At 39.9% G+C, this 60145-nt stretch overlaps 2 protein-coding genes across 2 annotated transcripts; both read right to left on the bottom strand.

Annotated features, from left to right (window-relative positions):
• Window positions 1–24778: 24778 nt before the first annotated feature.
• LOC136322168 (glycosyltransferase 6 domain-containing protein 1-like) lies at window positions 24779–45045 on the bottom strand. The gene is made up of 4 exons (XM_066254324.1): window positions 45026–45045; window positions 32028–32075; window positions 26888–27025; window positions 24779–25457 (listed from the first exon to the last, which is right to left on the bottom strand). The coding sequence occupies exons 1-4, from the start codon at window positions 45043–45045 to the stop codon at window positions 24779–24781; spliced, it is 885 nt and encodes a 294-aa protein (XP_066110421.1).
• A 4152-nt stretch (window positions 45046–49197) lies between these two features.
• Window positions 49198–59552, bottom strand: LOC136322167 (N-acetyllactosaminide alpha-1,3-galactosyltransferase-like). The gene is made up of 3 exons (XM_066254323.1): window positions 59506–59552; window positions 53443–53574; window positions 49198–49897 (listed from the first exon to the last, which is right to left on the bottom strand). Exons 1-3 carry the CDS (start codon window positions 59550–59552, stop codon window positions 49198–49200), a joined length of 879 nt encoding a protein of 292 aa, XP_066110420.1.
• Between the last annotated feature and the right edge of the window lie 593 nt (window positions 59553–60145).

Below are 60145 nucleotides of genomic sequence, written 5' to 3'. Positions count from 1 at the left end.
TCGTTCTTCTCCACGAGCCGTCCTAAGGCAGAATGTTCAAAGGAGGCTAATGTACATCATAAGGTGCACTTTATTTAAAAAAAACAACAATCTGTTTTGAAATAATACAGATTCGCAGGAAGTTGCAAAGACAGTGGTAAGAGAGGTTGTGCGTATCCTCTGCGTGGTTTCCCCGGAAGGCAAGAAATTGACAGTGGCACGAAATGTGTGTCTAGTTCTACCCCATTCCCTCTCCCTCACGTGCTTAGTAGATTCGTACAACCACCACAGCAATCAAGATCCAGAGCTATTCAATCACCACGAAGATCCCCCTTGTGAGGAGCACTTTTTTCTTTTCTTTTTTTCCTGCGCTCAATATTTGGCTGTATAATCCCTAACCCTTTGCGGTGTTTGGGTAATATGAACTGGTAGACTTTCTCTCTGGTTTTAGCTCTGAGGGCTCCAGATTGGAGCCTGGTGGCTGTCAGGACGGAAACAGAGGTACCCACAGTGGTGACAGGTGTTAAGAGAACCGCTGCTCATCTTTGCTGTGGGGTGCAGGTTCTGCTTTGTGATAAACACCTGATGCTGGCCTGACCTGTGGTGGCGCAGTGGATAAAGCGTCAACCTGGAAACACTGAGGTTGCTGGTTCAAAACCCTGGCTTGCCTGGTCAAGGCACATATGGGAGTTGATGCTTCTTGCTCCTCGCCCTTCTCTTTCTCTCTCTCTCTCTCTCTCTCTCTCTCTCTCTCTCTCCCCCCCCCCTTCTCTCTAAAATGAATAAATAAAAAAATAAAAAATAAAACCTGATGCTGATCTCTCACGGCAACTTCCAGTCACTTACGGTCAAAGAACTTTATATTTGTGGGGGTGGAGTACAGCTTGTACAGTCACTTGGTTTATAAGCCTCTTGGATAAGATAAAGAGGGAATTATAGTAATTTAATGGTCTTCCTTTTCTAAATCATTCTTGAGAACGTCTACAGCTTCATTTTTTGCATTCTGCGATGCGAAAGCCCCAGAGGCATGGGCTTCCGGTTTGTGCTGTGGATCCCAGGAAAGAGGAGCAAATGCAGTAGGGGAGAGCTTGAGTGTAAATTGCATATTGTGAACAAGCACTTAGTTTTCGTTTTTGCTGGACAGGAAAATATTTCGAAATGAATTTCATGTGTGTGTTCCTAAGTGCTACCTTTGCTCAAGTCTCTAGGCAATCCCAACAGCATGACTTAAAAAGAAGTAGAAAAGAGGCTTTTCTCCCTTTGGGACAAAGTGGTGAACACTGGTTGGCTCTGGTTTCAGATTGCATCAGTTTGGGAACTGATTCCAGGCCTAAAACTGAGATCAAGACTTGACTTCATTTCTAAGTTTCTTTCAGAATGGATAAGAGTTTCCAGATTTTGACTGCAAAATGCTGAATTTCACTTGCCCATGAAACTGGTGGATTTTGGCTTTCTTGTGTATATTCTATATAAATGTATTGATTAAATATACTTTAAAAATAAATATTAACATATCATCCTCTCCCTTGGGGAGAATTTCTAATCTTAAATATTTTTCTAGTATTGATTAAAGGTTAGAATTGGTGGTGAAAACTTTATGCTTTAGAAATGGAGACATATAAAATTACAAGTAATTTGAAGAGAGAATTAATTATAAGCTTATCACCTCTAACAGACCTATTATAATTTTGGTGGGTTTTTTTTTCTTTAGTTGTTATTTAAAGATATTTGCATGCAAGTTAAAATCAGAGTACTTTATATATTCCATATTTCTTTTTTGTTTTATTTTGCTGTTATTACCCTAGCATATTCAGGGTACCAAATTAACTATTGATTGATGGTGATAGCGATGACATTAAGACATGGAAATTGGTTTGAAAGCAGACATACAACATAAATCCATTACTGAATAAATCAGAAGGAAATTTAATTAGTCTTTTTCCTGTGTCCACAGGAAATGCTTTAATAAGAACAACAGGAAAGGTTCTTATTTATTTTTTTCTGTTAAATTGTAAGTCCAGGCCCTTCTCAATGCCTTTAGTGAAATCAGCTCACCAGATACTATTGAGGGAACAGCAATACCAGCAAGTTATATCTGTGTGTGACATTTCCCCCGGGACGGGACTAATGAGTTTGATCTGTTTTTCTATGTGGACTAATTCATATTTGTTGTATTACAGCACCTCTTTTTTTTTTCTTCTTAGCTCTTCTGATAAGATAGTACTCCAGGAATTGAATCATACCAAGAGTTTCATCAGAGGATTTTATAGATCTGGGTTGTGGCAGCAGAAGACCTATACCATATAGCACTTGGTAAGAACACTTGGGAGTCCAGGTTCTTAGGTGTAATGAAAATAAAGATGCATTATTCAAACATTGGTGGTATTTAATAGAGTCATCTATGGAAAGAATTTTATTAATCTGCTTTATTTGTTAAGGGACTCCACATTATTTATTGAATACTTATTATATGTTAGGCATTATTCTAGGTGGTTGAGGCACATCAATGAACAAAAAAGACAGAAATTCCTGCCCTCATGGAGTTTATATTCTAGTATTCCTTTTCACATGTATTAGTTTGCTGAGGCTTACATATCAAAGTACCACAGACTGGATGGCTTAAACAACAGAAGTTTATTTTTCTTACAGTTCTAGAGGTGAGAAGCCCAAGGTTCAGCAGAATTGGTTCTTCTAAGGGGACTGAAGAAGGATCTGTTTCCAGCCTTTCTTCTTGACTTGTAAGTGGCCATCTTCTTCCTATATTTTCACATTGTCTTCTCTCTATGTGTCTGTGTCCAAATTTCCTTCTCTTATAAGGACACCAGTCATATCCGAGGTACTGGGGCTTAGAACTTTAATGTATGAATTTGGGGGGACATACAATTCAGCCCATAATATCACGTGACTATGGTGTATCTAAATCTTTGCCATGCTTGTTTTCTCATCTCTACATCTCTGAGATATTCAAAGCCATTCATGCTTCCCGAAAAATGTATCCAGGTAACCTGAAATTATGTGTGATTATTTTTCTATACATGATTTAGTTTTAATAAATACTAAAAGAAAGTTCTTGGTTAAGAAAGATTACTCTTCTTGGAATGTTGCTCCATCTAGTGTCCACCATATTCTATTTTTCTAATGTATTATTCCAAAAATTATTCCAAATTTAGAAGCAGGGAGGTAGTCAGACAGACTCCTGCATGTGCCTGACAGGGATCCACCTGGCATGCCTACTAGGGGGCGATGCTCTGCCCATTTGGGGCATTGTTCCATTGCTGCAGGAGCCATTCTAGCACCTGAAGTGGAGGCCATGGAGCCATCCTCAGCGCCTGGGCCAACTTTTTGCTCCAATGGAGCCTTGGCTGCGGAAGGGGAAGAAAGAGATAGAGAAAAAAGAGAACGGTAAGGGTAGAGAAGCAGATGGGCGCTTCTCCTGTGTGCCCTGACCAGGAATTGAACCCAGGGCTTCCACACGCCAGGGCGATGCTTTACCGCTAAGCCAATTGGCCAGGGCCACCATATTTTATTTTTGTCAAAGTTATACATATGAATAAAGAGGAACTATGTTGGAAAAGGGGTTCTCTAGTCAACAGCTTTTTATTCACAGGGCACTAAGGATTCATGGTAAAAAATATATTTTCCAACATTGTATGTGGAAGAGAGGCCTATATAATGACATTATTTTAAATAATTCAAATAATATCATTACCATCATTTACTATCACCTCCTATTACTATTTATCTTTGTCCCATGAGAAAAATGAAACCAGGTATAATCACTTGCCTAAGACGTCACAGATTTTAAGTGGTGTTTGCCCCAAGTCTATATGACTGTAGGGTTTAAGTTCTTAATAATTCAGAATAAGGAAAAAATAAATAAAAAGACTCAAACATTACATAATACATTCCTTAGAAGTGACGCGTCTATGCACACACCTGAGTGAGTATTCAGGTTTGCCTTCAATCTGGAAATATACTTAACCTTTATCTTGAAATGACACTTTCTTATTCAGTGTTTGTATCATTGTTGATATGCTGTGTCAGAATGAGTCTATTTGAGCTGTTTCATTTATAAAGGACTATAATTCGTAACAAGGTCAGCATTTTATAATAATTTATTTCATAGTACATATTGAATTACATTAAAAATTTGAAATTACATTTAAAAGTTTGGATTTTTTTTCTTTGTAACTAAAAGATATTTTTATATTTTTGTACAAGTTGAATGGAGCAGCTAAACTGCCTAGAGACACCGGGAAAGGCTTCTGCAGAGAGCTGAGTTCAGCAGGATAAATACAGGTTAGAAAGGGATGTTGTAGGAATGCAGAAAAGCCTTTTAAATGCATAGGAGTATGACAAAGTTTGAGCATGTAGCTGCAGTGAGAAAAGTGGTAGAAGTTATAGGGGCTGTATCATTGAGAGCCGAAAGTATCAATAGCATTAGGGACAAGGCTTTGGAAGCGTCTGTGGACAGGACCTATGGCACAGACTGGCAGGTTCCATCAGCACTGGTACCTGTTGGTGGGTCCCAATAGCTGTGTATCATCAGTGGACACGGCAGCACGGTTGCTGTTTTGTTCATTAGCAACACCAGGGAATATCCCAGCAGAGGAACAGAGTGGTGCCAACCAAGTGGGTAACCAAGAGGATATTCTGTAGAGCACCTATGAGGCAGCTGTTGGAGAGCACCCAGAGCTGTTCAGCAGGGAAGCCTGCACTCTTCAAGTGCAGTAGAGGCAGAATCTGAGCTGGAGGTGTAGGATTTGGAAGATTCATTGTAATCCAACCTTACCCTCGGGCTGGTGTGATTTGGGAAAAAATGCTGCATCTTACCAAGAACAGAAAAGGTGAAAACAGGGCTGTACTTAAGCAAAAGAAACTCAAGGGATAAAATTAGTTTAAAAGGCAGAGAGATGGTGGCAGGTTGCTCAGATTAAAAGAGAAATTCCAAGGATACGTTGACTAGTTGAGGGAACCAAGAGATCCCTAGGTATTTCATGACAGGCTAAGGAACTAGACCTCTTGCAGAAGTTTGCATACATGAATGCAGTTTTCTGATCCATAAATACAATACATCTCTTCATGTATTTAAGTCATTTCTAATTTTAACTTTTTAATTTATTGTGTTGACATGGTTTTGTGTCCCACTAAATATAGCACCCTCTACACACCACATTGTTCCTCTCATGCCCCCATTTCCCCTCTCTGTCCCCCTCCCCCTACTTTTACTCCCCCCTTTCCATCTGGCTATTGCTACCTTGTTGTCTGGATATATATGCTATATATATATATATACACACACACACACACACACACACACACACACACACACATACACACACACACACACACACACACACGTTTTTGGCTAATCCCTTCACCTTTGATCCAGTCCTCTCTTCCCCCTTCCATTTGAAAGCTGTCCATATGCTCCCTGTGACCCTGCCTCTGTTTCTATTTTGTTCTTCAGTTTATTGTGTTTATTAGATTCCATATGTGAGATCAAGTCTTTTATGTCTCTCAGTGCCATGTAACTTTTTTGTAATTTATTTATTTTTATTCTAATTTATTGTGTTTACATGGATTCAAGCATCCCACTCAATATAACACCCTTGCCCCCCCAACCACATGTTCCCTATTATACCCCCTTTACCCCCCATAACTGCCCCCCATTCCCTCTGGGATTTGCTGTCCTGTTATCTGTATCTATGTGTTATGTATATATAATTTCACTAATCCCTTTACTTTCTCTGATCCTGTCTCCTCATCCCCCTTTCCTCTGACAGCTGTCCCTCTGCTCCCCTTGACCCTGCCTCTGCCTCTATTCTATTCCTCAGTTCTCCGTGTTCATTAGATTCCACATATAAGTGAGATCATATGACATTTGTCTTTCTCTGCTTGGCTTATCTCACTTAGTATAATTCTCCAGGTCATCCATGCCATCGCACAAGGTAGGCTTTCCTACTTTTTCACAGCCGTGTAATATTCCATTGTGTATATGTACCACAGCTTTGTGTAGTGTGTGGGGGGGGGCAGAGACAGAGAGAGTCAGAGAGAGGGACAGATAGACAGGAAGGGAGAGAGATGAGAAACAATTATTCGTTTTGGTTCCTTAGTTGTTCATTGATTGATTTCTCATATGTGCCTTGACCAGGGGGCTACAGCAGACTGAGTGACCTCTTGCTCTAGCCAGTGACCTTGGGCTCAAGCTGGTAAGCCTTGCTCAAACTCAATGAGCTCGCACTCAAGCTGGCGACCTCAGGGTCTCAAACCTGGGTCCTTTGCATCCCAGTCCGAAGCTCTGCGCCACCGCCCAGTCGGCTGTACCACAGCTTTTTAATCCACTCATCCACTGATAGACACTTGGGCTGTTTCCAGAAGATATGCAACCCCCTGTGTTTATTGCAACATTGTTTACAATAGCCATGTGATTTTTTTTTAAATGGTAAACACTGAAATTAAACTAAGCATTTATTCCTGATAGAATCCACAACCCCTGAAAAGTTAAAATGGTTTAAATATAAGGTTTTAAAAATTTACTGATCATAGAGGTTGTAGTTACTAAAAGTCAAACCATATGTAGTAGTTAAGGAAATGATTGCTTTTTCTTTTTACTTTTAGGTTTGTTTGTTTGTTTTGCTGGTGAAATACAAAAGTGAAGTGATATTTTTCACCACACATTTCCTCTAAACATTAGTTTCTTGATGAAGAAACAGAAACTCCTTCTACTAGAAGAAAAGATGCTAAAAACTATTTCTGTATTTGGTTCTTTTTTGGTTCTTTTAAAATTATTTATTAATCAAATCTACACTGACTGAGAGGAAAATAAAGATACAAACTATACACCAAATCATGGCCAACAGTTTGTTATAATTTACATTTTATAAAGTTAAGCAGTGATTTTATACAAATTTTCTCAAAGTAATAAAGTTAAATTATGCTTAGCTTTGAACAAAGTGATTATAATTCTGTATAGTGGAACTATTATTTTTTTAAACATAAAAGCTACCATTTAGCCCTGGCCAGTTGGCTCAACGGTAGAGCATCGACCTGGCGTGTGGAAGTCCCAGGTTCAGTTCCCGGTCAGGGCACACAGGAGAAGGGCCCATCTGCTTCTCCATCCTTTCCCCGCTCTTTTCTCTCTATCTCTTTCTTCCTCTCCCGCAGTCAAGGATCCATTGGAGCAAAGTTGGCCCAGACGCTGAGGGTGGCTCCTTGGCCACCGCCTCAAGTGCTACAATGGCTCTGGTTGCAACAGAGCAATGGCCCAGAGGGCAGAGCATTTCCTCCTAGTGGGCATGGTGGGTGGATCCTGGTCAGGTGCATGTGGGAGTCTGTCTCTCTGCTTCCCGGCTTCTCATTTCAGAAAAAAAATAAATAAATAAAAATCTACCGTGTTTATATAGGCTGGCAATACAGTATTTCATAAAAGTGTTTGGTTGTGTTCATGATTTTTTTTTCCTTGAGTGAAGCTAATCAGTTTATACTTTATATATGCTCATTGAATCATTCTTAGGTCTATGTTAGGTAATTTACTCAGGTGATGAAATAATCACAAGACTTTTCCTGAGAATTCTAGATCTTCCAAAGTGACAGAAAGCTAATTTTTGCCTCAACAATACCAAGAAGAGTATTGGGTATGCACATTTTTCTGAATGTAAGGAAACTAATGGTATTTAGTGGATTTTACATTCAAAAGAAGCCTTCAGGCCCTGGCCAGTGGCTCAGTGGATAGTGTCAGCCTGGCATATGGATGTCCCAGGTTTGATTACTGGTCAGGGTACACAAGAGAAACAACCATCTGCTTTCCCCCCATCCTTCTGTTTTCCTCTTCCCCTCCCACAGCCAGTGGCTCGATTTGTTTGAGTGTGGCCCTGGGTGCTGAGGATAGCTCTGTTAGTGTGCATCAGCCTCAGGCACTAAAAATAACTTGGTTGATTTGATCATCGAGCATCTTTCCCAGATGGGGTCACTGGGTGGATCCCGGTCAGGGCATATGCCTCACTATTTACCATCCTCTCACCTTAAAAAAAATAAAAAGGAAGGCTTCTCTTGGAATCCTTCATGTAATTCTTAATTTGGAAGCAGGTGAACCACAGTACTAACCAGAGAGCAAGGGGTGAAATGCAGAAACACAAGTAAAAGATGTTGTTTTCTAAGTCCTGAGGTGATCCTATCAGTTTGTAAGTTGATGCACTTAGTTCTTGGCATCCTTTTATGACTTCTATCTGCCTCTCTTCTACTTGATAGTGCTTGGTGCTAATTTCCCTAATCACCATGTTGTCCGAATCCATTCAAAACTGTTTTCTGAAAGTTCTCTTTGCATCAAAATTACCTCACTTCCTCTCCTGTAAAGTCTTTGATATTTAAGAAAAATGACTTCCATTGAATTTATCTGCCCTAGTTAGTACACAGATTATTAATAGCCAACCTCTTAATATTTCCAGATATAATTGTTATTTTTAAGAAGAATGCCAGTTTACACCTAATTAATTTAAATTTGAAAGTACTTTTTTCTTTCATTTTAAGGATGTAAAAAGAAGTTCAGGCAGATTGAAAAGAGGGCATTCATTTTGTAGTGGTGAAAGCAGTTTGGTTCTCTCTTGGAAGATCAGTTCTCTCTGTACTGAGCAACCTAAGCAGTTTCAGCTTTCCATACCTTTAGACTCCTATGCAGATGAGCCTTTGAGCTTTAAAACTCAGTTATTTCAAAATGTCTCCCTTGACTCTGATAATGGGGATGTTGGTTTTACTTTTATTTATTTTTTATCTGCATTAGATTCTTTTCCAAAACATCTCAAAGACCCAATATCCTTTTACAATACAAAATATCAAGTCATGGCTAAATTGAACCATTTAGCTTTTAAAAAATTATGGCTATATTTTAAAAAAGATACAATGAGTATATCAGTTACAGAAATGTTTTCTGTTTTTCTAGAAATTAAATTAATTTGCATAACAGAAAACTCTCTTTCTATGGTTTGAAAATACTTTTAAAGTGGGGTCCTGCTTAGTACATGGAGTTCCAAGGGTACTTAAAACCAAATACTGGGAAATGTAGCTAATGGATTAACTAAATTGACCTTGCTTTTCTGGATAATACTTTATATAAATATAGAGATGTTACTGCTTTTCTCTTTTTATGTTTAATTTAATTTTTAAAAAATTATTTATTGACTTTAGAGAGAGGGGAGTGGAGAGAGAGAGAGAGAGAGAGAGAGAGAGAAATATCAATCTGTTGTTCCACTTACTTATGAATTCATTGGTTGATTCTTGCCCTAAACAGGGATAGAACCCACAATCTTGGCACATCAGGATGATGCTCTGACCAGCTGAGCTATCTGGCCAGGGCTGCTTTTCTCTTTTTAAATCCACAATTGCAACTGAGGCATTAAGATACTTGCATATTTTGACAAGGAATTGTCAATGTTCAGCTCTATTTATTGGTGGAAGCTTATTTCTTAACTTGCCTTATTTTTATTTTTAAAATTTTTTATTGAATTTATTGGGTGGCATTGTTTAATAAAATTATATCGGTTTTAAGTGTACAATTCTATAATACATCATATGTATGCTGTATTGTGTGCTCACCACCCCAAGTTAAGTCTCCTTCTGTCACCACTTATCCCCCTTTACCCTCTTCGACCTCCCCTACTACCCCTTTCTCTCTGGTAGTCACCATACTGTTGTCTGTGCCTGTGAGTTGGCTTTTTACTTTGTCTCCCAGTCCCCTAAACTACCAACCCCTCTTCCCTCTGACAGCTGTCAGTCTGTTTTCTGTATTTGTGAGTCTGTTTCTATTTTGTTTGTTAGTTTGTTTTTGTTCATTAGATTCCAAATGTAAGTTTAGTTATATGGTACTTGTCTTTCTCTGGCTGACCTATTTTATTTAACCTAATGCTCTCCAGGCTCATTTGTGCTGTCACAAAAGGTAAAATTTCCTTTTTTTTTCCTTTACAGCCAAGTAATAAATGCGCCACACCTTTTTAATCCCCTCATCTATTGATGGACACTTGGGCTGCTTCCAAATCTTGGCCAGTGTAAATAACACAATAATGCACATAGGGATACATATATTATTTCCAATTAGTGCTTTGGGTTTCTTCAGATGTAATGCCAGAAGTGAAATCTCTGGGTCATAAGGCAGTTTGATTTTTAATTTTTTGAGGAATCTCCATACTGTTTTCTACAGTGGCTGCACCAGTCTGCATTCCCACCAGCAGTGCAGGAGGGTTCCCTTTTCTCCACATCCTCGCCAGCACTTATTCTGTGTTGTTTTGTTGATGAGCGCCATTCTGACTGGTGTGAGGTGGTATCTCATTGTGGATTTAGTTTGCATTTCTCTGGTGATTAGTGATGTTGAGCATCTTTTCATATGTCAATTGGCCATCTGTGTGTCCTCTTTGGAGAAGTTCTATCAGGTCCTTTGCCCATTTTTTAATTGGATTGTTTGTTTTTTTGATGTTGAGTTTTATAAGTTTTTAAAAAATAAATTTTGGGTATTAACTTCTTATGAAAATTCATCCATATTGTAGATGAATTTCCTTAAGGCTGCCCAGTAGGCAACAGGACTGCACTTGAACCCAGACAGTTTCAGTTGGTTCCAGAGCTTCACCCTTAACAATAACCTACAAGGTCACCTCACAACCTGTTAGGAGCACATCTGTAGGGTAATTACAAGTTAATTACTTTAATAATAGCAGAAATGAAGGCTGGGATGTTCTTTAAATATTAATCAAGTAACAGAAATAAGATTTTCTGTCTGAAAGATCTATCCATTGATGGCAATGCGGTGTTAAAATCCCCTTTGATGACTGTATTCTGTCAATCTCTCCCTTTAGGTCCATCAAGATTTGCTTTACATATTTAGGTTCTCCTATATGGAGTGCAGAAGTGCTTACAAGGGTTATATCCTCTTGTTGGATTGCTTCCTTTATCATTATGTAGTGTCCTTCTTTATCTCTTATTATATAGCCTATGTTTTAAAGTCTATTTTGTTAAAATAGTCTAATAGTATTGCTACCCCAGCTTTTTATTTCTTTTCTATTTGCATCCCTTTACTTTTAGTTTGTGTGTATCTTTCGTTCTGAGGTGAGTCTCTTGTAGACAGCATATACATGGGTCTTATCCATTCAGCTATCCTATGTCTTTTGATTGGAGTATTATAGATGTTTATATTTAAAGTTATTATTGTCAGGTACATATTTATTGCCATTTTATTTTTTATAACTATTTTCTCTGGGGTTTTTTTTCCTCTTCTCCTTAAAGAAGGCCCTTTAACATTTCTTGTAATACTGGTTTGGTGGTAATGAACTCCTTTAGGTTTTTCTTGTCTGGCAAACTCTTTATTTCTCCTTCAATTTTAAATGATAGCCTTGCTGGGTGGAGTAATCTTGACTGTACAGTAGATCCTTACTTTTCATCACTTTTTTTTTTTTAATTCAGTGAAGCAGGGGAGGCAGAGAAACAGACTCCAGCATGTCCCTGACCGGGCTCCACTCGACAAGCCCACTAAGGGGCAATTCTCTGCCCATCTGTGGTCTTGCTCCAGCAACTGAGCTCTTAGCACCTGAGGTGGAGGCCATGAGCCATCCTAAGTGCTGGGGGCCAACTTACTCCAACTGAGGCTTAGCTGCGGGAGGGGGAGAGGAAGAGAGAGAGAGAGAGAGAGAGAGAGAGAGAGAGAGATGCCCTGACTGGGAATCAAACCCAGGACTTCCACACAACATCGGGCCAACGCTCTACCACTGAGCCAACTGGCCAGGGCCGCTTTTTATCACATTTGAATATTTTATGCCAATCCCTTCTGGCTTGAAATGTTTCTGTTGTGAAATCAGATGACCGTCCTATGAGAGCTCCCTTGTAGGTAACTGTTTTACTCTCTCTCTCTCTCTTTTTTTTGACAGAGACAGAGAGAGGGACAGACAGATAGGAAGGGAGAGATGAGAAGCATCAATTCTTCGTTTTGGCTCTTTAGGCTCCTTAGTTGTTCATTGATTGCTTTCTAATATATGCTTCGATGAGGGAGGGGGCTACAGCAGAGCGAGTGACCCCTTGCTGAAGCTAGCAACCCTGGGCTTCAAGCCAGTGACCTTTGAGCTCAAGTCAGCAACTATGGGTTCATATCTATGATCCCACACTCAGGTCAGTGATGCCACGCTCAAGCTGGTGAGCGGTGCTCAAGCCAAATGAGCCCGCATTCAAGCCAGCAACCTCAGGTTTCGAACTTGAGTTCTCTGCATCCCAGGCCAATGCTCTATCCACTGTGCCACCTCCTGATCAGGCTTGTCTTTCTCTTGTATTGTATATCTGGTAAATTGCTGTCTCCATTTTATTTATTTATTTGTTTGTTTGTTTTTAGTGAGAGGAGGGGAGGCAGAGAGACAGACTATCACAGGCAGGCCAACTGGGATCCACCCAGAAAGCCTACTAGGGGCGATGTTCTGCCTATCTGCAGCCATTGCTCCATTGCAACTGGAGCCATTTTTTATTGCCTGAGGCGGAGGCCATGGAGCCATCCTCAGTGCCCATGGCCAACTCGTTTGAGTCAATCAAGCCATGGTTGTGGGAGGGGAAGAGAGTAACAGAGAGAGAAGGGGGTGGGGTGGAGAAGCAGATGGTCACTTCTCCTGTGTGCCCTGACTAGGAATCAAACCCAGGACTTCCACACACCGGGCTGGCATTCTACCACTGAGCCAACCAGCCAAGGCACTTGCCTCTCTTTTATTTAGCTCTTTTTCTGGAGATTTCTCAAATTCTTTCATTTGAGACATTTCTTTGCCTCCCCATTTTGGCTGCCTGTTTGTGTTTGTTTCAATGTATTAGGTAGATTTATTATGTATCCAAGTCTTGGCAGGATGGCTTTATGTAGTAGGTGTCCTGTGGGACCCAGAGGCATAGTCTCCTTGATCACCTGAGCCAGGTACTCCAGGAATGTCCCTTGTGTAGGTTATGTGAGCCCTCCTGTTGTGACTGAGTCTTGATTGCTATTGGCCCATTTGTGCTTGGTGTCAACACTTAGACTGGCTGACTGTGAAGATTGACCCCAACCACAGCATATGAACTGCTGTGTAGGTGCTGACCATATGAAGTGGAATTCACCTCAGCAGTCTGGTGCCTGCTGAGATCTCCCTCTGGATACGCTACTAGTGAAGTTAAATGGATCTTGGTCTGATGTTGTCTGAAGCTGACTACTTGGGGTGTCTGTTCTGGGTTCTCTTGGGAGGGACTCTGGTGCAGATCAATGTAGATGCTGCCTGTGACAGGCCCTGGGCAACCTGTTTGGAGCTCCAAAGTGATCCACAGTCTGTGGCTGCCTCTGCTGGGACTTGGTGTGCATGGGATGCACCATGCTGCACACCAAGGCCAGCTTCCACCAGCTCTGAGCCTGGGGGGGGGCAGGTCAACAAAAGGCCCAAGGCTCTTTAAGATCTTCCTATTAGTCTCAGTCACTGCAAGATCCTCTGGTAGTACTTAAGTTACATGAAGTAGGTTCTGAATGAGTCACCAAATAGGAGTATATGGTATTCAACAGATTGATACAGGTTCAAACTCAGTTCCAGTGCTGGGTCTGAGGCCACTCAGCAAAAGTCTTAGTGTATACCACGTGTAGCTGCCCCCACCAGATTCCCACAGACCTTTGTGATGGTGCAAGACTGCAAGGAGTCATCAGGGTGAGGCCAGCAGAGTTTATTAGGCCCAAACAGACCAAGATTTGGCCATGTGAAGGGAAGGCTCTGCACTGGTCAGTCTTTAGAGGGAAAAATGGCCCTATCCTAAAGCCACATAACTCAATCTTTCCCAGATTCTCCCGGAGCCCAAGCTTAGCAGGATGGGGCTGCCAGGAGTTGGGAGGGTGAGGTTAGTGGATCTCTCGGGAGGGGGAGTTACCATTCAAGCTTGGGTGAAGGTCAGAGTAGTGGCCCTTGCTTCACAGTCACACAACTTTGTCTTGGGTTCTGCCCAGACCTTCAGGGGAACCCATGCTCAGCAGAGCAGGGCGACCAGGAATCAGGAGGTTGAGGCTAGTAGATCTCCCCTCAAGAGGAGGCATCTGTCAGGTTCACAGGAAAGTGGGGGGAATGGTTTCTACCGCAAAGCCACAGAACTCAGTCACTGACCCACCCCCTGAGTCTACCCAGACCTCTACACCCTGGCCAAGGTAGCTGACTCCTCAGCAGGGCATGAGCTCCACAGGGTTGGGTGACAGAGTCCAGAGGATGGGGCTGTTGCGTTCCCCCAGGCCGATGCCATATGGAGGGGAGTGCTTTACCCAAGAAGATTTGGTATCTGTGAGAGAGGGATCCTGGAGGCTGTCCCTTCAGCTGTCTCCCCACAAACCCCAGTCTCTTCTCACATGAGAGGGACCCTTTTTCTTCAGAGCCCAGAATGAGTGACCACAAGGAAGATTTTGTGCATTAGCCCCTTCAGCGGAGGCCAGTGTATCTAACAGACTTCCATCTCTCCCTGGTGGACTGAATCTCTGCCGACATCCAGGTGTTCTGTGGGTGTCTCTTCCCAGCTCTGCTGTTCTGGGATGAGTCAGTGTGGGGTTGAGGCCCCACACTCCTCAGGGTGAATCTTTGCAGCTTGAGACATCTCTCTGGAATCTCAGCCCCCTCTGTGGGAGCAGGGCCAGTCCTTTTCAGGTCTCTGTCCTTCCTACCAGTCTCAATGTGGCTGCTTCTGTAAATCCTTGGTTATAAGACTTCTGTCCATCCTTGGACAGTTGGCTCAGTGGTAGAGTGTCAGCCCAGTGTGTGTATATCCTGGGTTCAATTCCCAGTCAGGGCATACAGGAGAAATGACCATCTGCTTCTCCACCCGCCCTTCTCTCTCTCTTTCTTCTCCTCCCACAGCTAGTGGCTCGATTGGTTTGAACCTGTCGGCCCCAGGTGCTGAGGATGGCTCACTAAAAATAGCTCAGTTGCAAGCAGGGGCCCAGATGAGCAGAGTATCAACCCCAGGAAGGGGTTGTTGGATGAATTGCAGTCAGGATGCATGTGGGAGTCTATCTCTCTATCTCCCTTCCTCTCACTTGGAAAGGAAGGCGGGGGGGGGGGGGGGGGGGGGGAAGACTTCTGTTCAGCTTGTCTTCAGCTGGTTATTCAGGTTGATTGTTCTATATTTTAGTTGTAGTTCTAGTTTGATCCTGGGTGGAGGTGAGTGTACCTTCCACCTATTCTGCTGTCATCTTGGATCTTTGGATGTTGGTTTTATTGTATGAGTTGTTTCAAAGGTTTTTTCTATATCTTGGTTACTAGGTTACTAGGTGTCTTTGTTATTAGGTTTCTGTCTTATTTGAGGAGTAAAGTATGAGGAAAAATAAATATGTAATAAACTCTATAATAAAAAGTTTCTAAGCCCTGGCCGGTTGGCTCAGCGGTAGAGCGTCGGCCTAGCGTGCGGAGGACCCGGGTTCGATTCCGGCCAGGGCACATAGGAGAAGCGCCCATTTTGCTTCCCCACCCCTCCGCCGCGCTTTCCTCTCTGTCTCTCTCTTCCCCTCCCGCAGCCAAGGCTCCATTGGAGCAAAGATGGCCCGGGCGCTGGGCATGGCTCTGTGGCCTCTGCCTCAGGCGCTAGAGTGGCTCTGGTCGCAATATGGCGACGCCCAGGATGGGCAGAGCATCGCCCCCTGGGGGGAAGAGCACCGCCCCTGGTGGGCGTGCCGGGTGGATCCCGGTCGGGCGCATGCGGGAGTCTGTCTGACTGTCTCTCCCTGTTTCCAGCTTCAGAAAAATTAAAAAAAAAAAAAATTAAAAAAAAAAAAAAAAAAGTTTCTAAGCGGAATTGGCATTTGACTTAATTAATTCGTTCAGTAAATATTAACTAGGAGGGTACTATGGGCCAAGGGCGGCCTAGATGCTGGGGATACAGTGATTATTAAGACAGACATATAGTCCCTGCCAACATGGAGCTGACTTTCTATTGGTTTTCAGACAGTGGATGGCAGGCAACATGTCCTCAGGGAAATAGTTAATACATAGAGATCAGGGTAAAAGGCAGAGACTTTCCTTCATATTCCATGATGATAAAGTGGTATTCCATACTATAAAATGGCAAAATAGCTAATCAAGTTATCTTATATGGTCATAAGGGCTACGTACTCATGGAGAAGGAAGCTCTGGAGAACCATATAGTTGTGGCTGTAGACCAAGTTAAAGGGAAACAGTAGTGATTGGACCATGATGGATGCCTTTAATGGTATGTGATAATTTAAAGCAAGCAGATAACATACTCAAATTGCCTTAATGGAATGAAACTCAAGGCCTTTATGGGATAGCATTGAAAACAATCTCTTACAGCTTGTAGTCATAGGGCAGAGGTAACTGAAAACCAAATTCAGAGATTGAGTCTGTGGTTTGGTAGATTATGGTAATATATAGGAATTTACGTACTTTGCCAGGTATTTTATATGAATGTTAGATTAAACTATATTAGGGGAGAGTGGGGTTTGACAGATGGAATAGCAATATATGAAAAAAATCAAGGCTTAGAAAACTTTAAACTCTTAGATTTACCTAAAACAGTATTCTCAACTCTGGCAATATTAACATTTTAGACTGGATAATTTGGGGGAGGGGAGCTGCCTGTGCACTTGAGATATTTGGCAGCATCTCTGGCTTCCACCTACTTACCAGATGCCAGTAGCACCCCAATATTGAGTCATTGCAGTAGAAAGTGTCTCTAGATATTGTCAAATATTCCCTCAGGCGAGGCAAGGGAGGAAATTGCCTCAGGATTGAGAACCATTGGTCGAAAGTGTTTCCTGTTGTGCAGTCCTTGCTTGAGGAAACCATAACTCATCGGAAGAGAAAATGAAGACATTGTCTCAAGCCCATCTTTCATTATTGCTTACCTGGTAACCAGGATTTAAACTTAACATGTCTCAGAAGGCAAAAAGTATAGGATCCGAGTAGGGAAGGCTAAGCAGACATCCACAAGAATTATAGGTATTTGCTAATTTATGTCATCGAACTATGGGGAGTATTTGCAGGAAAGGGTTTGAGGGTACTTAACCAAGAAAATGTTGATAGAACTAAATTAATTGATAAGGTCCCACTTGCCAGGGTTTTGGCAGTCAGTGTGGTTTGGCAGTCAGCTGTGCTTCTAATAATGTACTGAGCCAATTAACCCCAAATATTACTGAAAGCCAGAAAGAATTTGGCTTAGAAGAAGGGAAAAAATAATTTTAGGGCACAGAGTGTGAGATTAGATCTATCATGCAAGCTGCCCACGCACCCCTCATATGTCCTTTGATACAGTCCAGAGGACTGTCAGTTTAGTTTCCCTGTGAGGTGCGGGTTAGTGAAAGAAGTATCAGAATCTGTAGAAAGCACTTGACTGGACGCCCTTTCTAGGCTGAGAATGGTGATGGGAAGGGCTGCATTTGAAATGAGAGTCCCAAATCAGGGGCTAGTAGTGGGCATGATCATCAGATAGCAGGTGAATGTGGTGATCAAACTTCAGGGAGGTTTTCACCATAGTTTAATTAATTTATTAAAATCCATTTGTTTTGGAGTAATATGTGAATATCCCTTATTGTTAAAATTTTTAACAAAATAGATAAAGCAAACGCTCCCTAGCCTCCTCTCCTTTAATCCTTCTTACTTTCATGAAATGCTCACCAGAAATTCACCACCACATAAGAGGTTCTTGATAGTAAGATATTCAACACAGCCCACTCTATAAATGACAGTTCTATCTCCAGCCAACACAGTGCTTCCTTAATGGGCCTGTCAGCACAGTGGCCATGGTGTCAGTGATGATGGCTGTGTATAGGCATCAACAACACAGACTTGTCTTTTTCAAGGCTGTTCTGGTCTGTGCCATTGCTGAGGACTCAGTTTGTCAGCAACAACAACCAGTTCTGAGTCTCAACTTAGCATTACTTCTCTAGGCACCCAGCCAATTATCTGTTGGCTAATATATTATAGTGGAGCCCTTCTATTGTTGGGAATGGGAGGCAACAAGTTTAGATCTTATCTAGTGACTTTCCTTACGATAAGTGAGAATTTATCTCATGTTGTCAGCCTCTCTGCTTCCTTTCTCTATCCTCTCAAAATAATTTTTGGTTGAGTTAAATATTTAGTATTTATATTATACCTATGCAAATATTATTCATAGTCAAACATAAAGTATTTTAATCAAATTTCATTCTTATTAATTGTTTTTCCTGAAATTAAAAATTATTGATTTAAGAGACTTTTCTGCCCTGGACTGGTGGCTCAGTGAACAAAGCATTGTTCTGTTGCACCAAGGTCATGGGTTCGATCCCTGGTCAGGGCACATACAAGAAGCAATCAATGAGTGCACAACTAAATGGAACAACTGATGAAGGTACAAAGATTCCTCATGTACTCCTTGCCCCACACATGTATAGCCTCCTCCATTATGAACATTTCCCACCAGAATGGTACATTTTTTTCTAAGGACAAATCTACATTGATACTGTAATCACCCAAAGGGTTCACTCTTGGTGTATATTCTGTGGGTTTGGGCAAATGTATAATGACATGTATCCCCATAATATCATACAGAGAATTTTCAGGGCAGTGAAAATCCTCTGTGCCTGCCGATACATCCCTGCCCCCAACTCTGACTACAACTGAGCTTTTTATTGTCTTTGTAGTTTTGCCTTTTCCAGAATGTAGTTGAAATCATTAAATATGATTTCATATTTCATATTCATATTCTTTTCTCATCTTTTATTTTTTTCTATAATTTTATGTGTTTTGATAATTGGATTTGTTTACCATTTAGTTACTAGGTACAGTTTTTTCTTTATATGCAGTTTTATATTTTTTATTACTTTTTCAATCGGTAATACATCTATGTGGCTCACAAACCAAAACAATATAGAGTGTATATTGAGAATTCTCTCTCTTTGTCTCTACCTTGTTCTCCTTTGCCCTGTCCCTTATTAGAACCAGTTTTGTTAGTTTCTTGTGGGTCTTTTGTTGTTTTTATGCAAATACAAACGTATGTTCTTATACTTCCCCTTCTTACCCAAAAGATCACATACTATTTATATTGTTCTTTGTTCTATATTCTTCACAGAATAATATATATGAGAACATAGGGGATTTCCTTGCTCTTTTTTTCTTACAGCTCTGTGGGTGTTCAAATATTTATCTAATCAGTTCCTTATAGAGAATGACTTGGGGTTGTTTCTCATTTGTGGCTTTGAATAACCTGTACAACCTTCTTCCTGTAGGTGTGTAGGTATATTTGCATATAAATTTTTAGAAGTGGGAGTGTTGTAGAATATTGACTTAGTATTATAGTATACCTAGAGAGGTATTAGCTGTCACCTGTTTTAGTAGTCAGGGACAACAGGAACATAGCAACCGGAGAAATGTGATTCAGGGAAATGCTTACCAGGTGGTAGAAGAACTGAGTGCTTAATTGAGAAAGTGAAGCAACCCAGAGATTAGTAACAGCAGAAGAGCCACCACTTGTAACCTGGAGAGACAAAAGTAAGAAGGCCATGTTATTGAATCTCAGAGCTGTGGTTATCTGTTGGAGAACAGAACCTCTAGTGGGAGCTGGGACCCCTAAGGAGATGTCACTGCCAGAGAAGGGCCTGAGATAGGAGGAGAGGAATAATCTGGTTTATTCTCTCCTTCCCAGTCCTCCAATCTTTCAGAAACCGGCAACATTGAGTCTGTTAATAGAGGTCTGTCCCCCTATAGTATAGAGCAGAGCAATGGAAGGGCAAAGATTGGATGTGGGGACATATGAATCAGGATTTATGTAGCCCACTACTTTTGCTACTCAGCATTTACATTCACCCTTGTTGAATACCTTCATACTTTTGCATGTCATACAAACAAAGACACTCTCCCCTTCTCCCCAGATGAGACAGACTCCAAGTCCTGTTAGTCATTGTATCCTTCTCAAGTTCAGGATCTACTGGTGATTCTCATTCCTCTTAAGCAGGTCCAGATATGACTTTTTATGACATGGTGACTTATGAACTAAATTGTAAATTAAGTTCCATTAACTAACACTCCATACAAAACTTGGAAAAGGAGAAGGGAAAAGTGTAGAAATGATTGGTTAATATGTACCTAACAATAAGGAGCATTAGTGTGATAATCTTTGTTGCTATGGAAAGTCACAAGGTCATCGTTGACTTTTATTATGCCTCTCTTCTACCATTTATTCCATATTTCCTTTATTTTTAGCTAGTACTTCAGGTAGTCAGCAGGCTGTCTGTATCAGTCAGGATACATTTGAACAAAAAAAAACAACACTGAAAAAGCAAAAAAAGGGGATACTGACCTAGCCCAGAGATAGGAACTATAGAATAAGTTCTAGGTAGGGAGACAAAAGGAAGCTCAAAGGAGAGGCCCCAAAGACCTCTGAGGAGGACCACTGCCTAACTGTTGTTGATATCTGTGATAGGCGTGATGAAACTGATTCTAGGAGTGCCCCCCCAAAAAAGCCCTGAACATTATCATTGATAACCAACACTCTGGAAAGGAACGTACCTTTTCCCCCTCATCGGCCTTGCAGAATTGAACAGGAAGTCAACTAGAAAGTAGAGATATAGTTCCCATTGTCTGCACTAACATCACAGCAGAATATGAAAGTGGGGGTTTGGACCAACAAATGGTTTAATAACTGACACATCTCATCACTTTGCCTACTTAATAGCTGTAAACAACTTTCTACATCTGTTTCAACTTCCAATACAGCAATAACAATTTTCAGCTCTTAACAAGATACAATTATGCCTTGTAGAAATAGGCGCTCTCACCCTTTCCCCTGCCAGAAAAGGTCCCAAATGTCACTACATTATTTTCTTAATAGTATTAATTACCCCTTAAGATCAGTTAGAATCCCTCTTAAATATTCGGTAACTTGAAGATGAAATTGTTAAGTTAATCACTGCCATTCATTCTTAAAACTACAATGGGAAGGAGAAGAAAAAACATAAACACACACATATACTTTAAGCAAAGAAGAAAATAGTGCTGAGGCTTAGACCTTTTCTCTGTCTGGCTGTGAACCTGTAGGAGATATCTGCCACTTTCTTCTTCCCCTACTCATTTCATGTTCCCTTTGCTCTGAGCCAGCACCTATACCAGGCGGTGTGATCCAAAGCATCCTTCCTGAAGGCTCCTAATTGGCAGTGGCCTTATTTTTTCCTTTTTGGTTCCAATCGTTTTCCATTAACTTTTGCTGTGAGAATGTAGAGGAGAAAATGAATATACTTGGCACAAAGGAGTTAGAATTGACAGACTTGGTGACTGACGACATGGAATGGGAAGAGAGAACAAAAATCTGTATATGAGTTAAAAGTTTTACACTATCAGACTCAGTTCTGGTTTGAGTTGGAGTGGAGTTCAGATAGGAGCTTATTGTAGAGTTACCAACTGTCCTGGTTTGCCCCGGACTGAGGAATTTCCTGGAATCTGAGACTTCCTATGCTAAAACTGGGAAGGTGCCTGGCAAACTGGGACCAGATGGTTACCCAGTCTGAACTGTCAGAGCAGATTAGTGACCGGAGCTTCTTGGCATGAGCACAGAGTCAGCCACTTTATGGGATAATCAGTCCTTTGGAAGTAAGCAGTCAAGATGTCTTTAACTTGGCCCAGGAAGAGAACCTTTCGTGGTATAAGGAAATGGTGATTCTTAATACTCCATGGTTGCTGCCATTCAACTCATTTCCCCAACCCTTGGAACCCATGGATTCAGTGGAATTCTAGGGAGAAAGGATGTTGGAAGTAAAATCTGTGACTCCCTCTAACATCGTACAACCCTGAGGGGATGCATTCTTTCTCTCCAAAGACCACACTACAGCTCTGGAAACTTGGGGTTTTAGTGCATTGGTGACTTCAGTTAAGATAGGTTGGGGGTCAAAAGGGACCAGGAGAAGGAACTTGGTAATGTACTAGAACACTACAGAACTGAAATACTTGGCAGGGCAGAATAACATTAATGCAGGTGGGACATAAATCAGTGAAATTTGAGTTGTACAGCAATTAGGGGATGGGGAAGCCAGAGGAAACTGAGCAATACTTTAGGCTTTTCTTGAAGCATTTCCAGCCAGGAAGGAAGGACAGGTTGATTATGGTTACATTATTTATAATATTGCGCCATCTAGTGTTAATTCTCATGTTCTCCTTTGTCCAAGTTAGATAATTAAAAGAAAGCAGATGAATTTAGTATCTGAGCACAGTTTCCAAAGTCATCAGTTATCTGTTTGTTCATTTGACAGATACTGAGAGCTGTGAACAAAACAGACAGAAATCCTGAACTTATGGGAGTTTATATTCTTGTGGGGAGAAAGGCAATAGGTACAATATATATATACTATGCTATATAGTTATAGATGTTAAGAAGAAAAATTAATCAAGAAAGGAAGAATTAAATTTAAATTTTGGGGGGCAGAGAAATTTTATAATTTTAGATCAGGTGATCAGAGAAGCCTCCCTGAGATACATCTGAGTAAAAACACAGAGATAGGGAGCGTACCAGGCAGAGGTAGAAGCATGTCTGGTGAGTTCAAGGAACAGCAAGAAGGAATATACCAAACTAGGGGGAAAGCATTAGGAGAGGAGGGCCTTGGGGATCACAGTGCCATCACATTTATTCAGAGTGAGATGGGAAATCATAACAGACTTATAAGCAGAGGCATGGCTTTATAAAATAATATGGTATAAATGATAGTCTATGAAAATATATCCTTCCACAGATGTTTGCTTTTGCTAAACATTATTTATTTATTTAATAATTCTTTTGCTGAAGTTTTCTATTTTTCGTTTGTTTTGAGATAATTTGGAATTGCTTGCTGCAGCAACATTTTTTTATGAGGGCCGCTCTAATGTTGCAGTCAGGGGGACTCAGGTCCTTTCTGGCTATTGGCTGATCACTGCCCTCAGTTCCTTGCTATGAAGGCCTCTCCAAAATTTCAGCTTGCTTCATCAAAGACAGCAAGAAATAGAGTCTGCTAGTAAGACAGAAGTCACAATCTTATGTAACCTAATCTTGAAGGTGACATTCCATCACCTTTGTCATATTCTGTTGGTTGAAAGCAATTTGCTACATTCAGCTTACTCCCAAGGAGAGTGGGGATAGGGAGAGTATATACACAAGGACATGAATACCAGAGTATGTCGGTCATTGGGGCCTTTGTGAGGTCTGCCTGCCACAGTCATTATCAATATTTCTTATAATTTTAGTATTTTAAGAGCCAACAACACTTACCTTTTATAGAATACTTACTAAGCCTCAGTTTTTCTTCCATAAAAAATTAAAATAATAAATTATTGTGCCTTTAGACTCTACAGTTCTTATGACTATACTGTAATTTATCATTAATTTATGGAAACATAATCGATATAACTACATAAAAGGTTCTTATAGAGATGATTACTCCCTTTCCTGAACCCGCATTATATTTTAGCCATCTCTTCCTTATGAGTTTTTAGCACTTTTAAACTTGCAAAGGAGATAGGTTTTTTTTTTTTGTTTATTTTATTGATTTTAGAGAGGAAGGGGGAGAGAGAGAGAGAGAGAGAGAGAGAGAGAGAGAGAGAGAGAGAGAGACAGGAACATTGATCTGTTCCTGTATGTGCCCTGACCAGGGATCGAACCGACAACCTCTGCGCTTCAGCATGATGCTCCAACCAACCGAGCTATCCAGTCAGGGTGCAAAAGAGCTATTTATAAATAGTTTTATTTTCCTTGTTACAGTGTAAGTTCCTTGAGGACAAATTTTGTATTTTTTAAAAAACATTTTCCTACCCCTGATTGCATCTAGAAGAACATATTTACCATAGAGTTCATATGTATCTATTTAAACAAAAACAAAAACAAAAAACCATGTAGCCTGACCAGGCGGTGGCGCAGTGGATAGAGCATCGGACTGGGATGCAGAGAACCCAGGTTCAAAACCCCAAGGTCACTGGCCTGAGTGTGGGCTCATCTGGTTTGAGCACAGCTCATCAGCTTGAACCCAAGGTCGCTGGCTTGAGCAAGGGGTCACTTGGTCTTCTGTAGCCCCTGGTCAAGGCACATATGAGAAAGCAATCAATGAACAACTAAGGTGTTGCAACAAAGAATTGATGTTTCTCATCTCTCTCCCTTCCTGTCTGTCTGTCCCTATCTGTCCCTCTCTTTGTCACAAAAAATAAAAATAAAAATTATGTAGTATTAAATATTAAAAAAAAGGAACTCAATATTTTTCTAACAGTAAAATTGAGATACATATTTGGTAGAATGTCTCTATTTCACCTAAGTTCAATCAGATACTACATAAATTGGACACTAATTGAGATTAATCACAAGCAATATATATCACAACACTGAAAAACAGTAAATACACTGCTCACAAAAATTAGGGGATATTTTATTTCTTCATATTCATTTTGAAAAATCCCCTAATTCTGCTCACAAAAAGTAGGGAATATTTTATCGTTTCATATATTTGATGAGTGAATTGATGAATATTTATCTTTTATATATACCTCTTTGACATTTTGTGAGTATCTATCTATCTATCTGTCATCTATCTATTTATCTATTTCTGAACTAGAGTCAAGGTGTATTTCTTCATAAAACTTTCATTTTATACCTCCAAAAATATTTCTGCATTATTATAATATATAAATAATAAATTTACTGTACACTAACATTTAATTATCCATTTATCCAGCATAGGTAGACTTAGATGGTTCAAAATTATAAGGAGAAAAACAATTTATTTTGAAAGATCACACATTTTTGTAAGTTTCTAAAATGCTGAAAAATTTAATGTTTTATCTTTAAGTAATATTGTGATTCACTAATTAACCCAAATCCCTTTTGACTGACATGCTATTTTCACATGTTTAATTTGTGGAGGAGTTCTAAAAGCTGGATCCCAGTTGTATTCAGGTGATAACAACTTAGTAGGCTTATTGATAAAAAAATACTTATTTAGGTGACATTCATATGTGCTGCTAAGATCATTTTCGATGTCATGAGTTACTGCTTTTTCATATTCTTCAGTGAAGTTGAAAACCTCCTGAGGTGTGCCACCAAAAATTGCACTATGATAATAGAAATCTCCCTTTCCAGGAGGGATGAAAGCTGCTGATTTAGATCTTCTCTCATAAGGGAAATTTTTCACATTTTCAAAATACCACCGTGCAGCAATTTGAGCTACAGATTTGCCCAGGGTTTCTACTCCAAAGTCACTCTTGAAGATCTGGTTTATACTCATACTGAAGAGAAAGTCAACTTCATGCTGGATGAGTTTTAAGATGTACGCATTTAAGTGCTTCATGCATGTGATATTAAAATCTTCCCATATCCTCTGGCCTTTTGATACAGTCAAAACTTTAAATGTTTGAAGGGGACCTAACTCTATGGGAGGTAGACTGGAGAAGTCTTCCATCAAGATGTAAAAGATAGCATTGTAGCCAATCATAAAGTGCTTATTAGCAGATTGGATGAACTGTTCCAGGTCCTGTTCTGTAAATCTGTGAAACATGAAAAAAAAAAAAAAAAAAAACAAGTAGGGAAAACTTATTTTGCCAAAAATCATCAGGAGAACACATGTCATTTAAACATGCTGTCTAGCCTGACCTATGGTGGCGCAGTGGCTAAAGTGTTGACCTAAAAATGCTGAGGTTGCTGGTTCAAAACTTGGCTTACCTGGTCAAGGCACATATGGGAGTTGATGCTTCCCGCTCCTCCCCCTTCTCTCTCTCTTTCTTTCTGTCTCTCTATCTCTCCTCTCTAAAGTGAATAAATAAATTTTTTTTTTTTATCTTTCCGAAGCTAGAAACAGGGGAGCAGTCAGACAGACTCCCGCATGCGCCTGACCGGGATCCACCCGGCACGCCCACCAGGAGGCGATGCTCTGCCCATCCGGGGTGTCGCTTTGTTGTGGCCAGAGCCACTCTAGCGCCTGGGGCAGAGGCTAAGGAGCCATCCCCAGCACCCGGGCCATCTTTTGCTCCAATGGAGCCTCGGTTGCGGGAGGGGAAGAGAGAGACAGAGAGGAAGGAGAGGGGGAGGGGTGGATAAGCAGATGGGCACCTCACCTGTGTGCCCTGGCTGGGAATTGAACCCGGAACCTCTGCACGCCAGGCCGACGCTCTACCATGGAGCCAAACGGCCAGGGCCTAAATAATTTTTTTAAAAAAACAAGAAAAACAAAAAAAAAACATGCCGTCTAACATATATGTCATTGTTGCTAAAGAACCACCAGTAGGCGCCCTGGCCAGCTGGCTCAACGGTAGAGCGTTGGCCCAGTGTGTGGAAGTCCCGGGTTCAATTCCCGATCAGGGCACACAGGAGAAGCACCCATCTGCTTCTCTACCCTTTCCCCTCTCCTTCTTCTCTGTCTCTCTCTTTCCCTCCCACAGCCAAGGCTCCATTGGAGCAAAAAGTTGGCCCTGGGCACTGAGGATGGCTCTGTGGCCTCTGCCTCAGGCGCTAGAATGACTCCAGCTGCAATAGAGCGATGCCCCAGAGGGCAGAGCATCACCCCCTGGTGGGCATGCCGGGTAGATCCTGGTTGGGCGCATGTGGGATTCTGTTCCACTTCTAACTTTGGAAAAACACACACACACACTAAAGAACCACCAGTAGGTAAGGTAAATTGGGTCTGGATCTTAACTCTATTGGTTAGTGGAAGAGAATGTAGTGATTTAGGGGCCTGAGAAGAAACATAAAGTTTGTTGTAAAGAAAGAAAAAGAGAGCTACATGTATATTAATGAAGATTCCCAAGTAGTGTTAAGGACTCAACCACAGCTGGAGAATATAGCTACAATAGACAAACATACAGGTCAGCCAGAAATAGTGATCAGGGTTAATTATGAGTAGTTTTTCCAGTATAGAAAGTCCTTGGGTGATTACCCACATTTTTCCAAAATAAAAAGGATGAATATTAGTAATACCTACTTTCCAGTAGCCCATATAACCAAGCCTATGGTAATGTTCAGCCTTTTATAATGTTTTTCCAGGACCTGTCTATTGTAAGTTTCTTCCCATATGATTGGAGCAAGCCAGTCAGTTGTTGTTTTTACATCAGGACGTTTTCTATTGAACAGACAAGAAACAAATTAAGCAGGCACCACCTTATTATGACAGTAGAAGTTGTTGTCCAAGTGAATATACTAATAATTATTGAGTACTTCCTATGGAGTGCTTTATGTTACCCATTTAATCCTTGCAGTGTCCTATAATGTAAGTGCTGTTATCATCCCTGTTTTTCATATGAGGAAAGTTAGGCACAGATTGGTTGAATAAGTTGCTTCGTATCACACAGCTAATAAATGACAGAGTCGGGATTCAAGATCAGCCAGTTGGGCTTCAGAATCTGTGCTTTTGTTATTGTACCATACTGTCTTTGAGCCTAGGGATTTTTTTTTCTTTGAGCTCTGACTGCAACATAAACTTAAGTAGTCCAGGGTTTAAATATTTCTCCAATTAGTGGTTAAGGCAGACAGCACCACTGACTCCCTATGTCTTCCTCCTCTCCTTCTCCTTTTTCTTTCCCTGCCTCCTCTTTTCCTAGAAGCTCTAGCGTATGCCCTTTTTACCTTTCCCTTAATGCTTAAGGCCCATCAGTGCAACCTGTAAGAGAACAAAATTAGTCCAAAAAGGGAGAAAGTCTTTAGATTTGCTTTTAATAATAGCAATAAGACTTCAAAAGTTGCAACATTAATAATAATAGCTTTGCTGGAGGCAGGGCATGAAACTATTAAAGCAATTTTTTCAATTTTTAAAAATATTTTTAAATTTATTTTAGAGAGGAGAGAGAGAGAGAGAGAGAAGGCGGAGGAGCAGGAAGTATCAACTCCCATTATGTGCCTTAACCAGACAGGCCTAGGGTTTCGAACTGGTGACCTCAGCATTCTTGATTGATGCTTTATCCACCGCGCCACCACAGGTCAGGCATTTTATAGCAAATTAAGAACTACATTTTGAGAGGAAATGCATACAAAGTAATAAGCCATTTTGCTTTTGGTGACTGCAGGTTTTCATTACAAATCCAGACCCAGACAAGAATAGGACTTGGCAACCCTTAGTAGTATATTAATAGTAATATACAGTAATCCCCTCTTATCCACAGGACATACCTTTGAAGACCCCCAGTGGATGCCTGAAACTCTAGCTAGTACTGAGCCCTATGATTTTTTTGAACTGTTGGGAGAGTGGATATGCTGGACAAAGGGATAAATCATGACCTGATGGGACGGAGCAGGACAGCTCAAAATTTCATTGCACTACTCAGAATGGTATGCAATTTAACATTTATGAATTATTTCTGGAATTTTCTTTTTTTTTTTTTTTTACAGAGACAGAGAGAGAGTCAGAGAGAGGGATAGACAGGGACAGACAGACAGGAACGGAGAGATGAGAAGCATCAATCACTAGTTTTTCGTTGTGCATTGCAACACCTTAATTGTTCATCGATTGCCTTCTCATATGTGCCTTGACCACGGGCCTTCAGCAGACTGAGTAACCCCTTGCTTGAGCCAGCGACCTTGGGCTCTAGCTGGTGAGCTTTTGCTCAAACCAGATGAGCCCGTGCTCAAGCTGGCGACCTCAGGGTCTCGAACCTGGGTCTTCCACATCCCAGTCCAACGCTCTATCCACTGCGCCACCGCCTGGTCAGGCTGGAATTTTCTATTTTATATTTTTGGACCACAGTTGACCATCCATAACTAAAACTGTGGAAAGTAAAACTGCAGATAAGGAGATACTACTGTAATAACAAATTCTTCTAAAGAGCCTCTCCTTACTTTTTAGGGATTTCTTTAACTTATGTACTTATTTTTATACATTTATTTTTAAACCTTTCCTATACTTAGAATTTATAGTCATTGACTTCTACTGACTCACAAGGCTTCAACTGTACCTTAAAACTGGCCAGATGTATCCTTGCCACAGTGACGATACTTAGAAATTATGTACACTGCAGATACAAATCAATATCTATTTGAAAAAATGAAAGGGTTTGAAGATTGTCCCTCTTTCCTCATTAGATCAGATTAAGGCTTTGCTTCCAAAGTGAAAGAAAAAGAATCTCTGAAAGCAGAAGGAAATTAAAACCCTGTGCTTAGAAATTATTTGATAGAAGAGAAAGAAAGAGAAGAGACTTAGAGTCATTAGATTTAAATGCTGGCCAGAAGGCATCCTCTGCAAAGGAGACTCTCAGAAATCAATGAATAAGATGAGCTACCATTTGATTGGCTAGGGCTTGCCTAGCCTCCCTTGTGGCTAGCTTAGCGTCTGTACAAAGAGGCCCCAGCTTCTTGGAGGCCAATGGAGATTACACATGGGCTCAATGACATGTTCATCTCCTTATAGGTTGAGCTATTAGCCAGAACTCAGTGCCTAACCTGACAACAACAGGGGCCAACTCTGAGCATACAATATGACACTGTTTCTCAGGGGGACCAGCCAGCCAAGTGATGGCTGGTTGGCTATATTAGACTCCATAATGAAAGGGGCAGCATCTTTCCCTCAGGGGAATGTTTTATGTTCTGGGTAGGGATTTACTTTCCCTGTCTACAAATCTGCTAGCTTTGTTGCCTTGCAGAATATCTTATTCGTGGCTGTTGTAGCACACATAACATTGCCTCCACCCAAGGTGCACATTTCATGGGGAAAGCAGTGTGGCAGTTGGCTCACTTCCATGAAGTTCTCTGGTCTGACTATGTGCCTCACTGTCCAGAGGAAGCTGGCCTGGTACAAACTGGAATGGCCAGGAAAAGTCTCAATGTCAGTGTTAGTTCAGAGCAAATTCCCTGAACCATTGAGGCACTCATCTGTAGTGCACCATTAATGCTTTGAATCAATAAACAATATGAGATACCATTTCTTCCAAAGTTAAATTTCATAGGCCATGAAGCAAGATGGATATGTGATGTTCCCGCTCATGATCATATCTCATAATTCACAGAATATTTACATGCCATTGTTTTGACCTTGGATTCTGTGGGTTTAGATTTCCTAGTTCCCAATGGAGGAGTCCTTCTTCTAGAGAATAAGTAAGTCATGGTTCTTTGAACCTGATAGCAGGTCACCTGGGGTTCCTCATGCAACTGAGCTAACAGGCAGAACATGGCACTACTGTACTGGCTGGTGCGGCTGATCATCATGAAGGGATGTTAAAATGCAGTTATATTTATATAATGTTGGCAAGGAGGGCTGCATATAGAATGCAAGGGATTCTCTGGGGTGCCCCCTTAGTACTTCCATTTCCAGTACTAATGGTCATTGGGAAATTGTGGCCATTCAATAAGATGGGACTACTAAGAAACTCAGACTCTTCAGAAATGGAGGTTTGGGTCACCCTATCAGGTAAGAACTCCAACCATCAAAGAGGTCATCAGAGGATAAGGAAACCATGGAGCAGTGACTATTTACTACTTCCTTTTACACCAGTCTCCTGAACAGCTACACAGGTGGCTTGTAGCCATGATTTATTATGTTAATTGTTTTCTCCTCTTTCCCTGCCACCTTATATAAAGAATACTAGAGATGGTTAATGTTACAATTTAGGTTCTGATGGGAATATGGCTGAATTGCAATCACCTCTTGATGATACTCCATAGCTGATAGGACTTTGTGTTTCTCCTGTTTGGGGAACATGAGCTTTTTCATCTAAGTGAAGGTTGAGAAATGACGCTGAGTGGCAAAAAGGGTGGATTGTGCTAGTTATTCTCCATCTACCTTTGCTCTATCCATCCTTAGCTCTTCTCTACCTGGTGGTAAGCCTTGGGAGCAGACTGATCACCCAAGGTCCCCTGCGGTATGGCTCCAGTAGGTTCTGCTAATGACAGGCACTAGCATAAGATCAGAGGGCAGGAAGAGAGGTTATGTATTTTCCTCCTCTCTCCCAGCTTTGTTGAGATCTTAACATGGCTGTGTCCATGTACAATTACAACTTCTGTTGAGTGGCTATTTCATGGTTCCAGAAATCCCTGGTCTCCAGGACAACCATTCCTTCACTTGTGCTTTTAGGCCTAAGGTGGTCACAGCTTCTTGCTGTTGCAAACCCGTTGGTGTCTCTATATATCTGTTGTTGGGTTTCTTAACTTTGCCCAAATCTCTGTCAACAATCTGTTTAATAAAGTTACTTCATTTCACTTGAGTTGTTTCTCTCACACTCAGATAAAGTAGCTGAGAAACTTAGGAAACACTTCATGAGGCCTGAGCAGATGGTATCCAGCAGGACACAGAGAGACCTGATCATGAAGGATATTATTTATACTGCAGATTTCTAGCAAGAAGGTACTCGGATAAAATGCTAAAGTGTAATGATCCTGTAGACAATGGCATGACACAGGATGAACCACATTGGTGACAGAGGAAAATAATATATGTGACCTAATATATTCACATTCTTAGTAAAGAGAGAATAGATATTAAAATAAATTTGAAATTATTTCAATGTTGGAAGGTATTGTCAAGAATTGATGAGATGTAATTCATGATAATAATGTGGGAGCATATAATATGTCCAAAAAAGTATATCTGGAGAGAGAGGGTGGGGACCCTTTTTGTAAGCCAAGGTTATAGTGACCTATATCTAGGTCTAGCAAACTGAGCATGCCTCTAAAAGGACTAAGAAGCAGGAGTGATATATGGGAAATAAATACACCATAAATGGACAGAATCATGATAGAATAGTACTAGAGAATTTCCAAGGTATCTGTCTCCACAGCTACTCCAGTTCCATCAGTATACAGTTTCTCTATGTCCTGTCTTCCTGGCTTGATCACCATGTTATCAGCCTAGTTTGTGCCCTAAAATAGGATTCTAGATAGCAATGATAAAAAATGAGCTTCTCCCTGAGTGTTAATGCCAAAATCAAGAGAAGGCATTTAATGGCATTTTTGGGCTACGTCTAAGGAATTTTTTTTTCTCCTAATAAAACTAGGAATATTAAACCAGACAATAGCTTTCTCATTATGTCCCTTAATTGCTTGATTCTTTATAAATAGACCCTAGTTTTGATGATGATAAAATATTTTCCCCTTTCAAATAGAGTAAAACTGTTATTGTGAGCAGAATATTTTGTTCTTACTTTGGATTAAACCAGTCTGAGAGCTGAGGTGGTTCTGCTTCATGATCCCTGGGTACAAAGAGAAAACCAAGTTAAGAGTAATGCCTGACCTGTGGTGGCATTAAGCATCAATCTGGAGCACTGAGCTTGCCTGTTCAAAGCCACAGGCTTGGCCCTGGCCGATTGGCTCAGTGGTAGAGCGTCGGCCTGGTGTGCAGAAGTCCCTGGTTCAATTCCCGGCCAGGGCACACAGGAGAAGCACCCATCTGCTTCTCCACCCCTCCCCCTCTCATTCCTCTCTGTCTCTCTCTTCCCCTCCCACAGCCGAGGCTCCATTGGAGCAAAGATGGCCCGGGCGCTGGGGATGGCTTCTTGGCCTCTGCCCCAGGCGCTGGAGTGGCTCTGGTCGCAACAGAGCTACGGCCCGGAGGGGCGGAGCATCCCCCCCCCCCCCCCCGTGGGCAGAGCGTCGCCCCCTGGTGGGCGTGCCAGGTGGATCCCAGTCGGGCGCATGCGGAAGTCTGTCTGACAGTCTCTCTCCGTTTCCAGCTTCAGAAAAATACAAAAAAATAAAAAAATAAAAAAATAAATTAAAAAACAAAACAAAACACGGGCTTGCCGGGTCAAGGCACATATGGGAGTTGATGCTTCCTGCTTCTCCTCCCTTCTCTCTCTCTCTCTCTCTCTCTAAAAATGAATAAATAAAATCTTAAAAAAGAGTAATCCACTCATTCAGCACCCCTATAACATGACAGGCAGTATTTGGTGCTAGTTCGGTAATTATGGACATTTAGGTCAGCTCCTATCCTCAGAATGCTGATAATAATAACTGGTAGAAAAGACAAGATTAAATAGATAATCATAGTACAGAGTGATAAGGGCTAGTAGGGAAAAACAGATCTCCATGGGAGCATATAAATGGGGCATCTAACCTAAATTTGGGGCTAAGGGAAACCATCTGGAAAAGAAATATGTAACTGGATGTGGAAAGGTAAGAGCTGAAGAGGTATAGGGTGAAGAGGTCATGACCAAAGGCAGGAAGGCAAGGAACAGTATGGTTTGTGATGGGGAGGGGACATGGTTTAAGAATTAAAAGAGCAGGACAAATAATGTATATTTTCAGACAACAATGCAGGTTTAATTAATTCATTTATCAAACATTAGTAGCTTACTATGTGATAGATACTCTATTACATGTTAAAATGGAGGGGTTGAAATAAGGGGCCAGATGTTCATCTTTGTTTTTCATTTAAAGAGGACACATCTAAGGTTTTGTTGTACTTTTAAGTTTATTATTTAACTTAAAAGATTATGAGGGAAGCAATTTTAGAAACCAGGAATATTTTGTAGAATAAGAACAACTTCAAGCAGCCTCTACTTCCAGAAAGATGGAATAGTACTACTTTTCTCTATTCCTATCACAAAGTGTAGCTAAAACCCTGGACATTAAAGACTCTGAAAGGTGGAGAGAAGACAGGTCACGTAGGCACCTCAGAACTCAAGGATTGATATGACAGTGAGTTCCCTGGTTTCTGCCACATTTATCCCAGACTGGGTGCTAGAGAAGCCAGCAACCTAGAAATGCCAATGGGCACAGACACAACAAGAGCCCCAATAACAGCTCACTCTTTATAGCTAAAGGTCCTGGAAAAGGGCAACCTAGCAAGGTAGAAAACTTTTAGCCCTGGCTGAGTAGCTCTGTTGGTTGGAGCATTATTTGGGTACCTCAAGATTATGGATTTAATCCCCAGTCAGGGCACATACAGGAATCAACCAATGAATGCATGGATAAGTAGAACAACAGATCAATATTTCTTTCTCTCTCTACCTCTCTACCCTCTTCTTCTCTCTCTAAAATCAATAAATAAAAACATTTTAAAATTTTAATTAAGATAGAAAACTTTTAAACACTATTCACTGTTCTCCAGCCCAATACCACACACAAAAAAGAGAAAAACCCCACACAAGAAAACTATGGCCCTGCATCCATCCCTCTAGCAAAGGCCAAGTGGACAGCTTAGATTTCCATCCTCTTTGGACTGTAATGAGGCTCCCTCTTCTCTTCACTGATGTGGAGTTAGAGGAGATTAATGGGGGTTAGAACTTCCACTGCTGCTCAGCAGTTGTGGCCATCCTCCTGTAGTATCTCTGGTATTAGTAAAAGGAGCTGCTCCCCACCAAGTTTCAATGGAGGCAGAGATGAGAACCTGAAATTTCACCTCTCAACTGACAATGAACAGGTGCCACCCATGTCCCAGCTCAAGCGGTGTAAGAGGATGCCTCTGAAAACACAAGATTTAAATAAGATGCAAAATCTCATTATACCCATAATGTCTGTGTTTCATTAAAAGAAATCATTAATTACACCAAGAATCAGGAAGGTCTCATACCAAGAATCAAGAAGATCTCGGAATGAGAAGGAACGATTTGCAGATGCCATGATAACATGGATGTTAGAATTATCTGACAGGGATTTTAAAGCAGTCATTGTAAAAATGCTTCAATGAGCAATTACAAACACTCGAAATAAATGAAAAATCAAAAGTGACAGTAAAGATATAGAAAGTCTTATCAAAGATATAGAAGATATGAAGAAGAACCAAATGGAAATTTTAGAACTTAAAAACACAATAACTGAATAAAAAGTCAATAGATAGGCTTAACAGCATAATGGAGAGGCTGGAGGAAAGAATCAGTGAACTTATAATAGAAATCTTCAGTCTGAACAACAGAGAGAAAAAGAGTAAAATAAAAAAAATGAATAGAGCTTTAGGGAAATGTGGGATTATAACAGAAGATCTAACACTCATTTAATTGGAGTATCAGAAGGAGAAAAAAGAATGGGGCTAAAAAAGTGTTTTAAAAAATGGCTGAACACTTCCCCAAATTTGTCAGAATATGTAAACATACAGATTGAAGAAACAGAGTGGAAGTCAAACAGGATAAACCTAAAGACTTCCATGACAAAGCACATGACAGTCAGATTTCTGAGAGCCAAAGGTGAAAACAATCTTGAAAGCGGTCAGAGAGAGATGATTCACCAATAGGGAAAAAAGAATTGGAATGAAAGTGGATTTCTTGTCAGAAATCATGGGCCCCAAAAGAAGGACAATATTTTCCAGGTACTGTAAGAAAAAAACTGTCAGCCAAAATGTCCCTCAGTGGGTGAATCATTCAACAAACTTTGGTACATACCTTTGTGGACTATTACACAGTAACAAAAAGGAATGACCTATGGATATACACAACAACATGGCTGGATCTCAAAGCATTATGCTGAGTGAAAAGTGCTTGTCTCAATAGATTATATACTGTATGATTCCATTATAAACATTCTCAAAGTGACAAGATTATAGAGATAAAAAGAGATTAGTGACACTAGGGATTAGGGAGGGTAAGAGGCTGATATGAGTATAAATGGGAGCTCAGAGGAATAGTTTTGTATCTTTTTTTTTTTTTTTTTTTTTTTTTTTTTTTTAAAGACTTTTTTTTTTTTTATTTATTTATTTATTTATTTTTTTAATTTATTCATTTTAGAGAGGAGAGAGAGAGGGAGAGAGAGAGACAGGCAGACAGAGAGAGAGAGAAGAGAAAGAGACAGGGGGGAGGAGCTGGAAGCATCAACTCCCATATGTGCCTTGACCAGGCAAGCCCAGGGTTTCGAACCGGCGACCTCAGCATTTCCAGGTCGACGTTTTATCCACTGCGCCACCACAGGTCAGGCCTAGTTTTGTATCTTGATTGCTGTGGTGGTTACATAAATCTACACGTGATAAAATGCCATATAATTACACACATACATTGTTTCAACATCAATTTCCTGCTTTGTTACTGTACAACAATTATGTAAGATATAACATTGGAGAAAATTGGGTGTAAGGTATATGTAGGCTTTGTACTATCTTTGCAACTTCTTAAGAATCTACATTTATTTCAAAATCAAATATTAAAAAAACCTTAAGTGTGCATCCCTTTTTGACTTCTCAGAGGTGTTTTTAAACAAAAATATCTCATTATATTGTAGTATTAACCAGGCCTCATGTTCACTCAAAATCTAATTGTTCATGCCGAACTTCATTAAAAATATACAGTGACAAAAGAAGAGTTTTTTCTAAAGTTTTGGGGTTTTTTGATAGTTGATTTCTCTAATTTCTCAGGTCCTACACAATGGTCAATAGTAGAAAATATGGTTGACTGAGGGTTATTAGTCTGAAAAAATATATACCATCCTAGACAGAGATATTAAAACTATTTAACAAATGTCAAACACTTGTCTAGTGTAAGCAGGTGAGTGTGTCAAGTGAGCAAAACTTGGACATGTATACATACACACTCATATATGTGTATATATGCATGTGTAGAATACTTCTGGACTGATATCCAAGAAATTTGTCAGTAGTTGCATCTAGAGAATTTAGTTTTCTATTCCAATTGCCATCACCATTAGAACCATTTGACTCCAGTTTGCCCTTAATACAGTTTGTAGAAGATTTATGAAACAGATTCTTACCAACAGAGCCTTATCTTCTGTAGGTGCTTCTTTATTCTTCAGATAAATGAAAAAAAAAAAAAAAAAGAATTTAGTGTTAAATTTGAACAAATCCCTATTGCAATTAGAATAACAGAAAATCTAGAATTCAGATTTATTTATTTACTCTAATTACTAAACACCTACTATATGTCAGCCATAATGCTACAGTTCTGGAATATATGGCATCCAGGTCTGACGTGTCATTGGTCCTTTCTATTAAGGCACAATACCCCAGGGGGCAAATCATATGTAGAACATGATACCAAAGCAATGGGGTTAACTTTAAAGACATTAACTCCCACAATATATCTGACTTTCAGAAAGCATTCAGTAACAATGCATTGCTTATTTAAAAAAAAAACAAGATTGTAACAAGGAGGGCATGGCTGAGTTAAGAATTTGACTTTATTTATGTAAGAGAATTTTAGCAGGTTAACAAATTTGTTCCCCAGTACAGCTATGTTTCTATAGCAGGTTACTTTGAGTCTTGCTCCTATTAGGTTGAACTTCGATCTAGTATAAAATAAATCCAAAATAATTTCCCAACACTCTCAATCCTGTTACCTTGCCTTATTTCTTTCTCCATAGCATTGTTATATAAAATACAATGCTCCTAACATTATGTTATATATTTCTGTGCTTATTGTCCATCTTCACTTGGAATGTTAAGTTTCATAAGAGCAGTTACTTTGTTTGAGTTATTACTGTTTCCCCAGCACCTTGAACAGGGCCTGGTACCAAGAAGGTGCTCAATAAATATTTGTTGAATGTTGAACAAAGAAAGAGTTTATGATTCGACTTGTTCCCTGAAGACGAGGTAATTTTTATTAATTTAGGGAATGTTTATTAGTTCTTTTTGGATCAACCCTGCCAATCACTAAAGATAATGATTTATTAATTTTTTTATATTTACCTGAAATGATGCTTAATCAATGTCAGTGATAAAACAAATGAAATCAATAGCAGTATTTTCCATTTAGAATTCATTCTCTGCCAGAAAAAAAGAGGAGAAAAAGAGGTTTTTTTGAAAGTAAAAAACAACTCCCTTGCCATTTTCTAATAACAAATTGATTTATGGAAATTAGGCCACCAACCCAGTATCTGATTCTAGAATGCTCAGCCTTAGAATGAAGGCAGACTTGAGTTAGAGAAACCACCTATATTGTTTGAAGTGCCTGCAGAAATCTCTCTTAGGATGCCAAGTGATCGATATTAGATTAGGTGTAAAGTGTTGGTGACATGCCTTTTGTGTTCCTTTACCAAAGTCAACCATGATTGCATAAAGAAAATTCAATAAAACTCTTGTTCTATTTCGCCTGTGCTTCTGTGAGAAGGAGGTATGCATGAAGACATTCTTATGTACTGGGATATATTCTTTCCTCAAAGGTGATGTTTATATATTTTTTTGTTTGTTTTTGTTTTTTTGTTTTGTTTTTTTACAGAGACAGAGAGTCAGAGAGAGGGATAGACAGGGACAGACAGGAACGGAGAGATGAAAAAAATCAATCATTAGTTTTTTGTTGCGCATTGCGACACCTTAGTTGTTCCTTGATTGCTTTCTCATATGTGCCTTGACTGTGGGCCTTCAGCAGACCGAGTAACCCCTTGCTTGAGCCAGCAACCTTGGGTCCAAGCTGGTGAGATTTTGCTCAAACCAGATGAGCCCGCGCTCAAGCTGGCAACCTTGGGGTCTTGAACCTGGGTCCTCGGCATCCCAGTCCAGTGCTCTATCCACTGCGCTACCGCCTAGTCAGGCTATTTTTTCCGCACAAAAATATTAAAGCTAATTATTTATGCAAAGACTATAGGACCTGTAACCTAAATATATATGAGCTATCTTAAAGTTGTATCCTTGTGAACAGTGATTACAAGTTTAAACTAAATACCAGTTTATGCTGTTGAAGGTATCAGGATTTCTGTTTACAAGTGTAAACTGGTATTTACTAGGAATCATCCAAGAACTAGTCCTGCTTTTGGATTATGTATTGGAGTAAATGAAGTTCTCTCATATTTACGTTTTGAACAGTTATAATTAATGAGCAAGATGTTTTATCTATACCTTCCAATATGGTGGCCACTAGTAACAAGAAACTAGTGAATACTTGAAATGTTGCTAGTCCAAACAGCAGAGTTTGAAGACTCAGTATGAAAAAAGTAATGTAAGATATCACATTAATATGGTTTACATTTACTATGTGTTGACATAAAATTTTGTCCCAGACAAGAAAAAGCTAAAGGAGGTCATCACCGCCAAACCAGTATTACAAGAAATGTCAAAGGGAGTTCTTTAAGAAGAAGAAAAAAGATAAAAAATACGAATAGTAAAATTCCAGTAACTCTATACCTCTCAGTAATTGCTTTAAATGTAAATGGATTAAATGCTCCAATCAAAAGACATAGATTGGCTGAATGGAGAAGAGAACAAGACACATGCCTATGAAAGACCCACTTCAGATCAAAAGATACACAGTCTCAACGTAAAGCAATGCCAAAAATATATTTCATGCAAATGGAAATGAAAAAATAAAAAGCTGGGTTGCTTCTGTACTTAGCTATTGTAAATAATGAACATTTTTACAGTTGCCAGATGGGAAGGGGGTTTGGGGAATGGGAGAAAAATTTGAAGGGGTTAAAGAGTACAAATTGGTAGTTATAGAATACTCATGGGAATGTTATAGTATAAGAAAGATAGTCAAGCCTGACCAGGCGGTGGCGCAGTGGATAGAGCGTTGGACTGGGATGCGGAGGACCCAGGTTCAAGACCCTGAGGTTGCCAGCTTGAGCGCGGGATCATCTGGTTTGAGTAAAGTTCACCAGCTTGGACCCAAGGTCGCTGGCTCGAGCAAGGGGTTACTCGGTCTGCTGTAGCCCCACAGTCAAGGCACAAATGAGAAAGCAATCAATGAACAACTAAGGTGTCGCAACAAAAAACTAATGACTGATGCTTCTCCTCTCTCTCTGTTCCTGTTTGTCCCTATCTATCCCTCTCTCTGATTCTGTCTCTGTTAAAAAAAAAAAAAAAGATAGTCAATAATATTGTAATATCTATGATATCAGATGGGTACTAGATTTGAGATGATCACTTCATAAGTTATACAAATGCTTAATCACTGGGTTGTAAACATAACACTAAAGTAATATTGTATGTCAACTGTAATTTTAAAAAGTTACTCACCTGACCAGGTGGTGGCGCAGTGGATAGAGCGTTGGACTGGGATGTGGAAGGACCCAGGTTCGAGACCCTGAGGTCGCCAGCTTGAGCGCGGGCTCATCTGGCTTGAGAAAAAAAAAAAGGTTTGGACCCAGGGTCGCTGGCTCCAGCAAGGGGTTACTCAGTCTGCTGAAGGCCCGCGGTCAAGGCACATATGAGAAAGCAATCAATGAACAACTAAGAAGTCGCAACGCGCAATGAAAAACTAATGATTGATGCTTCTCATCTCTTCGTTCCTGTCTGTCTACCCCTCTCTCTGACTCTCTCTGTCTCTGTAAAAAAAAAAAAAAGTTACTAAAAAAATAAGAAAGAAGAAAAAAGCTGGGTAGTAATGCTTATATCAGACAAAATGGACTTTAAAACAAAGACTATAACCAGAAACAAGGAAAGATATTTCATATACAATAGCCGATATAGGGAAGCAACATAAGTGTCCATCAATAGACAATTGGATAAAGAAGGTGTGGTACATATATATAATGGAATATTACTCAGCTTTTGCAACAGTGTGGATTGACCTAAAAATTATTATGCAAATTGAAATAAACCAGAGAAAACAAATACCATATGATTGTACTTATGTGAAATCTAAAAAACAAAATAGAACAGAAACAAATTCATTGACACAAAGAACAAACTAAGGGTTGTCAAATGGGAGCAGAGTTGGAAGCTGGGTGAAAAAGGTGAAGAGATTAAGAAGTACAAATTTTCAGTTACAAAATAATCATGGGAATATAAAGTACAGCGTAGGGAATATGTCAATAATATTTTAATGTCTGACCAGGCGGTGGCGCAGTGGATGGAGCATCAGACTGGAATGTAGAGGACCCAGGTTCGAGATCCCGAGGTTGCCAGCTTGAGCGTGGGCTCATCTGGTTTGAGCAAAGCTCACCAGCTTGGACCCAAGGTCGCTGGTTCGAGCAAGGGGTTACTCAGTCTGCTGAAGGCCCATGGTCAAGGCACAAATGAGAAAGCAGTCAATGAACAACTAAAATGTCGCAATGAAAAACTGATGATTGATGCTTTTCATCTCTCTTCGTTCCTGTCTGTCTGTCCCTATCTATCTCTCTCTCTGACTCTCTGTCTATAAAAAAAATAAAAATTAAAAAAAATAATATTTTAATAAATATGTATGAGGTCAGGTAGGTCCTGAACTTATTAGGGAGATTGCTTTATAAGTTACTTAAATGTCTAACCACTAAATTGTACATGTGAAACTAATATAGAGTTGAATATCAACTGTAAATAAAAAATTTTGAAAGAATTTTAAAAATATTCACATTTTAAGTTGAAATAAAGTTAGGTCATTTGAAATACAATAAAATAAATGTCATCTGTTTCTTTTTACATTTTTGTGATGTGGTTACTAGAATATTTAAAGTTACAAGTGTGACTTGTATTATATTTCTTTGGACAGTCCTTCCATAGATAATATTTGACTGGTAAGGCTTCAACTGGGCATAATATTTTGTCCAGCAATGTGAAATGACCAATTTGAAATTCAAGAACATCAAGAATGCCATATGTATGAGGTAAGACTCCATTTAACCAGATTGTTTTCTGACAGTGTGCCCTCAGTGACATTATTCTTAAAGGCCAGAAATAGTTTGTGTCAGCTCTTTTATACAATACGTTTTTAAGGCCAAGGTTTGAGGATAATCCCTACCTATGATTTTGCCAGGTCATCTAAACTTTCATACAGTCCCTTCCTAAGAGCCTTACCTTTAGTTTTAGTTTTGGTGATGTAAAGAGGTGGTCTTAGGATGTTTTCCAAGTATTATATTTTTGGGCCTTTGTAAAAGAAAAAAAAAAGATATTATTTAATACTGTCCTTGTATTTGAATCTTCTGCTAATGGTGATGTCACCAGACTCTTGATGATGAAAGCATTAGAAAGTCATAATGCTACATTTGGTAACAAGTTCTTTTCATTGTTACTAGATAGGAGAACTTGTCCCATTTGAAAAAGTAAAGGATTTAAAATGTTTCTTTGTTTTGTTGTTGTACTTTCTTACCTTTCTCAATGATGGATTCTTACTTACAGAAATATATTTTGAATGGTGTGCTGTGTGTATATGAATGACATAAAAAGTGCAACATTTTTTTCTTCATCTTCTATTAGGCATTGTTTAGTTATCCAAGGTAAAGCTAATCCCTTCTTATGCTTTCTTAGAATGTTTTTAAAGTACTTATTTTCTGATCATAGAAGTAACCTATTTTCATGTTGTTAAATTTGTCAAGTGTGTGGAAGCACAAAGAAAAATCTGGTAAATGTAATCATGCTGTCTTGAGATAATCACTCTTGAGATAGCACACACCTTTATTTTACCCTTCTTTAAAAATAAACTTATTTTTTATATTTTTATAAAAAGACACACAGAGTAAAAAAATTCTAACAGAAGAAATATTGTAACAGTTTGTTGGATTTTATTATAATATATATCTATACATCTATTACAGATATATAGATATATATAAAAATATATATAAATATATATACCTGCTTTTTTTTTTGCACAAATGACAGAATACTAAAAACACTCTTTGGTACTTTGAAATTTTCACTCATCAGTATATATTTTGAAGATTATTCCATTATATCTCATACGTCTAACACACTTTTTCTAGTAAAACGTACTTCTTTATATGACTGTATTATAACTTAACCAGTTTTCTATTGTCAGACATTTTGGTTTATTGTCTTTGCTATTGTAAGAAATGCTACAGTGAAAATACTTGAATATGCTCTATGCACACATGTTGAACTATATTGTAGGAAATATTCCTAGAAATGGAATTGCTGGATCAAAAGCTATACCCATTTAAAAATTAAGTAGGTGTTGCCAAATTGTTTTTCATGGTAGTTTTTCCATTTTAACTCATATTGTCAGTGGATGAAAGCACCCATTTCCTCACACCCTTGTCAGTATAGTGCATTGTTAAAATGTTTGGTGTTTGACAATCTGAAAGGTGTGAATTGTATCTCAGTATAGTTTTTTTTAATAGTTTTATTTAGACAATCACCTTAAACGGAGTAACACTGGTCAACTATAGCACATAGATTTAGAGAAAATATCTTCAGATCTCAGTGTAGTTTTAATTTACATTTATTTTTATCATGGCTGATGTTGAGCATCCTTCTTCATGTTTAAGAGTCATTATATCGATAATTCCTTCTCTGCAAACTGTTCACAGCTTTTGTTTATTTTCTATTAGGTCTCTTTGTTTTTACATTTTTGAACATTTTTATTTTGGTATACTTTTAGATTTAAAGATACAGTAATTAAGACTGTATCGTTTAAGACAAACAAAAGATCATTGGGACAGAATCAAGAGTACAGAAATAGACCTATATGGACAACTGATTTTTGACAAATAAGAACAGACAATTCATTGAGAAAGAATGTCTTTAAAAAAAAATAATTCTGCCTGACCTGTGGTGGCGCAGTGGATGGGGCGTCAACCTAGAAATGCTGAGGTCGCCGGTTCGAAACCCTGGGCTTGCCTGGTCAAGGCACATATGGGAGTTGATGCTTCCAGCTCCTCCCCCTTCTCCCTCTCTGTCTCTCCTCTCTAAAATGAATAAATAAAAAATTAAAAAAAAAAATAATTCTAAGGTAATTGGCTATCCATATGCAGAAAGATAACTTTGATCAGTACATTTTCCATATACAAAAAATTAACTCAAATTAAAATCTAAAACAATAAAATATATAGAAGAAAACATAAAAAAAACAAGACAATGAAAATGAAACTGCAGATTGGGAGAAATACAGTAAAAAATGGGCAAAATATTTGAATAGACGTTTCACATACACACACACAAAAACAAAACAAAGCACACACAGAGAATGCAAATAAACATGAATAAATTGTTTTAGTCTTCATCTTCATTGGTCTTCAGGCAAATGCAAATTAAAACCACAATAATATATTACCACACATTTGAATGGCTAAAATGAAGAAAACTGACCATATGCTGTTGGTGGGAAAGTAAAGTGAAACAACTACTTTGAAAAAAGAGTTTGGCAGTTTCTTAACAATTTAAGTGCACATTGTACAATCTGGCAATTCTATTTCTAGATATTTACCCCAGAGAAAAGGAAGCATATGTTCATAAAAAAAAAAAAAGATCTGTTTATAATCATTCACAGTGGTTTTCTTGGCAGTGGCCAAAAGGTGGAAGCAACCAAAATACTTGTCAACAGGTGAATGGATAAACTAACTGTGGGTTAGTACTCAGAAGTAAAAAAGAACAAAGTATTGATACATGCAAGAACATAGATGGACCTCAAAATAATTATACTGTAAAAGAAACCAGCCCCCCCCCCAACAGCACATACTGTATACTTCTATGTACATAAAATTCTTAAATTTGCACATTTTTACATTTTGGTGGCCCAGAACCTGAACATGAATCCTAAATTCAATAAGCAACAGCATCCCCTGTCTGGTATGAAAGCTGGGGTTGGCAGGAATTTTCTCTCCCTATCCCTTGTAGCTAGAACATGGGCATATGACCTAAACTATCTAGCATGCTAATAGTTTCTCCTATCTGGGACTTTGAACCTTAGGGGAGGTCATTTGAGATTCTTTGTAATATAGTCTAGGACTAACCTTATGGCAGATGTTTCTAAGAGTATGGAGGTGGGCAGGGAGATAATGAGTGATGGATCAGGGTTGATACTCAAACATTATACACATGGCAAGATTTTATCCATGCATTTCTTCCCTTGGTCCCTTTATATTTCATTTTCAGCAGCTATGTGCTAAGTACTGTGAACTGCTTCCTGTCCTTCTGTAGTAAACATTACTACTATTAGTCACCACTCTCCAGATCTCCCTTCCTGCCCAGGCAGATAGCGGACTCCACTCTCGAGCCCTTTTGCACAGACAGGGGCATGCAATAAGTCCAGGCTGAGGCACCAATAAGCCCCTGCGTGGTTCTCGGGAGTCTCTCTTCCCCTGACATTGTAACAAGAAATACCACGGATGGTAGACCCTCCACTGTTTGGGGTTCCCAAGTGACAATGTGGAGTAGGTGGCCTGGCTCCAACCCTCACTAGATATGCAGGGTGAGTAAGAAACTTTTGTGTGTTAGGCCACTGACATTTGAGGGATGCTCACCTGTTAAAATTTGAACTACCATGAGACCTCCTTACAAGTAAAACCCTATTCTACTTGTGGGCTTCTAGAAATCTGTGATTATTTAAATTTCTTTTCACCTGTTACTGCTTGGTAGGAAGTGCCAAATGAAGGGAAGGCTTTAGGACACTACGTAGCTGCTGCAGCCCCCATCGTGGTTATATTGTGTACAAGGTCGGTGGGGTGGGATTGCGCTTCTAACTAACTGTTGTTGAGAGCTTACAGAAATAAAATAATGAGTCTAAAAATTTGAGCTCTCAGCTCAAGGCTAGACACAGAACAAATATGGCTGTTAATGTGCCAATGTGTGTGTATGTACATGTGCATGCATGTGCATGTGCACATGTGTGTGTGGTCATGGGGCATAGCTGGCTGAGGAGAAGGCCAAAAAGCTAGTTGGTGATATATATAATTATAATCTAAGTTGATTATATAACTTCTAAAAGTCTCTTGTGTTAAAATTAGGGAATTGGGAAAGACTGGAGACCTTATAGGTAGAATAAGAACATTTAGATGGATTCAGATGAATCTGTAGGGAGGGAGAGCTAATAATTTTAATCTTTCTGAGCTTCACTTGTCAGTGGAAACAACTTCTCCACAATATTTCTCTGAGGAGACAAGTCTTTCTTCTGCTTAGATGCTGTAATGATCTCACCCACGACAGCTGATTTACAAGGTGATGTCTCTTCTCATTGCCTAAAGACCTACTATGTACCTAGAGCCAGTCAGATAGTGTACCCCAGGGAGAGATTCAAGGCTGCTCCACTAGGGGGCAGCTCTTGCTAATTTATACTATTAGTAGGAAGATAACCTGAAAGAATGGCAAACATAGATGTTGGATGGAGCATTTTGCATAGCTCAGGTAGAAAATGAATGCTGGACACGTGGGATTCTAAATTTATTAGAGCTATAACTTCTACACACCAGTGGCAATGTTATCTGATCCAACAAACTAAAAGCTGGGACATATGGCACTGCAGTCCATTCCCAAGTGGAAGTCATTTCTATGAGGTTGAACTTGGAAAGATTGGAAAATAGATGATAAGAATGTCTGAGGTCATTTATGGGCTTCTGAAATAGGCTCAGAGTGTAAAGATTCTGCACATCCCATGACAGTGCTCACCAAAGAGCAGTCTCAGTAGAGGAGTCTCTCAGTAATCAAGTAGAGAAGATCATTTGTTCTGTGATATTGGTCAGCTTCTTCCTGTAGCTACCACAGTGCTTGCTCCATGGGCCCAGGTACAAAGTGACCTCAGTGGCAAGCGTGGAGGCTACCCACAGGCTCAGTAGATAGACTCCCTCTCATCAGTGATGAGCTGGCTTTCTCCACTGCTGCACGCCCACCACCTGGCAATAGAGGCCATCCTGAGTACCTCATATGGTGCCTTTCTTCTAAGAGACACTCTAGCCACTGGTGGTAGATTGGTAACATTGGATATTTTCCATCAGGGAAGGGGAAGAAATTTGTCCCCAAACAAATATTTCTGGGTATAGACAGACTTCCTTCCTTTCCTGTACTACTTCTGTCAGCACTACTGGATTTATAGAATGCTTGTGCACTGCCTCAGACAAGAAGACAGATCTTATTGTCAAGTGAGTCCTACAGTAGGTTCATATCCATGGAGTTCTCTGGTCTTAGCATGTAACTCATGACTCATAGCAGCTAACTTTGTGAAATGGCCTACTGAAGACTCTGTTACACTATCAGCTATAAGACGACATCCTGTAAGGTGAGGGAGGTGGGGTTGTCTTAAGGGTCAGGGATATGCCTTAAAATGGTGGCCACTATATCATACTGTCTTCCTCAAAGCCAGAACACATGGGTCCTGGAACTAAGAGGTAGAGATTGAGGCCCTCTTTTACAATTACACCCAATAATCCACTGGAGTAATTTTTGCTTCCATGTCAGAAATGTATATCTACTTGGACTCAGTGAGTATGGAGGTCCTAGTGCACAAGGAAAGTCCTAGTCCACTAGCAAACATAGTAATGGTCCCGCTGAATTGGAATCTGAGACTTCCCCTAGCCATTTTGCATTCTCATCATGCTGAATCATCAGTTGGGGAAGGAGGTCTCTGCACTAGATCCAAGACTGATCACAATTAGCATGACAAAAACAGGTTGCTACTACATGGTCATGTAATGAGGGCTGCATTTAGAACTCAGGGTGTTTCCTGGGAGCCTCTTAATAGTACTTATCCAACAGTCCTTGCTAAGGGAAAACCTTGATAATCCAATATATAAAGGTCCACTAAAGACTCAGATCCCACAGGGAAAGGTTTGTGTTATCCCACTAAGTAAAGAACCAATCCATCTGAGCTTTTGGCAGAGGAAACAGGTGGTGGAAGAGAAGTGATCAATATGAACTTGATCTTGTAACCAGCTACAGAAATAAGGAATACTGGAGGCATGCACATTTTTCTTATATTATAAATATAAACATAAAAATATAAATATGCATTGTTGCATACGAGTGCATATGGTTATAAGTAAATGAATGGTTTTCCCTCTTTCCCTCCTCTACTGTTTTTTTTTTAAATAAGTTCTTTTCTTTTCAATTTATATCAGTGTTCACCAAACTGAAGAGCCACATATAGTCCTGAGGAAGAGGACCTCCCATCGTCTGGGGTCCTGGACGTGGTGAGGGAAATTACTTTGTGTTTCACCTTTTTGGGAATAAAGTGATTCTTTATTTGTACAAAAGTTAGTTGAATTTTGCAAGGTAGAAACATGTTTTATGAGAGTTAGGTAGAAGTAGAAAGGTGAGAATGGGAGCTTCGTAGCAAAATGGGTGGGCCGTGTAGCCATTTGTTGACTCTTGGATCTCTCTCATTTTCCCCACACTCCTCTCAGTGTGGCAGAGAGCTACATTTCCTAGACTCCCTTGCACCAGGTAATGAAAAACGCTGGCAAAAGAGAGCAAAATAGAAGAAAAACCTCTCTCTCCCTATCTACACCTCCCTCCTCCCTCTCTCTCATCTCCTTTGGGTGGCATCTTTAGTGGTGACTAGAACTTCACTCTCTGTTGTTCCACCCATCTCATGCCAGGTGACTCATGGCAGGTTGTAGCTCTTTTTGGACATCTGACAATTTCTCCTCCAGCGTGAGTCTATGGCCTTTACTTTTTTAAAAATTTAAAGACCTGAGGAGCATACTCTCCCTTGTATGCTCCTCAGGTCTTTTATCATTTATACACCCAATTCACCTTCTTAAACTTTTCTTGTTTGGAATATTTACAATAGTAGTTTCTGTTTTCCTAACTGGACCCTGACTACTGATAAATGTGTGTGTGTGCATGTGTGTGATAAATCAATTTGTATAAAATAGTATATAAACACACAGCACGTGTGTGTGTGTGTGTGTGTGTGTGTGTATTCACGGGGTGGGCACATAGCGCATATAAAATAGTATATAAACACACAGCACATGTGTGGATGTGTGTGTTCATGGGGCAGGCACATAGTGTATATAAAATAGTATATAAACACACAGCACGTGTGTGTGTGTGTGTATTCACGGGGTGGGCACATAGTGCATATAAAATAGTATATAAACACACAGCACATGTGTGGATGTGTGTGTTCACGGGGCAGGCACATAGTGTATATAAAATAGTATATAAACACACAGCCCGTGTGTGTGTGTGTGTGTGTGTGTGTGTGTGTATGTGTTCACGGGGCGGGCACTTAGTGCATATAAAAGGAATATGGCAAGACAGGTTTTCAAAGAGTAAAGGGAGGCTTTCCATTTTTTTCTCTGTATTATTTTTATTTTATTTTCATTAGTTTTTACAACAGATAACTCGGTAGTTTTAAAACACACAGTTCTTTTTGAATGGCTTATAGTTTCTTAAATAGCTGTCTGCCCATCTAGTAGTGGCTTTAATGTCCTCATAGTTTTACATAGAGAACATGTCAGTATAGTTGCAGTGACTTTCCCTTATCCACACCTCTAGACAATCCTTTTCTTTAAGCAATATGAGAAATGTATATTACTTGGACCAATGAAAATATTTCAGGTTTCACTTTTTGTGACATCCTATTTTGTTCAATGTGATCTAACAAATAATATATCCTCAGCATTCACAGAGGATATATAATCGCTATATCATCTCTGATGTCAATACATTCATTCTGCAACTGCTACATACTACATTATACAATTCAAAATTAAAGTATGATCATGCTGTTGGTAGGCTTGCCATTTTGTTAGCGATTTTTTTTTAGTGATAAAATTTGTCAAGTGCTAATTATCTAAGATATAAGACAAAACGATGCTCTTCAATTCAGAACTATTAAGAAAGGACTAAAATACTACGTGTCGATTGAAGAATTTAAAATGCTTATGAGCCCAACGGATTTTGAAAGCTTTAATTTCACCAGGATGTCTTAAATGAGGATCCCAGTTATACTCTGGAGATAAGAGTTTAGTGGGTTTATGGAGAAAGAAGTATTTGTTTAAGTGACTTTCATCATGCCACACTGCTTCAATGTTGTTTTTCTTATCATTCATGATTCCTTTGAAGCATGCCCTGGCAATGTTGAGAACCTGAATAGGAGTGCCACCAAATGTAGCAGCATGGTAATAAAAGTCTCCCTCACCTATAGGTATATATGCTTCTGATGACTGATTTCTCTCATAAGGTACCTCTATAGGATGTGCCTTATACCAATAAGAATGTAACTGAACTACTGACTCCCCCAGGGTCTCCAATCCATATTTCCCCACGAAAACTTGATCCACATCCATGCAGAAGAGGAAGTCAACTTCATACTGGATGTGATCTACAACATGTTCACTGATGATCTTCATGCGCATCATACTAACATCTTGCCATCTCTTCTCTCGCTTAATTTCAAAAACTTTGATTGTACGGAGGGGACTCAGTTCTGGCCAAGGCATCTTGGAGAAGTCATCTGTCAGAACATAAATTATGACTTTCTGGCCAACCATAAAATACTTATTAGCAGATGATATAAAGTTAAACAAATAGAGTTCAATATATCTGTAAGTAAAAAAGAAACAATAAAGTTCATTTTGTCTCCTTCCTTCCTTCCTTCCTTCCTTCCTTCCTTCCTTCCTTCCTTCCTTCCTTCCTTCCTTCCTTCCTTCCTTCCTGTGTGAGAGAGAGTGACAGGAAGGGAGAGAGATGAGAAGCATCAACTCTGTAGCTCTTTAGTCATTCATTGACTGCTTCTCATTCATGCCTTGACCAGGGTGTTCTAGCCAAGCCAGTAACCCCTTGCTCAAGCCAGTGACCTTGGGGCTCAAGCCAGCGACCATGCGATCATTTCGATGATCCCACACTCAAGGTGGTGACCCTGATCTCAAGCTGGTGAGCCTGCACTAAAGCCGGCAACCTCAGGGTTTTGAACTTGGGACCTCAGCATCCCAGGTTGATACTCTATCCACTGTGCCACCACAGGTCAGGCTGAAGGTAATTGTCTTATATTTTAGTGGAGCACATGCTGTTTAAATTACATTGACTAGTTTATCCAAAAATGCTACTTAGCAACCAAATAATAGATATGCTTTTTAGGTTGTATTTAAGCAGCATAAAAGACAGTGAAACTATTTGCCTTTCCTCTCTCTGATGGCGTTCTTTGGATCATAGGAGAGAAGAGCAGTTAGTTCCGCACAAGAGTGAATGAAACTTGGTGAGATCAGGAACTGTACAGAACATAGTGCAAAGTGAGAGCCAGGGTTTTCAGGGTTATCAGAGCAATGGGAACTTGCTATAGAGGTTGTAGATGAGGAAGGTCTTGGGTCATTGCAAGAGCAGTTATTGATGTCTGTGGCTTGCTTTATGGGTTGTCTGTTATGCATTAGCAGTCAGAGGTGGGATGATTAATACCCCACCGTCTGCACTGATTTTCTTCTTTTACTTTGTGGTCTTTAGCATGGTGCTAAGATTACTGGATTGGAGAATAAACTTTCTTTTTTTTTTTTTTTTTTTCATTTTTCTGAAGCTGGAAACAGGGAGAGACAGTCAAACAGACTCCCGCATGCACCCGACCGGGATCCACCCAGCACGCCCACCAGGGGGCGATGCTCTGCCCACCAGGGGGCGATGCTCTGCCCATCCTGGGCGTCGCCATGTTGCGACCAGAGCTACTCTAGCGCCTGAGGCAGAGGCCACAGAGCCATCCCCAGCGCCTGGGCCATCTTTGCTCCAACAGAGCCTTGGCTGCGGAAGGGGGAGAGACAGAGAGGAAAGCGCGGCGGAGGGGTGGAGAAGCAAATGGGCGCTTCTCCTGTGTGCCCTGGCCGGGAATCTATCCTGGGTCCTCCGCACGCTAGGCCGACGCTCTACCGCTGAGCCAACCGGCCAGGGCTTGGAGAATAAACTTTCTCATTTCCAGTCTCTCAAACCAGTAAAAGGGTCTCAGAGTAATAAATAGCCTTGGGGAATTTTTCAAAAGGAGAGGTAGTCCTATGTAGCTCAGCTTGGAAGAAATATATACACCCTATGTTCATTGCAGCATTATTTACAATAGCCAAGCCTAAGTGTCCATCAACAAATAAGTGGACAAAGAAGATGTGGTATATATACATATATAATGGATTTGTATTCAGTAATAAAAAGAACAAAATCTATGTTGGAATCTTATTAGATTTACTGAAACGTTGCAAATATATAAGGCTCCCATATACACTAATGTTAATATTTTATAAAACCATGGTACATTTGTCAAAACTAGGAAATTACCAGTGGTAAAATACTATTAACTAAACCACAGCTTTATTTGGATGCCACCAGTTTTTCCCCTGATGGCCTTTTTAGCTTCCAGGATCCAATCGGGACATACAGTGCATTTAGTCATTCTGTCTCCTTAGTCTCCTCTACTTCGTGTCAGTTTCTCTCCTTGTTCATGACCATGACCATTTTGAGGAGTCCTGATCAGATATTCTGTAGCATGACCTTCAATTTGGGTTTTTCTGATAATTTCTTAATTAAAGTTAATTTTAATACAGTCACATTTATCAGCCTTCTCCTTTGTGATTAGTATTTCCTCTGTCTCAAGAAATCCTTTTCTGTCTTGAGTTCATGAAGATACACGATAGCTTTTCCTTTAACTTTTGGTCTTTAAGGTACCTGCAGCTTGATGTTCGGATATGCCTGTGTATGTATGTGGTACAGTTTTAGCTTTCCCATGGTGACATCAACTTTCTGCAGCATCGTTTATGGAAATCTTTCCCTGCAGATCTACAGTGTCATTGCCAGTACATATTTTTTCCTTCTCTCTTTCCTTTCTTCCTTTATTCCTTCCTTCCTTCCTTTTTGCCTTCTTTTCTCCCTCCTTCTGTTTCTCTCTCTCTTTCCCTACTTTCCTTCCTCTTTCTGTCTGTTTTTTCTTTATAAGAAATAAATTACCTTTTTTTTTTTGTATTTTTCTGAAGCTGGAAACGGGGAGAGACAGTCAGACAGACTCCCACATGCGCCCGACCAGGATCCACCCGGCACGCCCACCAGGGGGCGACGCTCTGCCCACCAGGGGGCGATGCTCTGCCCCTCCGGGGCGTCGCTCTGTTGCAACCAGAGCCACTCTAGCGCCTGGGGCAGAGGCCAAGGAGCCACCCCAGCGCCCAGGCCATCTTTGCTCCAATGGAGCCTTGGCTGCGGGAGGGGAAGAGAGAGACAAAGAGGAAGGGGGGGGGTGGAGAAGCAAATGGGCGCTTCTCCTATGTGCCCTGGCCGGGAATCGAACCCGGGCTCCCCCCCCCCCCCCCCCGCGCCAGGCCGACGCTCTACCGCTGAGCCAACCGGCCAGGGCCAGGAATACATTACTTTCAATATTTAATAACAAGTTACTATAAACTTTATAATTTTAATGAGTAATGGATATATTGTTCAATTTAATACTTTTTTGCACTTTTTTCTATCTGATTTTGCTGTCAGGGCAGCACTTGCTTCATAAAATTAATTGGGAATTGTTCCCTCCTCTTCTGTCTTTTTTTAAATTTTATTTTGTAAGAGATTGTATAGAATTGATGTTAATTCTTCTTTAAATATTTGGTAGAATTCTCCAGTGACACCATATGGTTCTGGAGACTTTGGAAGTTTTAAAAATGATGAATTCTATTTCCTGAGTTAGCTATAGGGCTATTCAAATGATCTTTTTTAAGTTGGATGAGTTATGGTAGTTTGTGCTTTTCAAGGTCTGTTTTATCTAAGTTGTCAAATGTATGCGTGTAGAGTGTTTTGTAGTGTTCCCTGATTATCCTTTTGATATCTGAAGGTCTGAGGCAATATACCCTGTTTCTTTCCTGATATTTGTAAATTGTGTCATTTTTTTCTTTTCCAGACTTCCTGGATGATTGTGAATTCTTTTGTCAAAGAACCAGCTTTCTGTTTTGTTGATTTTTCTTCACTGCTTTTCTGTTTTCAATTTCATGGATTTCTGTTCCTATCTTTATTATTTTCTTATTTCTGCTGGCTTTGGCTTTATTTTGCTCTACTTTTTCTAGATTCTTAAGGTGGGATTATTGATAATTTCCCACTTTCTACAATAAAAAGCCTGACTGTAAAATACATTTGGTATTACCTACCTTCCCACAGCAAACACAGTCAGCCCCACAGTAATTTTATGATTTGCATAATTATTTTCCAATATGTCTTCTTTGTAAGTGCCATGCCACACAACTGGGGCTAACCAGTTAGTGGTTGTATTTATGGATGCTCTGTAATAAAGACATAGATTTATGAACAAAATACCTGTTAATAAAATTGTAGTAGATATTGTGTAAAAATCTGTGTCTCAGTGGTTGGCAAACTTATTAGTCAACAGAGCCAAATATCAACAGTACAACAATTGAAATTTCTTTTGAGAGCCAAATTTTTTAAACTTAAACTATATAGGTAGGTACATTCCTTATCAAGGTAGCGCCCATACGTGGTATTTTGTGGAAGAGCCACACTCAAGGGGCCAAAGAGCCACGTGGCTTGCGAGCCGCAGTTTGCCGACCAGGGTTGTGTCTGATTGCAACATTTCCTTACTTCTTCTCCTTCTCCTTCTCCTTCTTCTTCTTCTTCTTCTTCTTCTTATTATTATTATTATTATTATTATTATTAAAGAGAGGGGCAGGGAGGCAAAGAGACAGACTCCTGCATGTGCTCTGACTGGATCCACCCGGAAAACCACCGATGGGGTGATGCTCTGTCCATCTGGGGCCATTGCTTCATTATTCAACATCTGAGCTATTTTAGCACCTGAGGCAAAGCCATGGTTTCATCCTTAGCACCCAGGGCCAACTTGCTCGAATGAGCCATGGCTGCAGGAGGAGAGTGGGGAAAGAATGAGAAAAGGGGGAAGAGGAAGGGTGGAGAAACAGATGGTTGCTTCTCCTGTGTGCCCTGACTGGATATTGAACCTGGGACTTCCACACACCAGGCCAACGTTCTACTGCTGAGCCAACCGGCAGGGCCCATTTTTTTACTTTTAACCCTAAGCCTCTGTGGCTATGATAGACTAGAGAAACAGCTTATCAGAAATGGCCAGATCATTAAAAAAGTACACTACAGATCATTTACACCGTGATTCCAAGATCTTTGAAGACACATAGTTGAAACCTTGCCCAAAGCCTACAGTACCAATTTATTTTATATTTGGACAAAATCTGGTACTAGGCTTCTTAACATTGATTATTTTTAGAAACCATATTTTGAAAACTCAACTTCCCAATTTTTATCATCTCAAATGTTTTCAGTGCTAATGTTACTGCGTACTGCCAGAATCAACTTTGTCAGAACTCTGAATGATAGCCAAGGGTTAAAAGCAGCTAAGCAGAAGTTAAATGAAAAACAAGATGACTTGATATGGTAGGAGTAGGAAAGCGTAGTGGCATTTTCTAACTTAGCCTCACACCAATTCCCTCCCCAGTATGGCAGTGGTATTGAAAACAGAAAATTATGTTCTTAGTGTGGGTATCTAATTCTGGAGGGAGAAGAGGGGTTCTGATTCCCAAGGGATTGTGTTTGCCTGCTTTGAGTCTATAAATAGATCCATACAGTTATGATCAATTAAATTAAAATAAAGGTGCCTCCCTGGCCGGTTGGCTCAGTGGTAGACCGTCGGCCTGGTGTGCAGGAGTCCCGGGTTCGATTCCCGGCCAGGGCACACAGGAGAAGCGCCCATCTGCTTCTCCACCCCTCCCCCTCTCCTTCCTCTCTGTCTCTCTCTTCCCCTTCCGCAGCCAGGGCTCCATTGGAGCAAAGTTGGCCCAGGCACTGAGGATGGCTCCATGGCTTCTGCCTCAGGCGCTGGAATGGCTCTCGTTGCAACAGAGTGACACTCCAGATGGGCAGAGCATCGCCCCCTGGTGGGCATGCCGGGTGGATCCCGGTTGGGCGCATGCGGGAGTCTGTCTGACTGCCTCCCCGTTTCCAACTTCAGAAAAATAAAAAAATAAATTAAAAAAAAATAAAAATAAAAAATAAAGTGCCAAGACCATTCCATGAGGAAAAAATAATCTTTTCAACAAATTGTGCTGTGGCGATTGGTTGTCCACATGAAAAAAAATGATGGATCTTCATCTCACACTTTATGTAAAAATGAACTCAAATGCACAAAAGACATAAATATAAGGGCAAAAATTATAAAACTCTCAGAAGAAAATTATAGTAAATTATCATGATTTTGGATTTGGTAATGATTTCTCAGATATGACACCAAAACCACAAGCATCAAAAAAATAGATATATTGGAATTTATCAAAATTTTGTGCCTGACCAGGCAGTGGCGCAGTGGATACAGCATTGGACTGGGACACAGAGGACCCAGGTTCGAAACCCCAAGGTCACTGGCTTGAGTGCGGGGTTGGCTGGCTTGTGCATGGGATCATAGATATGACCTATGGTCACTGGCTTGAAGCCCAAGGTCACTGGCTTGAGTGCGGGGTTGGCTGGCTTGTGCATGGGATCATAGATATGACCTATGGTCACTGGCTTGAAGCCCAAGGTCACTGGCTTGAGTAAGAGGTCACTGGCTCAGCTATTGCCCCCCAGTCAAGGCACATATGAAAAAGCAATTAATGAACAACTAAGGAGCTGCAACAAAGGATTGATGCTTCTCATCTCTCTCCCTTCCTGTCTCTCTGTCCCTATCTGTCTTTCTCTCTATCTCTGTCACACACAAAACCCACAAATTTTGTGCATCAGAGAACACTAAAAAGAAAGTGATTAGACGACCCACCTTCCTTCTTTTTCAAGAATGGGAGAAAATATTTGCAAATAATTCATCTTAAAAAAAGCCTATTATCCATAATATATAAGGAACTCTTTAACACAACAATAAAAAGAGAGACAACCCAATTTAAAAATAAGCAAGAGATTTAAATAGACATTTCTGTCTACATACAAATGGCTGATAAGCACATGAAAAGACAGTAGACAGCATCAGTCATTAGAGAAATGCAAATCAAAACTATAATGATAGGCCTGACCTGTGGTGGCGCAGTGGATAAAGCGTCGACCTGGAAATGCTGAGGTCGCCGGTTCAAAACCCTGAGCTTGCCTGGTCAAGGCACATATGGGAGTTGATGCTTCCAGCTCCTCCCCCCGTCTCTCTCTCTCCTCCCTCTCTCTCTCTCTCTCTCTCTCTCTCTCTCCCCCTCCCTCCTTCCCTCCCTCCCTCTCTCTCTTCTCTAAAATGAATAAATAAAATAAAAATTAAAAAAAAAAAAAAAAAAAAAAAAAAACAAACTATAATGATATATCATTCCACAAACATTAAAATGTCCCTTATACAGCAAAAACAAAAACAACCCCCTCCAAAAAATAAAAAAAACAAACAAATATTGGAAAGGATGTGAAGAAATTGGGACTCCCATACTTTGTTGGTGGGAATGTAAAATGGTGTGACTGCTATGGAAAACAGTTTGGTGGTTCCTCAAAAAGTTTGACATAGAATTACCATGTGACCCAGTAATTCCACTTATAGATGGATTCCCAAAAGACTGAAAAAAACATGTATTCAAATGAAAACTTGCACATGAATATTCACAGTTCCATTACTCATAATAGCCAAAAAGTTGAAACAACCCCATTTATTAACTGCTGAGTGGATAAGTGATATGCCATGCAATGGAATATTATTCAGCTATAAAAAGAGATGAAATACTGATATATGCTACAACATAGATACATTTTGAAAATATGCTGAGTGAGAGAAGCCAGACATAAAAGGCCACGTACTATATCCCATTTATATGAAATGTCCAGAATAGGCAAGTCCGTAGAGTCGGGGAGTTACCACTTAATGGGTACAAGGCTTCTTTTTGGTGTGATGAGATATTCTGGAATTGAATAATGTGATAGTTGCACAACATTGTGAAGATACTAAAAGCAGTGACTTGTACATACTAAAATGGTGAATTTTACATTATGTGAATTTTACCTCAATAAAAAAAATAGTAAGCATAGAGGAAAAATATTCCATTGTATATAACTGGCAATGAGATTTAACCTGGACTATAGAAAGAGCTTCTTCTAATCTATAAGAAAAGAGATTCTTTGAGGGATGAGGGGAGAGGAGAGATATGAACTGGCACTTTATAAAACTGAATATTCAGGTTGGCAATATTCATATGAAAATGTGTTCAACTTTATTGGTCATCAAGGGAAAAAATGCAATGGGAATAGAAGTGCAAGTAGAAGAAAAAGAGTCTATTAATTATCTTACAACCTGTTATAAACTGTATTGTGTCCCCTCCCCCAAATGCATATGTTGAAGCCCCAACCCCCAGTGTGACTATTTGGAGATATGGCCTTTAGACAGACAATTAAAGTTAAATGAGGTCATAATGTGGGCCTGAGTCCAACAGAATTTGTGTCCTTTTAAAAGGAGGAGACACCCGGGATGCATGTGTGCAGAGAAAAGGCCATGTGAGGACACAGCAAGAGGACAGCCATCTGCAAGCCAAGAAGAGAGGCCTCAGTGGAAACCAAACTTGCCAGATGCCTTGATCTTTGACTTCCAGCCTTCAGAAGCGGGGGAAAAAATAAATTTCTGTTGTTTAAGCCAGAGGAAAAAAAGCAATAGGGGTTGAATTTTATTAGTAGCCTAGTTAGAATCCTTTTAAATGATTATATGTTTTTCTCCTTTGTTCAGTTGTTGTGACGAATCATCACCTTGATTATGAGACTGTGCCTTGCTTGTTTCAGCTGGATTCTGTGCCAGTTATTAAGCTATTGTCTTTCATAACTAAACCCACCACCATATATGTTATTATGCTGACCTGGAAGACTCTGCAAACTACATTGCCAGTGGGGATCCTGTCAGGCTTTGCTAATAGAGGGCACTGGAGGAAAATGACAAGGTTAGGGGATGAAGGAACTTGTTCTTTCCTATTTCCTGTGGGCTTCTTGTTTGTGTCCTGTTCCTGCGAGTTCCATTCCAGCAATGCGTCTTCACCACAGCAATAGCAGTTCTCTTCCAAAGCAGCAACTGAATACAGCTTTCAGTTTTTCCAACACTTGCAAAACCCATCTTCCTGTGCTCCTTGATGGTCTGGTTCCCTGCCCCAAGAGCTCAGAGGCACCAGCACTAGATCTGTGGCTTTGGAGTTTAAGCTCCAGAGCTTCTTTAAAAAGTTTCTAAGGCAGCAATTTTCAACGGGTGTGCTGCAAGAATTTTTAAAACATGCAGTACCTGACTATTAGGGGAAAGGGTGTTGACGTCTTTTCCTTTAGATTGTTAAATAAAAAAATGACAACAGCCAACAGCAATAGCTGTCTAGTGTGAATGGATCAAAATTATACCTATTTTTTTGTGTGTCAGATTGGCAAAATATAAAATACATTTTTTGGTGTGCTGCAGAATTTGAGTAATTAGTTTCTGTGTGCCATGAGATGAAAAAGTTTGAAAATCACTATTCTAAGGTTTAATAATCCCAGCTTCTTTCTTTTGTTTCTTCAGCCCTAGGAGAACAAGTTACTTCTATTGTTGTTCCCTCCATAATACCTTAGAATTCTCTTTTCAGTCTTTCAAGTTACCTAGTTAACAACGTTATGCTAGGTAACAGATTTTTAGATTCAATTCTCTGTTTAAATATGTGGTGTGCTTTTTGTGGCCTGTTTAGATCTGACAAATGTTATGATATGATGGGAGGATGTCATGGACCATTATCTAATAACAATCTTAAATGGATGTCTTTTTCAAATTTTAATTAGATGAAGTCCTTAAATCCTGTAGTATCAGAGCTAAAGATAGATGGGCAGAATAAGAAGATGAAGGCAGAGAGACTAGAGGAAAGCTGATGTATTAAAACACGGAGTATACAGATAGCCCATCTCTCTGATTTGGGCTTTGGTTCTTATTGGTGAGACAAGGAGAATCAACCAAATGGTCTCGAATACACCCTTACATTTTTTACCTGCCGTCATTCTAGGACCTTTGAGTTTTTATTATTCTATACATACTCATCCATGGAGGAGGTGGGTCCTAATATTCATTCCCAATGGGTCTGGTCTTGGCCACAGCTTATTTCTTTCAATGTTATCAAAGATCCATCTCCTCTCCCACATTTGCAATGCCAGTCATAGTATTGTTACCATCTGTTAACTTCTATTGAGCAATCTATGGATTAATATCACATTAGATTTGGCATTCTTACCTGGGAAAAAACCAATCTGATAACTTTAATTCTGGCTGAGTTTTCATAGACCTATCAAGATAAATAATGCAAAGAGTCACACTATATCTTATTGGAGTTTGAGATAACTAAGTGTCTATCAAATCATGCTATATTATAATAGGATACAGGATGCAAAATAAGCATGAAGCAGTAAGAAAAACAATGATGAATTTTAATAGTAGTAGCATGGAAAAGTCATCATTTTCAACCTCATCTTAAGTCTGTGTGCTGCCCAGAAATCTTTGTTTCCACAGTTCTCATTCTTCTAATTCACAGAGAAAATAGCAGCCATCAGATGAAAGACCCCTCAACTTTCTGCCACCTCACATCCAAATTTACCTATCATGCCAAATATTTTCCCCTTCTATCACAATGGAAATATATTCCTACTTTCTGTCTAAGGTTAGCCTTTAATATCCTGTCTGCTCAGGAGCCTTGATTTGAGAATTATTCTCAGAAGGGTTTCTCCTAAGCTCTGTATTTGATGAGTTGACACTCTCCTGGGCATTTTCCTGTGGCTTCAAATTTTTATGTACCACTAGACTTCTCCCAGGAATGTAAGACTTGTATATTCAACTGTGTTCTAAAGTCTTCTACAGACACTACAAAATGAAAATGC

The sequence above is a fragment of the Saccopteryx bilineata genome, chromosome 2 (assembly GCF_036850765.1).
Source record: "Saccopteryx bilineata isolate mSacBil1 chromosome 2, mSacBil1_pri_phased_curated, whole genome shotgun sequence".
Taxonomy (NCBI): Eukaryota; Metazoa; Chordata; class Mammalia; order Chiroptera; family Emballonuridae; genus Saccopteryx; species Saccopteryx bilineata.
This window is presented reverse-complemented; position numbering and strand designations above follow the sequence as displayed.

Coding starts and splice junctions, on each gene's coding strand:
- LOC136322168 (XM_066254324.1), bottom strand. CDS start 45,045: ATGGGGGCTGCAGCAGCTAC. Junction 32,076..45,025: donor ATGGGGGCTGCAGCAGCTAC/GTAGTGTCCTAA, acceptor CTTTGTACCCAG/GGATCATGAAGCAGAACCAC. Junction 27,026..32,027: donor TCAGACTGGTTTAATCCAAA/GTAAGAACAAAA, acceptor TCTGTTCAATAG/AAAACGTCCTGATGTAAAAA.
- LOC136322167 (XM_066254323.1), bottom strand. CDS start 59,552: ATGAAAACTCAGCCAGAATTAAAGTTATCAGATTGGTTTTTTCCCAG. Junction 53,575..59,505: donor TCAGATTGGTTTTTTCCCAG/GTAAGAATGCCA, acceptor TCTTTATTACAG/AGCATCCATAAATACAACCA. Junction 49,898..53,442: donor ACTGTGTTTGCTGTGGGAAG/GTAGGTAATACC, acceptor TTTTACTTACAG/ATATATTGAACTCTATTTGT.